Source organism: Oncorhynchus keta, chromosome 13, assembly GCF_023373465.1.
Source record: "Oncorhynchus keta strain PuntledgeMale-10-30-2019 chromosome 13, Oket_V2, whole genome shotgun sequence".
NCBI classification, from domain to species: Eukaryota; Metazoa; Chordata; class Actinopteri; order Salmoniformes; family Salmonidae; genus Oncorhynchus; species Oncorhynchus keta.
The window spans coordinates 50,654,972-50,727,060 of record NC_068433.1 but is presented as its reverse complement, the minus strand read 5'-3'; the positions used below and the strand labels follow the sequence as shown (position 1 = coordinate 50,727,060).

At 42.0% G+C, this 72,089-nt stretch overlaps 1 protein-coding gene across 3 annotated transcripts; it reads left to right on the top strand.

The window, feature by feature from the left end:
* Positions 1 to 15,570: 15,570 nt before the first annotated feature.
* On the top strand, positions 15,571 to 65,406 carry LOC118392597 (anoctamin-4-like). 3 transcript variants are annotated; one of them, XM_052460610.1, is made up of 30 exons: positions 15,571 to 15,910; positions 16,012 to 16,087; positions 17,485 to 17,565; positions 26,835 to 27,071; positions 39,507 to 39,701; positions 40,476 to 40,612; positions 40,938 to 41,090; positions 42,045 to 42,145; positions 42,814 to 42,858; positions 42,963 to 43,094; positions 43,526 to 43,632; positions 43,975 to 44,030; positions 44,433 to 44,554; positions 44,796 to 44,930; positions 45,233 to 45,329; positions 45,909 to 45,969; positions 53,977 to 54,059; positions 55,885 to 56,025; positions 56,308 to 56,472; positions 57,612 to 57,648; positions 57,854 to 57,965; positions 58,072 to 58,129; positions 58,671 to 58,768; positions 58,867 to 59,009; positions 62,486 to 62,638; positions 62,953 to 63,100; positions 63,207 to 63,326; positions 63,424 to 63,532; positions 63,636 to 63,839; positions 64,214 to 65,406. In XM_052460610.1, exons 1-29 carry the CDS (start codon positions 15,863 to 15,865, stop codon positions 63,825 to 63,827), a joined length of 3,342 nt encoding a protein of 1,113 aa, XP_052316570.1. In that variant the 5' UTR covers positions 15,571 to 15,862; the 3' UTR covers positions 63,828 to 63,839; positions 64,214 to 65,406. The 3 variants fall into 3 exon arrangements, with proteins under 3 accessions (XP_052316570.1, XP_052316569.1, XP_052316571.1); XM_052460609.1 differs by having other exon boundaries at positions 15,571 to 16,087; XM_052460611.1 differs by lacking the exons at positions 15,571 to 15,910; positions 16,012 to 16,087; positions 17,485 to 17,565; positions 26,835 to 27,071 and adding an exon at positions 29,676 to 30,077.
* The last annotated feature ends 6,683 nt before the right edge of the window (positions 65,407 to 72,089 follow it).

Here is a 72,089-nt window from a genome sequence, read left to right as displayed (position 1 = left end):
GATTATTTGTTGCAATTGCAAAAACGTAATAAAATGGTGGTCCGATAGTCCAGGATTATGAGGAAAAACATTAAGATCAACAACATTTATTCCATGGGACAAAACTAGGTCCAGCGTATGACTGTGACAGTGAGTGGGTCCAGAGACATGTTGGACAAAACCCACTGAGTCGATGATGGCTCCGAAAGCCTTTTGGAGTGGGTCTGTGGACTTTTCCATGTGAATATTAAAGTCACCAAAGATTTGAATATTATCTGCTATGACTACAAGGTCCGATAGGAATTCAGGGAACTCAGTGAGAAACGCTGTATATGGCCCAGGAGGCCTGTAAACAGTAGCTATAAAAAGTGATTGAGTCGGCTGCATAGATTTCATGACTAGAAGCTCAAAAGACGAAAACGTCATTTTCTTTTTGTAAATTGAAATTTGCTATCGTAAATGTTAGCAACACCTCCGCCTTTGCGGGATGCACGGGGGATATGGTCACTAGTGTAGCCAGGAGGTGAGGCCTCATTTAAAACAGTAAATTCATCAGGCTTAAGCCATGTTTCAGTCAGGCCAATCACATCAAGATTATGATCAGTGATTAGTTCATTGACTATAATTGCCTTTGAAGTAAGGGATCTAACATTAAGTAGCCCTATTTTGAGATGTGAGTTATCATGATCTCTTTCAGTAATGACAGGAATGGAGGTGGTCTTTATCCTAGTGAGATTGCTAAGGCGAACACCGCCATGTTTAGTTTTGCCCAACCTAGGTCAGGCACAGACACGGTCTCAATGGTGATAGCTGAGCTGACTACACTGACTGTGCTAGTGGCAGACTCCACTATGCTGGCAGGCTGGCTAACAGCCTGCTGCCTGGCCTGCACCCTATTTCATTGTGGAGCAAGAGGAGTTAGAGCCCTGTCTATGTTGGTAGATAAGATGAGAGCACCCCTCCAGCTAGGATGGAGTCCGTCACTCCTCAGCAGGTCAGGCTTGGTCCTGTTTGTGGGCGAGTCCCAGAAGAGGGCCAGTTATCTACAAATTCTATCTTTTGGGAGGGCAGAAAACTGTTTTCAACCAGCGATTGAGTTGTGAGACTCTGCTGTAGAGCTCATCACTCCCCTAACTGGGAGGGGGCCAGAGACAATTACTCGATGTCGACACATCTTTCTAGCTGATATGCACGCAGAAGCTATGTTGCACTTGGTGATCTCTGACTGTTTCATCCTAACATCGTTGGTGCCGACGTGGATAACAATATCTCTATACTCTCTACACTCGCCATTTTTAGCTTTAGCCAGCACCATCTTCAGATTAGCCTTAACGTCGGTAGCCCTGCCCCCTGGTAAACAGTGTATGATCGCTGGATGATTCGTTTTTTAAGTCTAATACTGCGGGTAATGGAGTCGCCAATGACTAGAGTTTTCAATTTGTCAGAGCTAATGGTGGGAAGCCGGCGTCTCAGACCCCGTAACGGGAGGAGTAGAGGCCAGAAGACTCGGACCCCGCTGCTTAATGGGGAAAACCGGTTGAAAGTTTCTGTCGGCTGAATGAGCGACACCGGTTGAGCTTTCCTACAGCATTTCCTTCCAGAAACCGTGAGAAAGGTGTCCGGCTGCGGGGGACTGTGCCAGGGGATTTATACTACTATCTGTACTTACTGGTGGCACAGACGCCGTTTCATCCTTTCCTACACTGAAATTACCCTTGCCTAACGATTCGGTCTGAAGCTGGGCTTGTAGCACAGCTATCCTCGCCGTAAGGCGAGTACAGCGACTACAATTAGAAGGCATCATGTTAATGTTACTACTTAGCTTCGGCTGTTGGAGGTCCTGACGAATCGTGTCCAGATAAAGCGTCCGGAGTGAAAAAGTTGAGGAAAAATAAATAAATATATGAACGGTAATTAAAAATTGAAAACCGTAAAGTTGTCAGGTAGCAAAATAGGTTGGCAACAAAACGCACAGCAACTCGAAAACAAGCCTGCAAGTTGTGACCGGAAATGACGTCTACAATACAGACAGTCAGCATCATGAAAACAGTTGTTATCTACTTAATAGAAAAATCTAAATAGACAAAGTACATGTAGTTCAGTTCTCCCCAACACTGGAAGCTAACAGGGTTGGTATCAATTCAATTTCAATTCAGTCAATTCAGCAAACTGACATTCTAATCAAGCAATGAGGAATGTCACTTTGCATTGTGAATTGACCAAATGTAAATGGAATTGACCCCAACCCTGGTGAGTATTTGTAGTAAAATGTGATCAGTAGTGGTGCTTGTTGTTGTAAGTGTTGATGTTGTGTAAGTGACTGTGTTGTTCCTATTCTGAAGCTGGTCACTATCAACCAGAAGTGGAGGGCCGATTGAAGAACTGGAACAGGTGAAGTGCATGACCAAGTGATCTTGCACGTGCAGGCTCTCTCTCTCTCTCTCTCTCTCTCTCTCTCTCTCTCTCTCTCTCTCTCTCTCTCTCTCTCTCTCTCTCTCTCTCTCTCTCTCTCTCTCTGCACAATAGCTGACTATAAGTGTGACCAAAGCTATTTGTTTGTGAAACATAATGTATGTGTGAGGGTGAAATAAGTGGGCATGGGCATGGCTTGTGTTATTAATGATTCATGAGGAGTGTGTGCCTGTGTGATCCAATCTAAAGCAGTGGCTGTAGGATGACAATGCCACCATCAGAAAAATTGCTTTAAAAAAGGTGGTCTTTCCAGCTAAATATATTGTACTATAATAATGCACTGATAGTTCCTTCAGAAAGTATTCATACCCCTTGACTTAAGCAACATTTTGTTGTGTTACAGCCTGAATTAAAAAATGTCAATGAATAACTTCACCATATCTAAACAGGTATTCAATGTCTGCTTTTTTCATTTTACCCATCTATGTCCTTTACCCATCTATGTCCTTTACCCATCTATGTCCTTTACCCATCTATGTCCTTTACCCATCTATGTCCTTTACCCATCTATGTCCTTTACCCATCTATGTCCTTTACCCATCTATGTCCTTTACCCATCTATGTCCTTTACCCATCTATGTCCTTTACCCATCTATGTCCTTTACCCATCTATGTCCTTATTTGCGAGGCTTTGAAAAACCTCCCTGGTCTTTGTGGCTGTATCTATTTTTGAAATTCAGTGTTTGGGACCCAGATAATTGTATGTGTAGGGTACAGAAAATCATGTTTAACACTATTATTGCACACAGTGAGTCCATGCAACTTATTATGTGAATTGTTTAGCAAATTTCAGCTTTTCATGTTTTATTCGTTTGCAAAAATGTCATACAACAAAATTCCACTTTAAAATGATATGTGTGTAGGCCACTGACAAAAATCTACATTTGATCCATTTTAAATTCAGGCTGTAACACAACAAAATGTAGAGAAAGTTAAGGGGTGTGAATACTTTCTGAAGGCACTGTATTATCTCATTATAAAATAATTGTTTAAGGAAAACAACTATGACCACTGATCTGACCTATGACCCCTAAAATGCCGATACTGCACTCTGCCTTTGTATGACCTTCAACAACTAAACTCATCAAAAAAATTAACTTCATCTCACTATTCAACTGCGTTTATTTTCAGCAAACTTGACATGTGTAAATATTTGTATGAACACAGCAAGATTCAACAACTCAGACATAAACTGAACAAGTTCCACAGACAGAATTTCAACAATGTGTCCCTGAACAAAGGGATGTGTCTAAATCAAAAGTAACAGTCAGTATCTGGTGTGGCCACCAGCTGCATTAAGTACTCAATTTTGACCAAACGTGTAGTTACTGCTCTTTTCAATTGTAAGGTTTTTTTGTCCATTGTGTATTTCCGTTTGTGGAATGTTTAGATAAAGCCTGGGATAAAAGAAAAGGGGACACCTAGCATTAAATTGTAAAAAATATTTAGCTTCTATATGTGGTAAATGCACGTGTACAGTATATAGATTGTGTATAGGCTTGTCTCCCATGTGAATCTTCTCTTTGTGCCAGATTGGGTTCAAATGCCCTCTGGTTCTTTTTTTCTGCATTTATTTATCTGTATCTGTATATGTTATGTATGTATGTATGTATGTATGTATGTATGTATGTATGTATGTATGTATGTATGTATGTATGTATGTATGTATGTATGTATGTATGTATGTATGTATGTATGTATGTATGTATGTATGTATGTATGTATGTACCAGGCAAAGGTTTGGACACACCTACTCATTCAAGGGTTTTCTTTATGTTTCTATTTTCTACATTGTAGAATAATAATGAAGACATCAACACTATGAAATAACACATATGGAATCATATAGTAATCAAAAAGTGTAAAACAAATCAAAATATATTTTAGATTTTAGATTCTTCAAAGTAGCAAACCTTTTCCTTGATGACAGATTTACACACTATTGGCATTCTCTCAACCAGCTTCACCTGGAATGCTTTTCCAACAGTCTTGAAGGAGTTCCCACATATGCTGAGCACTTGGCTGTTTTTCCATCACTCTGCGGTCCAACTCAGTTAGGTTGAGGTCGGGTGATTGTGCATAAAAAAGTGGCCTTTTATTGTCCCCAGCATAAGGTGCTCCTGTGTAATGATCATGCTAGTTTAATCAGTTTCTTGATATGCCACACCTGTCAGGTGGATGGATTATCTTAGCAAAGGAGAAATGCTCACAAACAGGAATGTAAACAAATTTGTGCACAAAGTTTGAGATAATTAAGCTTTTGTGCATATAGAACATTTCTGGGATTTCTTATTTCAGCTCATGAAACATGGGACCAACACTTTACATGTTGCGTTTATATTTTCGTTCGGTGTAGTTGAAAACAATGTGTTTGCTTGGTGTCTATCAATGACTGACTCAAACATATTAATTAGCTGGTCCAATACAGGTAAACACCAGGTGTCACAAGAAACAAAATAGAAAAGTTTTCTAAACATATTTGTTTTCCTAAATAATAGTCTCTTTACATTCCAACCATTTAAACACATTTTATTTTCTATCAAAATGGTTCTAACAATTATATTTACTTGAAAGAATTCTCTGCTTTCGAGATGCTCAGAAAACATGCAACAGAAATGCACTTGGCATTTTCACCTTGAACATTTGAAGCCACCGGGGGCGATGCGCTCACACTCACAGAGGAAAGTTGATCAACCGCCGGCTCAATTGAAACGCTGTGAAGGATTTTGATAGTGAATATGTCTACGTGCTTTACAACTCGTATCACATCTGGTCGGATAGTAGCCTACTTCAATAGATGATCAGGATGCTCTGCTCACAAGGACCTTGGGACTCTGGCGGCAGCAGGTGAGACGGTCAGCATCTACTGTATAGACCTGTTGCCTTATAGGATGGACCTACACAGAAAAATATTTGCTAGACAGAATAATACTTTTTACCAAATTAATATTCCACTCAATCATTTAAAACAATGCTATGTGTTTTCTTTTAAATACATGAACGGAATGTGAAAATAAAAATGTAGTATGGATTTATGCTGATGCTGAGGAAGTGGAAAGAGGTGAGTTTCTCTCTATTTCTTGTTTTGGATCAGTATTCCTATGGTTTCTGATGAAGGTTATTCATTCTTCCTATCCTAGCAAGGTTATTCCCTTCAAATAATTTAAGTTGTATTTATTTATGGGAATTCCATTTCCCTTGCTTCCTGAATAAAATATGTAGACCCCAATTCTCAAATGGAGTTAGGACCAACCATGCTATCCACGTATAAGGGTATGAGGCCCTTATCCTGACAGCTACATGTTTCTCTCCCCCAGCTGATCCTCTGATTGGCTTCGTGGCATTGGTTGCTGTAGGAGTCACCTGTGCCTCCCTCTACTTCCTATTTACAAGAATGATGTCATGTGAGATTTGATGTATTTTATCATGTATTTGCTGTATATTTTTAGGGCTGATTTCCTGGACCCAAATGAACCTAGTACTGTACACACATTTTTAGTCCAGGGTAAGATTAAATCTGGGTCTGGGGAATCAACATTTTTTGTTATTGCATGTGCATTATATTTCCTTGTCTGGTTATTTCATTGTGTTTCTAGTAATGGGTACGATTAGAAACTTGAAGTACTAACCTGGTATGATTTTGCTCTAACTGTAGCCCCATGCTGATTTCCACATTTGTTTATCAGTCTCTCACAGGCCTGCCCCTTTAACTTTATATTTTGATAAAGACAAGCCCTGGCATAGCAGGCAGAGATATATTCTGTTTTAATAATTTGTCTTCAACTTACTTTCAGTTGAAATAAAAGCACAAACCCCGAACCCTGGGAGAGACTGGACCCATCTAAACCACAGAAGGTGATTGATAACATTATAAACACTTTTTTATGTCTAGCTTTTTTTTTGCTTAATTAGTGAGCTGTGTATGCTTTACATTATAAACACTCTTCATATGCCTCGTTATTTCTGATAGAAGACCACTCTAAATTGATATTGGTATGGGTATTGAGACCACTCTGTGGTTAACATTATGGGTATAGGTTGTGTGCCAGTGCAGTGGTTCCTCCTCTAGTCCCACAACAGGGCAACATAGCCAAGGAGGATTATAATTTACCATAAACAGCTGGGCATCCATCGGGGGGCGGGACATCTCCTATTTCTACTGTCATCTAAAAGTAATTTAATCTGTTATCTTAACATCTGTATTCACAGTTGATTCTTTGCATGGGGACCTATTGATAAAGGAGGCAGATGCAGTGGGGATGAGTTGATGCCCTGTGGGATTGATTGACTGTGGATGTAGTGTGAAGCAGCAGGGTTGGTGTCAATTCCATTTCAATTTTGTCAATTCAGGAAACTGTCATTCTAATCAAGCAATGAGGAAAACTGGAACTTGAACTTTACTTTACTTTGTCAATTGACTAAATCTAAATGGAATTGACCCCAACGCTGGTGAGTATTTGTAGTAACATATGACCAGTAGTGTTATTGTTGGTGTTGTGCAACTGGTCACTATCAACCAGAAATGGGGGCCCATTGAAGAGCTGGAGCTGATGAAGAGTATGACCAAGTAATCTCTCTCTCTTTCTATGTATCTCCATTCTCTCCCCTTCCTCCCCCCTCCATCCTGAATGAGAGATGCCTCCCTGCCCTTCCCTGCACACCCTCACAGTCTAGCAGAATCCTTTCTGCCATGACTAGTTTCTCTGATACTTAGTGTGCGGAAACGCTTCTGCTATGCTGGTGGGGTATAACTGTGCTCAATACTGTCCCCAGGACTGAGGATGTCCACAGCTGTAGTGTTACTTACATCGCCAGGCTGTAAAGAGTAAAAGCTTTTGTCTTCACTGTAAGCCAGCTGTCTGTCTGTCCCAGTGATGTCACTACACTGTACTGCACTATAGCTGACTATAAATGTGACCAAAGCTGTTTGTTTGTGAAAGAAACCGTATTAGTGTGTGAAATACTAATTATTGCAATTAAAAATGTACCATTGCTCGTGTTATTAATGAGGAGTGTCTACATGGAGTTAAGTACGTCAATTCTGGTGGTCGCTTTCAAAAGCTTGTGTCCACAACTATCATCAAGGTAACTTTATCACAGCTCTGTCTGGCTTGTCTCTGTCCCCATAAGTGTGTCTGATGGAGACATTAACCTGTGTAACGAAGGCCCTTGTGCCAAACTGTCCATAAGGTGACATCATAGTTCTGTCTGGCTTCTGTCTGTGTCCCAAAATGTCAGTCTAGAATTAGTATTCAGAAAACACTATCGGCCATGCATTGTCTTGACTGATGGAACAGTCCTAATGCACCAGACTGGGCTGCTTGGAGCCGATCCCTCTCTTAACATGATTACTGATTACACTGAGGCAGAGGGAGAGCAGGATGGGGATAGAGTTACCTTCAGGACACTGTGTGTGTGTCTGTTGTGTCCGCGTGCATGCACCTTTGTGTTGCTCTCCTTGTGTTTGGCATTCAGAGACAGTCCTCTTACTGGTTGGTGGAGCAATAACACCTACATGTCCCTCTCATAAAGCGTTATTATTATATCACCACGTACTACACGTATACACTGAGTGTACAAAACATTAGGAACACCTGCTCTTTCCATGACATAGACTGACCAGGGGAATCCAGGTGAATGGTCCCTTATTGATTAACTGTTAAATCCACTTCAATCAGTGTAGATGGAGGAGACAGGTTAAAGAAGGATTTTTAATTGAGACAATTGAGACATGGATTGTGTATATGTGCCATTTAGAGGGTGAATTGGCAAGACAAAATATTTAAGTGCCTTTGAACAGGTTATGGTAGTAGGTGCCAGACGCACCGGTTTGGGTGTGACAAGAACTGCAACGCTGTTGGGTTTTTCATGCTCAACAGTTTCCTGTGTGTATCTAGAATGGTCCACCACCTAAAGGACTTCCAGCCAACGGCAGGCCAGTGGTCATTGATGAAAGAGGACAAAGGAGGCTGTGACACAAATTGTGCAGAGCAACAGACGGGCTACAGTTAGTGAATTGACAGTCCAGTACAACATTGGTGCCCAAGGACTTATAAAAGAATGCACTCATCATACATGAGTGGGAAGCATTGGAGGCAACATGAGCCAGTATCCCGGTGGAATGCTTTCGACACCTTGTAGAGTTCATGCCCCGATGAATTGAGGCTGTTCCGGGGTAAAAAAAAGGGGTGCGTTCCTAATGTTTTGTACACTCAGTGTATGTGGGGGTACAGAGATGAGGAAGTCATTCAAAATCATGTTAAACACCATTATTGCACACAGAGTGAGTCCATGCAACTTATTATGTGACTTGTTAAGCACATTTTTACTCCTGAACTTATTTAGGCTTACCATAACAAAGAAGTTGAATACTTATTGACTCAAGACATTTCAACTTTTAATTTTTAATTAAATTGTTAACACAAAAATTTAAAAAATCCACTTTGACAATATGGGGTATTGTGTGTAGGCCCGTGACACAAAATCTCAATTTAATCCATTTAAATTCAGGCTGTAACACAACAAAATGTGGAAAAACTCAAGGGTGTGAATGCTTTCTGAAGGCACTGTAGCTGCCATTACCACAGATGAGCATGTGTCATTTAACCACTGGGTGAGCCTGGACAGATAGACTTCCTGTGAGGCAAAGTCTGAACTCTTGTTACCTTGGTACCCATATACATTGAAGTCGGAAGTTTACATACACTTTAGCCAACTACATTTATACTCAATTGTTCACATTTCCTGACATTTAATCCTAGTAAAAATTCCATGTCTTAGGTCAGTTAGGATCACCACTTTATTTTAAGAATGGGAAATGTCAGAATAATAGTAGAGATAATGATTTAAGTTATACTGTTACACATGCACTCAGTTAGTATTTGGTAGCATTGCCTTTAAATTGTTTAACTTGGGTCAAACGTTTCGGATAGCCTTCCATAAGCTTCCCACAATACGTTGGGTGAATTTTGGCCCATTCCTCCTGACAAAGCTGGTGTAACTGAGTCAGGTTTGTAAGCCTCCTTGCTTGCACATGCTTTTTCAGTTCTTCCCACAAATGTTCTATAGGATTGAGGTCAGGGATTTGTGATGGCCACTCCAATACCTTGACTTTGTCGTCCTTAAGCCATTTTTCATTTGAGCCATTGTCCATATGAAAGACCCATTTTTGACCAAGCTTTAACTTCCTGACTGATGTCTTGATGTTGCTTCAATATATCCACATCATTTTCCAGCCTCATGATGCCATCTATTTTGTGAAATGCACCAGTCCCTCCTGCAGCAAAGCACACCCACAACATGATGCTGTCACCCCTGTGCTTCATGGTTAAGATGGTGTTCTTCAGCTTGCAAGCATCCCCCTTTTTCCTCCAAACATAACGATGGTCATTATGGCCAAACAGGTCTATTTTTGTTTCATCAAACCAGAGGACATTTCTCCAAAAAGTACGATATTTGTCCCCTTGTGCAGTTGCAAACCGTAGTCTTGCTTTGGCGGTTTTGGAGCAGTGGCTTCTTCCTTGCTGGGCGGCCTTTCATGTTATGTGGATATAGGACTCGTTTTACTGTGGATATAGATACTTTTGTACCTGTTTCTCGGATTGATTTGCACTTTTCGCACCAAAGTACCTTCATCTCTAGGAGACAGAACACGTCTCCTTCCTGGGCGGTAGGACAGCTGCGTGGTCCCATGGTGTTTATACTTGCGTACTATCATTTGTACAGATGAACGTGATACCTTTAGGCGTTTGGAAATTGCTCCCAAGGATGAACCAGACTTGTGGAGGTCTACAATTTTATTCTGAGGTCTTGGTTGATTTCTTTTGATTTTCCCATGATGTCAAGCAAAGAGGCACTGAGTTTGAAGGTAGGCCTTGAAATACATCCACAGGTACACCTCCAATTGACTCAAATGATGTCAATTAGCCTATCAGAAGCTTCTAAAGCCAGGACATCGTTTTTCAGGAATTTTCCAAGCTGTTTAAAGGCACATTCAACTTAGTGTATGTAAACTTCTGACCCACTGGAATTGTGACACAGTGAATTATAAGTGAAATAATCTGTCTGTAAACAATTGTTGGAAAAATTACTTGTGTCATGCACAAAGTAGATGTCCTAACTGAAACTATAGTTTGTTTTAACAAGAAATTTGTTGAGTGGTTGAAAAACTTGTATGTAAACAAACTTGTATGTAAACAGACTTCAACTGTATCAACAGATATTGCTCTATAACCATATCAATTTGATATCTCAAGTAAAAAAGACTCTCTTTATTACCACAGAGACTAAATAGTCCATCCTCCTCTCTTTGAGGTAATCAATGATCTGATATGACTGGATGGGTGAAAGCTATACAACAGAACCCTTGTTTACACCCATTCGATTGTGTGAGATCTACACTTACCTTGAGGAAAGAGGAAAGAAATTAAAGTTGCACATGTAAAGGGTTTGAATAGGGTCGGCGTGTGTATGTGACAACAGTCTCACATACCCACATCCTGCCCCTCACACCCCTGTCTTGTTATCAGGAAGTCTAGCTCATTGTGACTTAGGCGTCCACTCCACTCCATAACCAGAACACTGACTGTGTTTCCTCTTGCTTATTGGGATAGGCAGGGTTTGTATCCTTTCTAAACTGATCACCCAGGCCAAGAGCAGAGTGCAGTACTAAAGTTCTCAACCAGGCTAGTCACAGTGTGGTGGTTATTAGTATAGAAGAAAAACAGGCTAGTGTTTTGGTTATCAGCATGAGTGCATGCTTCACTTCTTCCTGGCTGTGACACCTAGGCTAAAGTCTGGACAGAACACACCATACTGCTGATAACTACGCCATCTAGTGGTGTTAGTGTAATACAACAGCACAAACAGGATCTCACCACTCTAGTCTTCCATAGAAGCAGAAGAGACCACAAATTGTGTGTATCAAGAATGGTCCACCACCTAAAGGACATCCAGCCAACTTGACACAGCTGTGGGAAACGTTGGAGTCAACATGGGCCAGCATCCCTGCGGAACGCTTTCAATACCTTGTAGAGTCCATGCGCCGAAGATTTGATGTTTTGTACACTCAGTGTATAATGGTCATTGAATTAGTATAATGAATTTTAATTGACACAAAACTTAGCCCAAAAAATACAGGTAAAGTAGTGCATGAGAGCGCTTTTGAGAACACCGAACGTGAGACTTTCAAGATGGTGACACGGTAGAAATGTTACAAACTAAACTGTGTTTTATAGACAAACTGAGCAAGGTAATGATTGCGTCTTCAGCATGAATGTAAAAAAACACTATTGCTAACACATACAAATGCGAGCTCCCATCTGAACATTAATTAATAGACATTCAGAAATACAAATGGACCTATTACACTCTAAGATCACTCTGCTGAATGACAATACAAGAGGCACGAGTGTTATACTGTAGTACATGGTGGTAGGCTATGTGCAAAAGTGTGTTCATAACCTATGGCACACAGCATTTACTTGCTACAGATAGCCTTGGAGATCGGTTTAGTGGGAAGTCATAAAGCCTTGGAGATCTGTTTAGTGGGAATCTGTCATGCATACACAGATAGCCTTGGAGATCGGTTTAGTGGGAATCTGTCATGCTAAAGATAACCTTGGAGATCTGTTTAGTGGGAGTCTGTCATGCTACAGATAGCCTTGGAGATCTGTTTAGTGGGAATCTGTCATGCTACAGATAGCCTTGGAGATCTGTTTAGTGGGAGTCTGTCATGCTACAGATAACCTTGGAGATCTGTTTAGTGGGAATCTGTCATGCTACATATAGCCTTGGAGATCTGTTTAGTGGGAGTCTGTCATGCTACAGATAACCTTGGAGATCTGTTTAGTGGGAATCTGTCATGCTACATATAGCCTTGGAGATCGGTTTAGTGGGAGTCTGTCATGCTACAGATAGCCTTGGAGATCTGTTTAGTGGGAATCTGTCATGCTACAGATAGCCTTGGAGATCTGTTTAGTGGGAGTCGTGCACATGGCCTATTTATGCATCTACTCACTGGCATAACCCCACCCCCTGCTGCCAGAGAGAGAGGGTGAGAAAGGGAGCCTCTGAGTCAGCACTCCGCGCAGCCTTAGTGGAACAAGCCCTCATATTGCAGACACGTGAACCCAGATAGAAAGGCAATGATGAGTCCACCTCTCTGTCTCTTCTTAGGTAACACACAGGTTCCTGCTTGATGTGTGTGGGCTACTCCATCCTAACGGATGGCTTTCACAAGTGTTGTGTTGATGTGGCTAATAAGATTCAGATTCAATACAAACACAATAACTACAACAAAGTTTGTTGTCAAAGTTTCCAACACAACAACTTGTACTACTGTAGCTTGACATGGTCACATGTCTTTTGTACTGTTTGGCTGAGCTAGCCAAAGAAGCTGTGATTACGTAGTTTTCCAGCTTCAAGGATGACAGATTCTGGGCCTCTTTCTGTATCTAGACTATAGACTATACTCTTTGGTTGCAAGGAGGCACTGTTGGCTACTTGGTGAGTGAAATGAAGACATACTTCTGTGTAGTGAGGCCTAACACTACTCAAGCAAACGAAAGACACTGCTGTGTATCATACAGCTGCTTGGTGTGAGGCAACTGACATTGATTGTTTCTCACTTTGACACATACACACATACACACACATTTAGTGTCAGGTTGCCTTTTACTGAAGCTGTACCCTGGGAAGAGGCAGGATGCCAGATAAAAGTGACTGACTGGTGTCCCTTTTTGACATAAGATGAACCCATGGTCTTGTTTCGTTCATATCAAATGACTATGATAACGTTGTAGCTCATCAGAAAATATCTATTGTGTTTCACAGAGATTAGAGGTAAACTTCTCCAACTCTTTATGGGTCTGATGGTGCGACAGTGCAGCTGCTAGTGACCCCAAAAAGTCTCTTCAAAATGTACTTTGAAGAGAGATAACTGTTTCGTGGTGAATAATAACATTGAATGTAATTGTGTGAAATACACTCTTAGAAAAAGGGTTCCAAAAGGGAACCCTCTGTGAAAAGGGGTTCTACATTAACCTCAAAGGGTTCTACCTGGAACCAAAAAGGGTTCTTCAAATGGTTCTCCTATGGGGACAGCTGAAGAACCCTTTTAGGTTCTTTTTTTGAAGAGCGTAGACACTGATATGTGAAGTACTGATTGAATTCAGCATAAGAGAAGCAGAGCATATGGCAGCAAAATCTGCCAAACATTAAAAAACAGTTTTCCAGACAAAGATTGAGCCTACTAGTCCTGAATTTAAAAAGTACTTTACACAGGAATATCAGGTTTTTGACTGCACTGGCCCTTTAAAACAGCCCAGCTCTAACTTTCTATATTTTCCCCCTTTTACATTGAAAGATGTGAAGGTAAAGCGAGGGATACTTGCAGAAGTTCCCTGCAAAGGCGAAACCCTAACTTCAAGTCCCCAGGTCCTTCGTCTTATGTTTGTGAATGTAGAACACGGCATTGAGGATATCGGCCTATGAGTAATGACCTGACGGATCTGGGCTATTTCCCCTGGGCCACAGGGCCTTCCTCCACCGTGCTGTGCTTTGCTGAGGAGCTTTTCCACCCAAAGTTGACAAACACGCACACAAAGAAATTATGAAACATGCTCCACATTTTTCCAGTATTTTCCTGTTTTAAGATGTTGCAATGCAAACTGTGTCCTATAAAAAAAAATGTTATGCCCATGCTGAAAATACATTTTAGATACCTCCATGTTTGTTTTAGACACCGATTTAGCTGAGATTCCACTTCACAGCATCTGAGCAAGCACATAATGTATAGCACACATACTTTTCATCCGCTGCACCGAAAAGTTTTATCCTTGTTTTTAAAGGACATTTTTTTTAACAAACTTGAAGGAGTCAACATCGTGTTTTTAAGCTGTACAGGGTGGCAGAAGCTGCTATATCATACCAAACTGTCATTCTGTACTACATGAAACTGAATGGTGGAGCAAAAACATATTTGTCTTCTTGACCCAAAAGACCTTGACCTTAGCCTACATGCCATAAGTAGATTTGCTGATGAACCTCTTACTGCAAATTAAATTCACATGGACATTTTAGGATATGGCCCCATGATTTGAATGGATTGGTTGTGGATCATATCAAACTTACAAGCATTTTGCTACACCCGCAATAACATCTGCTAAACACGTGTATATGACCAATAGAATTTGATTTGGTTTGATCAAGACAGGTGTGTTTTAGACATCCTGTTGGACACCAATGATCAGTTCCTGGTGATCCCAGATTATACCATTTTCATCACACCACTCCACAGGTCGATAAACACTGGTATTCCTCATTGGGTAGAATCATCTGAGAATTTGATTGCATACGTGTTTTGGAACAGTTGCATAATAAAGAGCTCCCTCCAATGTGAAATCCTGACTAAAATATTGCGACTCAAGGTTATAGCACAATCTGACAGTGCTGAAAGATGCTGTGGACCAGCTCTGCACCTAGCTGTTTATCTGTGTTAATGATAAAAGCCATCTGTACTCACTGTACCATGCAAACCATCCACAATTTAGAGTTGATGTGTGATGCATTAATCTACTTATATTTGACTGCTGATTCATTCATACATTTTTATGTAGACATTTTGTGCAGTATAATCCCCTCTTTGAGAGAGTCCGTAATTGCATGTAGCCACAGATCTACAACAATAATAATTTGGTGGGTGCTTATAATTATTTGTCCTATTTTTTTGTGCATATGCCAACTGCACCTGAGACACCCTCAGAGTGGTATCACGGGTTACCCTATCCCTACATTCGGTTGAAAACTCAAACCCTGGCATTAGAACTAGTGAAATATTTTTTCTATAATGTAACGACCCTGGGTACACACAATGTGCTATATGCTACAGAATGTGTTGTTTTACGTCAGTCAAATGTAGGTACTTATCAATAAAAGGTTGTGTGCTTAAATCAGAAAATGCCTCTAAGGTTCAAATATATTTAATGGGCTTAGGCTACAGCAATATGCTACACTCATGGTTAACTTATAACGATGCGTATTTTGCAAGTCTCTAGCTGTAGGATCACGTCCATCTATTGATCTGCAGCCTATGATCCGCCAGGAGAGTATGGCAGGGTGCCACCGAGAGATGACGTGCATGAAAACCTCGCCTGTCCCAAACTTCGCCCACTGCTAAATCCATCGACCTTATTCTCCAAGCTTCCTGGAAGGACGAAGTCAGGGTGGCCGATAACAGAATGGCAAGCCAAATGATCCATAAAAAAACACGTTATACATCCTGAGTAGTTGTAGGCTAGGTTCCTGTATTTATTTATCGTCATTAAAATATTAGCTACACTTGTGCTCGAGACATGTAGGCTGGTTAACATATCCCAGGAATTGAACTTGCTGGTGATGATGCTCGTGGATCATGACTGTTCTGGGACTGATGTTCGGTTGGTTCGTCAGCTCAACAAGGGTATGAGGATTCAACCAGGGATATGCAGCGGAGGGACCGAACAGCAACGGGGATGTAAAACCGGAGATGTCAATGAAAATATTGTTTGTCTGCAATCTCAGGATGAAACGGGACGGGTGTGTCCTGGAAGCCCAGCACTGGCGACAGACACGCGGCTATCCTCCTGTTCCACAGCAGGTAAAGTCCAAAGAAAGCATTGTATATGTTTTCTGTGAGGTTTGCAAAGTAGGCGACGCGAGATTAATGAAAACAAATGAATAACCCCTTTACATAGGAGCTCGTATATCTGATTATGTAGATAAGTGTTGGTGCATGGGTGGTGATACAATGTAGCAAAATGTACAGTGCGCTACAATTTACACTAACATCCCACACTAACTTTAAATTAACAATTTAAGGGCAGCCATAAGCAAGTACATAGATGCTTAATATAAATCATGTATAGTCCTGATGAAGCCTAAATGTGATTGTTTTTCTATAGGCCAACTCAGAGTTATTAAACATTAACTTTTTAATTTCCCTTGATGACCCAGATTTAATTGGTTATTTCTCAGCTCATCAGCCATAGTTTTCAAGGTTAATTTTTTATTTGACTGGATGACCCTCATAATCGTAGCCAGCAAAACTGCTCACCCATTATGGAGAGTCACTGACATGCATGCACACGAGTATTCCAATATGACACCAAGTGTGGAAATACAAGATGTATTTAAAAATGTTTGCATCATGTTATCTGAAGTAGGCCTACGTAATTGTTGGCACCCTTTCCCCTCAATATATATATCCATTTTTTACCTTTATTTAACTAGGCAAGTCAGTTAAGAACAAATTCTTATTTTCAATGACGGCCTAGGAACAGTGGGTTAACTGCCTGTTTAAGGGTAGAACGACATATTTGTAGCTTGCCAGCTCGGGGATTTGAACTTGCAACCTTTTGCAACCTGCTAGTCCAACGCTCTAACCACTAGGCTACCCTGCCGCCCCAATATAATTAGTAACGTTTCCAAAATGTTAATGCCTTTTTGGCTAATGAATGCATCCATTGCATCTTTTGAGCAGTCTGACTCAACATAGGTCTTGTAGTGTACGTGGAGACAGTATTGCAATTTAGGACCTATTTAGTGTGCCTTTACTTTAAATACATATTGGATAGTTCGGCGCAAATGTTTTCAGTTCATTTTCAGAGTGGCGACAACAAACATCCTCCTGAATTAATGGAAACATGTATCTCTGAGTAGAGTATTGATTATATTGCAGCACTTTCCCCAACACAGACACAAAAGTCCATCCAAAAACAGACGTTATTTATTTAGTAAGTTTCAGCAGCAGCCTCTGGACAGATTTAGCTCCTCCATTAAAGCTAATCGAACTAATGGGGGCGTTTTTGTCTTCTGTTCCAAAAAACAAAAAAATGTCCTCCAAGAAACTCCAACGCAGTAAATCAACTACTGTGTGGTGACCTTGCATGGGATAAATCCAGGTTATCTGGGGAAAATAAACATGTTCTTGAAGGTTGAGTGTGATGTGAGAGTGGCTCTGATCAAGGGCAACCACTGATAATGTTGTCTTTCCAGACCGTGAACCAAGCAGTGGCAGTTACAACGTCTCCACTGGAACGGGAACCTTTTACAGCTGCGTCAGTCAGATCACCATCGGTAATTGTACTTTACAGAATGTCTTACTCTATTTCCAAAAGAGACCGCAAAGGGAGGCCATATTTGGTTTGGTCAGAAAAAGTCACCCTGAAACTTTCAGAAATGCTTGGAAAATAGACCCTGTGTGAAAACGCTGACCACGCCAAGAAATGAGACTTTAAAAAAGTGAGTCTATCCTTTATCAGGTAAAAGTAGACCAGATCCAATATCGTGCATCTTTTACACCTGCACATGAACAATTCCTCAGGTGCTGTATGTGGAGTTCTTGACAATGAAATTGATATAGAGTAGCCTAGATAAAAAGCTAATGTTTAATGGATGCATGGATGAGTTTTTGACCAGGCACAAGTCATCCACAGATTGATCATTCTAAATGTAGCCCACATGCTTTACCTTGAGCCACCTCTAGTCTTCAGAAAATGGCAAATCAATAGCCTTTCTCACTAAGCTGCCTTCAGAGGAGTCAATATACCCCCTGGATGAGCGTGATTTAAAATCTTCCCCCATTGTTTGGCCAGGATAGGGTACTCTGCATCACTATGGGTCCCCTAAAGTGCTAATGGGCGATCAGTCTCCCCTAATTCAACACTATTGGTTTGTTGTAGTCTTTAGTCTAGTAAGTGCTGTTGAATATTGGACATGAATAAGCGTATTATAACCATGGAGAATTCCTGGATTACAAGCAAAGGGTGTTCTAATGTGATGAGCTACATCTAATCAAATGTATTGAATTGATTTATTGATGCAGAATATTTGCCTGGTCAAACACACTGATTGCTGCACTCACCATTGTTTGAATTCACTTATTGACCAGGCCAGCTGATCACAGCCCATGATGAATACAGATACAATTCCATTTTACTGTAAACAAATTGACCAGACTTTCAGCACGCTTATAGGGAAGGACATTCAACAAGCACTTGCACAATATATATATATATTTTTTTACCTTTATTTAACCAGGCAAGGAAGAACACATTCTTATTTTCAATGACGGCCTGGGAACAGTGGGTTAACTGCCTGTTCAGGGGCAGAGCGACAGATTTGTACCTTGTCAGCTCGGGGGTTTGAACTCGCAACCTACTAGTCCAACGCTCTAACCACTAGGCTACGCTGCCGCCCCAAATGACTGAGGATTGGCTGAGAGAAATTGATAATAAAAAGATTGTGGGAGCTGTTTTGTTAGACTTCAGTGCAGCGTTTGACGTTATCGATCTTAGTCTGCTGCCGGGAAAAACACATGTGTTATGACTTTACACCCCCGACTCTGCACTATACACGCCAGCTACTACAGCGAGTGAAATCACTGCAACACTAAACAAAGAGCTGCAGTTAGTTTCAGAATGGGTGACAAGGAATAAGTTAGTCCTAAGTATTTCAAAAACTAAAAGCATTGTATTTGGGACAAATCATTCACTAAACCGTAACCTCAACTAAATCTTGTAATAAATCATGTGGAAATTGAGCAAGTTGAAGTGACTAAACTGCTTGGAGTAACCCTGGATTGTAAAACTGTCATGGTCAAATCATGTTGATAAAACAGTAGCTAAGATGTGGAGAAGTCTGTTCATAATAAAGCACTGCTCTGCCTTTTTAACAACACTATCAACAAGGCAGGTCCTACAGGCCCTAGTTTGGTCGACCTGGACTACTGATCAGTCGTGTGGTCAGTTGCCACAAAGAAGGACCTCGGAAAATGACAATTGGCTCAGAACAGGGCCCTTAAATGTACACAGGGAGCTAACATTAATAATATCCATGACATGCTGAATGCACTGAGGTGTCTTTTTAAACTACTAGCACACAGCTGAGACACCCATGCATACTCCAAAAGACATGCCACCAGAGGTCTCTTCATAGTACCCAAGTCAAGAACAGACTATGGGAGGTGCACAGTACTATGTGGAGCCATGGCTACATGGAACTCTATTCCACATCAGGTACAGCACATTCGGAAAGTATTCAGACCCCTTGACCTTTTCCACATTTTTGTTCAATTACAGTCTTATTCTGAAATTGATTAAATAGTTTTTCCCCCTATCAATTTACACAAAATACCCCATAATGACAAAGCAAAAAACACTTTCCTTTTTGGGGGACATTTTTTTTTTTAAACATGTTTTTTTAATAGTATCACATTTACATAAGTATTCAGACCCTTTACTCAGTACTTTGTTGAAGCACGCTTGTCAGCGATAACATCATTGTGTCTTGTGGATGACGCTACAAGCTTGGCACAACTGTATTTGGGGAGTTTCTCCCATTCTTCTCTGCAGATCCTCTCAAGCTCTGTCAGGTTGGATGAGGAGCATCGCTGCACAGCTATTTTCAGGTTTCTCCAGAGATGTTCGATCGGGTTCAAATCTGGGCTGTGGCTGGGCCACTCAAGGACATTCAGAGTCTTGTCCCGAAGCCACTCCTGCATTGTCTTGGCTGTGTGCTTAGGGTCGTTGTCTTGTTCGAAGGTGAACCTTCACCCCAGAGGTCCTGAGCGCTCTGGAGCAGGTTTTCTTCAAGGATTTCTCTGTACTTTGCTCCGTTCATCTTTCCCTCGATCCTGACTAGTGCCCCAGTTCATGCCTCTGAAAAATATTCCCACAGCATGATGCTGCTACCACCATGCTTCACCGTCGGGATGGTGCCAGATTTCCTCCAGACGTGTCGCTTGGCAGTCAGGCCAAAGAGTTCAATCTTGGTTTCATCAGACCAGAGAATCTTGTTTTTCATGGTCTGAGAGTCCTTTAGGTGTGTTTTGCCAAACTCCAAGCGAGCTGTCATGTGCCTATTACTGAGGGTTGGCTTCCGTCTGGCCACTCTACCACAAGGGCCTGATTGATGGAGTGCTGTAGAGATGGTTGTCCTTCTCTGGAAGGTTCTCCAATCTCCACAGAGGAACTCTGAAGCTCTGTCAGAGTGACCATCGGGTTCTTGGTCACCTACCAGACCAAGGCCCTTCTTCCCTGATTGCTCAGTTTGGCTGGCGGCCAGCTCTAGGAAGGGTCTTGGTGGTTCCAAACTTCTTCCATTTAAGAATGATGGAGGACACTGTGTTCTGTTTTGCTAGCACAGACTGGAATATGTTCCGTGATTCTTTCAATGACATTGAGGAGTACACCACATGAGTGCATCGAGGACGTTGTCTCCACAGTGACTGTACTGTACGTACATACCCCAATCAGAAGCCATGGATTACAGTTAACATTCGCACTGAGCTAAAGGGTAGAGCTTCCGCTTTCAAGGAGTGGGACTCTAACCCAGAAGCTCATAAGAAATCTGGCTATGCCCTCAGATGAACCATCAAACGGGCAAAGCGTCAATACAGGACTAAGATCGAATTGTACTACACCGGCTCGGACGCTCGTTGGATGTAGCAGGACCTGCAAACTATTACAGACTACAAAGGGAAGCACAGCCGAGAGCTTGCCAATGACACGAGCCTACCAGACGAGCTAAATAACTTCTATGCTTGCTTCAAGGCAAGTAACACTGAAATATGCATGACAGCATCAGCTGTTCCGGACGACTGTGTCATCACACTTTCCGCAGCCAATGTGAGTAAGACCTTTAAACAGGTTTACATTCACAAGGCTGCAGGGCCAGACGGATTACCAGGACGTATACTACGAGCAATGCGCTGACCAACTGGCAAGGGTCTTCACAGACATGTTAAACCTCTCCCTGTTGGAGTCTGTAATACCAACATGTTTCAAGCGGACCACCATAGACCATGTGTCCAAAAACACTAAGGTAACCTGCCTAAATGACTACCGACCCGTAGCACTCATGTCTGAAGCAATGAAATGCTTTGAAAGGCTGGTCAATGCTCACATCAACGCCTTTATCCCAGAAACCCTAGACCCACTCCAATTTGCATACCGCACCAACAGATTCATAGAAGATGCAATCTCTGTTGAACTCCACACTGCCCTTTCACACCTGGACAAAAGGAACACCTATGTGAGAATGCTGTTCATTGACTACAGTTCAGCATTCAACACCATAGTGCCCTCAAAGCTCATCACTAATATAAGGACCCTGGGACTAAACACCTCCCTCTCCAACTGGATCCTGGACTTCCTGACGGGCAGCCCCCAGGTGGTGAGGGTAGGTAACAACACATCCGCCATGCTGATCAACACAGGGACCCCTCAAGGGTGCATGCTCAGTCCCCTCCTGTACTTCCTGTTCACTCATGACTGCATGGCCAGGCACAACTCCAACACCATAATTATGTTTGCTGATGACAGAACAGTGGTAGGCCTGATCACCAACAATGGTGAGACAGCCTATAGGGAGGAGGTCAGAGACCTGACCGTGTGGTGCAAGGACAACAACCTCTCCCTCAACGTGATCAAGACAAAGGAGATGATTGTGGACTACAGGAAAAGGAGGACCAAGCACGCCCCAATTCTCATCGACGGGGCTGTAGTGGAAAAGGTTATACAGCTGCACCATCGAGAGTATCCTGACAGGTTGCAGTACATCACCAGGGCCAAGCTTCCTGCCATCCAGGACTTCTATACCAGGCGGTGTCGCAGGAAGGCCCTACAAATCGTCAAAGACTCCAGCCACCCTAGTCATAGACTGTTCTCTCTGCTACCGCATGGCAAGGGGTACCGGAGTGCCTAGTCTAGGTCCAAGAGGCTCCTAAATAGCTTCTACTCCCAAGCCATAAGATTCCTGAACAACTAATCAAATGGTTACCCAGACTATTTGCATTGTCCCCCCACTGGAATGCTGCTGCTACTCTCTTATCTATGCGTAGTCACTTTAATAACTCTACGTACATGTACCTCGACACCGGTGCCCTCGCACATTGACTCTGTACCGGTACCCCTTGAATATAGCCCAGCTATTGTTATTTACTGCTGCTCTTTCATCATTTGTTATTGTTATTTCTTACTTTTTGGGGTATTTTCTTAAAACTGCATTGTTGTTTAAGGGTTTGTAAGTAAGCATTTCACTGTAAGGTCTACACCCGTTGTATTCTGCGCATGTGACATACAATTTTATTTATTTGATTGGACTTTCTTGGACCTTCAATGTTTTGGTATCCTTCCTCAGATCTGTGCCTCGACACAATCCTGTCTGGGAGCTCTACAGACAATGTTAACTTGCCAAAACTATAGTTTTTGTTTTGTTTTGGCAAGTTGGCAAGTTGGTTAAGCTTCTGATAATTGACATTATTTCAGTCAATTGGAGGTGTATCTGTGGGATGTATTTCAAGGCCTACCTTCAAACTCAGTGCCTCTCTGCTTGACATCATGGGAAAATCTAAATAAATCAGCCAGGACCTCAGAAAATAATTGTCGACCTCCACAAGTCAGGTTCATCTTTGGGAGTAATTTCCAAATGCCTGAAGGTACCACGTTTATCTGTACAAACAATAGTATGCAAGTATAAACACCATGGCACCACGCAGCCGTCATACCGCTCAGGAAGGAGACGCCTGTCTCCTAGAGATTAACGTACTTTGGTGCAAAAAGTGCAAATCAATCCCAGAACAACAGCCAAGGACATGGGGAAGAAACGGGTACAAACGTATCTATACCCACAGTAAAACGAGTCCTATATCGACATAACCTGAAAGGCCGCTCAGCAAGGAAGAAGCCACTGCTCCAAAACCTCCATAAAAAAAGCCAGACTACGGTTTGCAACTGCACATAGGGACAAAGATCGTACATTTTGGAGAAATATCCTCTGGTCTGATGAAACAAAAATAGACCTGTTTGGCCATAACGGACCATCGTTATATTTGGGGGAAAAGGGGGAGGCTTGCATGCCGAAGAACACCATCCCAACCGTGAAGTACAGGAGTGGCAGCGTCATGTTGTTTGGGTGCTTTGCTGCAGGAGGGACTGGTGCACTTCACAAATAGATGGCACCATGAGGATGGGAAAGTATGTGGATATATTGAAGCAACATCTCAAGACATCAGTCAGGAAGTTAAAGCTTGGTCGAAAATGGGTCTTCCAAATGGACATTGACCCCAAGCATACTTCCAAAGTTGTGGCAAAATGGCTTAAGGACAAAGTCAAGGTATTGGAGTGGCCATCACAAAGCCTGACCTCAATCCAATGGAACATATGTGGGCAGAACTGAAAAAGCGTGTGCGAGCAAGGAGGCCTACAAACCTGACTCAATTACACCAGCTCTGTCAGGAGGAATGGGCCAAAATTCAACCAACTTATTGTGGGAAGCTTGTGGAAGGCTACCCCAAATGTTTGACCCAAGTTAAACAATTTAAAGGCAATTCTACCAAATACTAATTGAGTGTATGTAAACTTCTGACCCACTGGGAATGTAATGAAATAAACAAAATCTTAAATAAATAATTCTATCTACTATTATTCTGACATTTCACATTCTTAAAATAAAGTGGTGACCCTAACTGACCTAAGACAGGGAATTTTTACTCGGATTAAATGTCAGGAATTGTGAAAAACTGAGTTTAAATGTATTTGGCTAAGGTGTATGTCAACTTCTGACTTCAACTGTATATAGACAGGTGTGTGCCTTTTCAAATTATGTCCAATCAATTGAATTGACCACAGGTGGACTCCAAGTTGTAGGAACATCTCAAGGATGATCAATGAAAACATGCACCTGAGCTCAATTTTGAGTCTCATAGCAAAGGGTCTTATTTATTTATTTATTTTAGTAATATGTATATATTTGAATTGTTTGTACTTTTTACCCCTTTTCCTCCCCAATTTCGTGATATCCAATTGATAGTTACAGTTTTGTCCCATCGCTGCATCTCCCGTACGGATTCGGGAGAGGCGAAGGTCAAGAGCCATGCGTCCTCCGAAATACGACCCTGCCAAGCCGCACTGCTTCTTGACACACTGCTCGCTTAACCTGGAAGCCAGCCGCACCAATGTGTCAGAGGAAACACTGTACAGCTGGCGACCAAAGTCAGCGCGCATGCGCCTGGCCGCCACGAAGAGTCGCTAGAGTGCGATGGGACAAGGACATCCTAGCCGGACGACGCTGAACCAATTGTGCGCCTCCTCATGGGACTCCTGGTCGCGGCCGGCTGCGACACAGCCCGTAATCAAACCCAGATCTGTTGTGACACTTCCAGCACTGCGATACAATGTCTTAGACCGCTGTGCCACTCGGGAGACCCCTGTTTTTATTTTTAATACATTTGTTAAAATGTCAACCAGTTTTCGCTTTGTCATTATGGGCTACAATGTGTAGATTGATGAGGAAAACATTTAATTTAATCCATTTTAGAAGAAGGCTGTAATGTAACAAAGTGTATAAAAAGGGAAGGGGTCTGAATACTTTCTGAATGCACTGTAACTGATGATTTAAAAAACAGATAATAATACACCTTATGGAACAGCAGGGACTGTGAAGAGACACACACACACGCCTACACATGATAATACACCCCCTCTACACACAAGTACACATGGATTTTGTATTATAGATATGTAGTAGTAGAGTAGTTGCCTGATGTGTTGTGAAAAATGTAATGTCATGTAATATGTTGCCTTAATGCAACACATTTTGTAATTTTTAGATATGTGTATTGTTGTGAATTGTTAGATATTACTGCACTGTTGGAGCTAGGAACACGAGCATTTCGCTACACCCGCAATAACATCTGCTAAATATGTGTATGTGACCAATACAATTTGATTTGATTTAATGTTGCTGGACCCCAGAAAGAGTAGCTGCTGCCTAATGGGGTTCCTTAATAAATACAACATAATACAAATCTAGCCCAATTCTAGGCACCTGCATAATAGTGTACCTTGGTCCCTCTAAGAGGCAGGAAGTGCTGGCGGTGGTGATCTGGGCCTGACGTCCCTCAGAGAGCTAGGCAGGGCATTTTTTTTTATGATGACTGCGACAGAGATGTTGCTTAGAACACACTGTATCGTTCAAGCAGCTCATTGCATGGATGGTTTTAGAGGGCACCCTGAAGCACACACAGGTGTGGATTACCTTGTATGCTATAGCATTTCAAGTAGCATACAGTTGCAATGGAGGTTGAGATTTCCCAGGAATCCACTACATTTGCAATTATAGGAATAAAGATTTATGTTCATGAATAAAGAGTAGTAATAAAGTTGCCACCCGAAGAGGCGATACATTCTTAACTCCATTTTACCGCTTGCTTCAGTGTAATATATAGCCTAATAAAAAATGCAATAAATTATGTATTACTGTCAACTGATGCTTTACACAGCATTAATAAGAAGGCTACTAGCTCTTCAGTATGGGCCATTCTACTGTCAATGTTTGTCTATGGAGATTGCCAGCAACGGTTGTGGCTGAAATAGCCAAATCCACTCATTTGAAGTGTATCTTATAATGTGCTGGGGTTGTGTTTCCAGAAAAGCTAAAGAAGGCTCTCTTTGCTCTTTGGTGTGATGCCCGTTGAGCGTGGATGCAGATATTTGCATTCATGCAATGTCTTTAGGATTGTTGGGTATGTTGGCAACCTTCATGTGGTATGCTTCAAAAGGAAAGTCAAATGCATAAAGTAAACTCTGTTAAATCAATTCAAGTTAAACGTACACTCTGCAGCATGCTATCAATGTTACCATATTTTTCTTATTTAATTCTACAGATTTGACAGAATTGACAGACTTCCACAAAGGTGTTTGCAGTTGGAAATGTTTCACAACATACCTTTTTAATAAAGATTTAGTTGTCAACTGTCAAAACATACTTTTATCATAAATAGCCTCCTCATACTTAGTTATGATACTTCCCAAGATGTATGTGTAAGTAGACCACTGACAAACGAGAAACGAAGACTCATCAGACAAGGGAAAGGACAGTCATGGAGCAACATCAACCACTAGAGAGCAGCATTGTTATGGACATAGCACCCACATTTTTCCTTTTGAACTGGGAGAGCGAAATATGTCAGCATTTTGCTTATTTGGTCCAACTAGGGAAGCGGAACCCTGAATTTCTGACATATGGGAAATGTAATCATAAGTGGAAACTCAATCCTCCAGAGAGCAACAACCTTAGTTTCACTATGAAACAGGAAATTATTTGAATAATATCACTAATTTCCCTTTTCAAGCAATGGGATTTTTCTGCAATGTCTGCCTTTCTGGGATCTATTCAATAACAAGGATTTTCAAAGAACCATGACATTGCTGTAAGACAAATAGACTAAGTATGCAAGTTGCAAGGACAAGTGTTCACATTCACATGCTTTCCAGGGTTATGTGTTATAGGAAGGGAGTCTATGTTTTGAGAAACTCTTTCTGAGATATTAATATTCCCTACAGGGTTTGATCTCGGGGGCCAAGTGGCCATTGGCATCTCTCATTGGAAGAGTCCATTCCCTCCCAGAGGTCACCCCCTGTGTGACAGTCCTGATGGGGTTCGCTCCGAGGCCTCTGCTGCCACAGCCCCGCATCTCTCTGAGTACCAAGAGCCAGTGTCCTGTCCTGCCTCCCTGTCAATCAACCCTATATCATCCCACTGCAGCGCCAGCCAGGAGACCATCAGTGACAGCAGCACAAGTAAGGTTTCACCTTTCAACTTTGAACCCTGACTTCATTCTAATCTCAGCTCTGTGGTTTGGTCACTAAAAATCCGCACTAGAAACGGCTTTATCCTGCCTAAGCTCAGAACCTTTGGCGTTCGGGGTAAATTGGTTCTGAGTTGCACAGAAGAGAGTATCCTGGAATCACATTATAGTGTGAACACACCTGGATCGTTCCATATCATTTCACCAAGTCATGACACCCACTATCTCAGATTGTTCTGAAATTATTTCTGTAGTTAGAAACAGATAAGATGTCCTGCAGCATTATTATGTTGAAATATAATTTGTTGAAATATAATTTGATCTCTGAGAAATTAAGCTAATTGATTGCATCCACATTGCCAATGTTTAATTTATAGGATTCATATAATACTCAATAAATAAATTACAGTGGGGCGTTGGTTGTCTGTGAGTGGCTTTTGCCAATTTCTCTGGATTCCTCATGTCTAACTCATTGTTAGAAAAAAGTTTGGTCCAAATTGGATGTTAGGCACTATATTTATTGAATATTATATAAACCCTATACATTTAAAATGGCAAATTTGGTGCAATAAATTAGCTTAATATCTCAACCAAATAATGTAGCAGGAATGATAATCTTATGTTTCTAACAACAGAAAGAATTTCCGAACAATCTGAGATGGTGGGTGTAAAAATTCAGTGCTTGAAACAAATATGGTTGTTACATAAGCATACACACAGTCTATTTCTGGTGAGTACCCGTGGGGGGAAAAGTACCCAGTTGTGATGCTTAAGTAAAAGTACAGATACCTTTTAACAGGAAGTTACTCAAGTAAAAGTTAGTCACCCAGTAAAATACTACTTGAGTAAAAGTCTAAATAAGTATCACAAGTAAATGTAATTGCTAAAATATGCTCAAGTATCAAAAGTAAAAGTATAAATCTCTTCAAATTCCTTATATTAAGCAAACTAGATGGCACCCTTTTATTGTTTTAAACATGTACAGATAGCCAGTGGCACACTCCAACACTCAGACATTATTTACAAATGATGCATTTTGTGTTTATTGAGTCTGCCAGATTAGAGGCAGTAGGGAGGACCACATGTTCTCTTGATAAGTGCGAGAATTTGACCATTTTCCTGTCCTGCTAAGCATTCAAAATGTAACAAGTAATTTTGGGTGTCAGGGAAAATGTATGGAATAAAAAGTAAATTTATTTTATTTAGGAAAGTGAAGTAAAAGTTGACAACAAAAAAAATAGAATACAGATATCCCCCAAAAAAGTATTTGGGATCGGTGTCCCTTCCACGGGACGGTTGAGGCTAATGCGAATAGCATGAGGTTGTAAATAACAAGAACATTTCCCAGGAAATAGACATATCTGATATTAGCAGAAAGCTTAAATTATTGTTAGTCTACTGCACTGTCCAATTTACAGTAGCTATTACAGTGAAAGAATACCATGCTATTGTTTGAGAGTGCACAATTTTGAACATGAAAAGTTATTAATAAACAAATTATGAAATGGTTCATTGGATCAGTCTAAACCGTTGCACATACACTGCTGCCATCTAGTGGCCAAAATCTAAATAGCACCTGGGCTGGAATAATACATTATGACCTTTCTCTTGCATTTCAAAGATGATGGTACAAAAAAATACAAAATAATGTTTTTTTTTCTTCTTTGTATTTTAACCAGATGTAGTGGGGCGGCAGCGTAGCCTAGTGGTTAGAGCGTTGGACTAGTAACTGGAAGGTTGCGAGTTCAAACCCCCGAGCTGACAAGGTACAAATCTGTCGTTCTGCCCCTGAACAGGCAGTTAACCCACTGTTCCCAGGCCGTCATTGAAAATAAGAATGTGTTCTTAACTGACTTGCCTGGTTAAATAAAGGTAAAATTAAAATGTAAAAAAAAAAAAAATAGTTATATTCTCCTACATTGCTTAAAAAAATCACAAACTTCAAAGTGTTTCCTTTCAAAGGGTACCAAGAATATGCATATCCTTGCTTCAGTGCCTGGCTGGTCACCCAGTATGTCATTTTAGGCGAAAATTTAAAAAAAGGGATCCCAGAACTTTAAAGTATTTTTAATTAAGTACTTTACACCACTGGTTAGCAGACTGTGTTCCAGTTGGATCCTGCCTGAAAACAAATAGTTAAAATAATGTTACTAACATGGTAAAGCGTACAACAGACTTGAAAACACACTTTTGGAAAGCAGCCAGCTATTATATATGTAGGGTTTGTTTCATTTGCAGTAGCGTGACATTCACTCTGAGTGTTGGATGCATGTAGGGTAACTAATGGTAGAATTTTCTAAGGGATTCCTCCTTTTAAAATATACAAACTCTATACAACAATTGTGTGTGTGCATCAATGTGTTTATGTGCATGTGTCTGAGGTGCTGGCTTTTAAAAACACATTGACACCCAGAGCAGCGGCAACTGTCATTCCTTTGGTCAACAACCACACTGATAGAGCCAGCCCTGCTCCGATTGGCTACCCTCAAAGCTCCTATCCCACGGATTGGCTGACAGGGATAACTGATTAAGAATACTGATTGTCTTGCAGCTCTCTTGTACTCCCCCTCACTCTCTCCCTCTCTCTGCATAGACAATCTGCTTGTATTTTTCCCTGAGAGAAGATCTAAGCTGGTCTGCATCTGTTTCTTCCTGAGCTTTGCCTCGTGCCGGCTGGACAGAGGTTTATATAATCTGAGGGATGTTTTGGGGATGAGCAGAGTGGTGTGTGTATGTGTGTGAGGGAGGGAGCTCAGAAGCTAGAGCAGAGCGCTGCGGTGCTCGGGAGTGGAGTTAAACATGGGGAATGCAGCTAATTGCCTCTGCAGAAGGTCCTTTTCCTTTTCCCCCTGCGGGGTCTTTAGTACGGGAGCCAAGTTTAGCTAGTTGTAGCTACTGTAGCGCTTGCGGAACCTCCGCTGGGTCGGCCCCCGGGCTGTGTCGTCCTCTCCTGTTGCCCTCTGAGGGGTTGAAGCTCTCTCCCTCTCTACCCTGCATGGTGAGTGCTGCAGGCAACTTGTTTTAGACCCACAGCAGTGTTGTTGTTTTTTCCCTCTGTAGTGGTTTTGCTGCAGTGATCTCTCTCTCTCTCTCTCTCTCTCTCTGTCGCTCTCGCTCACCCCCCTCTGTTTCAATCTATTTCTTTCTCTGTCCCTCACTCATATGCTATGACCCAAATGTCCTCTTCTTTTACTGTCTATCATCTCTGTTCTCTTTTCACACTATTGTGTTCCTGAACCGTACAGGCATTTGACCTTCACACACGCATACACACACACACACTCACTCCTTCTTTCTCCCATCTCTCCTTGGCTCCCATTCCCCCCTTCTCTCTCTCCCGTATCGCCCTCCCTCCCACACGGTTTCACTCCGGGGGTTGTAAATGAGCTGTGTGTCCAAAGTGTAGCACTCCTCCATTATGCATGGTTCAGTGAAGGAGAAGTGGGTCAGGGATCAGTGGAGACGCCGTGTGTCCAAGCTCTGTTTCCCATCTGGCAGGTGTGAAACGGCCATTGTGTTGCCCCGGGGCCTCATGGAGCCTGGAGGTCTGTTGTCCCCTGACTGTACTGGTGTAGTGGTACAGAACCCTCCTCTGTCTTCCTGGTCCCCATGGCAACCACCCCCCCTTTTTTTATTTTGCGCTCACTTACCCAACCAGCTAGCCTACTGTGAGCTGTCATGCTAAGGCAAGGTTATGTCATATGGAGGAGGCGCTAGCGATTTCATTGGGGAATCATTTTTTGCAAGGAAGATTTCTCTACTGAGAATCCATCAGTGGCTTATGATTCAGGGTTACAAATCAACTAGCAATACTGTTATACTGTAGCATTTTGTCATTTAATTCAAAAGTCATTTTCGCAGCATAACTAGAAGTTCATGCACTTTGTTGCAAAACATCTTAATATTCAACAAAAGTTTTATTGTACCCAAGAATGTAAGGCAATGTAGCTCACCATCGTTGCATCAGTGGGAGCCTGGAAGCCTTGGGCTTGTTTCCTTGATGCGTGGAGAAGTCCGCTAAATAGCTATTTGAAAACCAACCGAAACTAGCTTCGACTATTTATTTGAACCCTACTTCTGATTTTGAATTATTCTCATGTAGCCTAGATTGTTGGTTAATCGGTGTGTCTGACTGGGTATCATGCAACATTTGCTGTTGTCTGTCCTGTTCAACAGTTTTAGATTGCTTGTAGATTCCATGATGAATATATTGTGTAGGTGGTCTAGTTTTTGACGAGTTCACCATTTCCAGACATTCAGATCCAAAAATGGGCGTCCATCCCAAAATATCTCGGTGCTCTGTCTGTTTTCCTCTGCTGCCAAGGCTGAGGTGACCTCACCAGTAGCTTATGTTACAAATGTGTGGTGATTCCATATGAAACCAGGACAAAGAAATACCATGATTTGTGGGGATTTTCACTATTTTATTCATATCATTTTTCTTTGGGGGAGGTATTGTTGACATATTTGACATTTGTATCTAAAAGTATAATTGAGAAAAAAGTTGGCATTTATAAAATTTTGTCCTGGTTTCATATGGAATTACTCAAATGCAGGTGTAACAGAGAGTCTTATAATGATACAGATTAAATGAGTGCCGACTGTTTAAGCCATAGAATTATATACAGAATCACATGAATTATAGGACCTCTATAGCTCAGTTGGTAGAGCATGGCGCTTGTAACGCCAGGGTAGTGAGTTCGATCCCCGGGACCACCCATACGTAGAATGTATGCACACATGACTGTAAGTCGCTTTGGATAAAAGCGTCTGCTAAATGGCATATATTATTATTATATTACTATGAGCTCAGCTCACTAGATTTGTGTGGTCATAAATACCATGAAATGTGAAATAAATATTCTGAATCAATACTAGCCAATCTCTTTTTCATCATGTAAGAGGTAACATTTATGGGAATGAGGGAAAAACTATTTGACTCTTGACAGAATGATTATTTTGTAGGAAACACTACGTTACTGAATGGTTAGATATTACTGCACAGTTGGAGCTAGGAACACAAGCATTTCGCTACACCCACAATAACATCTGCCAACTATGTGTAATTGACCAAAACAATTTGATTTGATTTGCTGTGAATTGTGAGCCAGGCTAAATAATGTTAGCTAAACAGTGGGTGATTTTAGCATGTAAATCTCGGTGGGGCAAACAAAATAAAATGTGGGATGCATGCCAGCAAAGCCACAACACAACACTAAACAATACATTTATTGCACTATAACAGTGACCACAAACTGGTAGGGCCTACATGTATTTTGTATTTAACCTTTATTTAACTAGGCAAGTCAGTAAAGAACAAATTCTTATTTACAATGATGGCCTAGGAACAGTAGGTTAACTGCCTTGTTCAGGAGCAGAATGACAGATTTTTACCTTGTCAGCTCGGCAATTCTAACTAGCAACCTTTCGGTTACTGGCCCAACGCTCTAACCACAAGGCTACCTGCCACCCCAATAAAGCTGTCATACATAAAGCTGTCCCAACAGCAGAGTCCCAACACCTTACCACTGCTACACTTGGATTTCAGCGGAGGCTTGTCTGGCAGCGAAGAAAGTTAATTCAGCCTCATTTACTGCCTTTTTATAAAACAGAGCTGATATGGCTGACTTGCTTAAAAAAATGTGGTTTCTACTGACAATTGGGATGTACAAACTATGGCATAAGAGGACGACAAGCGGATAAGAGGCAATCCATAATTTCGATTAATGAGCGAGCAACGACGGACGTAGTCAATAACTATTTGTTCAGCACTTTTGAAATGTACAGCGACAGAATTCAGAACATGAGCCGTTCTTAGTGTACTCCCTGTACAACAAGTCAGAACCGTAGGAAAAATAAAGGGGGCACATAAACAGACAATGAAAGCTCTTACAATATTCAATTATTACATTTCTCTAAAACAGGTTATAGGCTTCATGTGCACCACCAAGTTAGAACAGTAGACAAAATTAAGAGGTGAAAATAGACAAAATTATTAGGGTGAGGCACATTGAACGCCATTTGGGTATTTGCGTGTCAAAAATATACATGTCATATAACACTATTTGACACATTAAATAAGCTTTTAATTTGACAAGTCAACTTACACAATTCTATTATAGAATGTTGTGTGTGCTGAATTTGCACGTGCAAGCCAAGCGCCACCACTACTATTAGTAGCACTGTACAAAACAAATGTGCAAATAGCCACACACCTGCCACAAACGATGTGTTTACAATACCACGTTGGTGAAAATTAAACAAAATATTAAGATGAGGCACATGGGCTACTAACAGCTTACTACACAACATACACTTAGTATTACTTTTTGCATTACTTTAGCTACAGTATACATATCTCCCTTGCATATTACATCATTTATGCTGCAGCATACAATACATTTTTGGACCTTGTGAAAGTGGTGCGGCGGTCCTTTGTGGGCAAATTTTGTCATCAAAGTCTGGCTTTCTCAGGATTTATGGTGGGTACACTGGGGGAAAACAGGGGTTGCTTTGCAATGTTGCAGTCAGCCACTGATTTCTTACAAACCACTCATTGTTGAATTTGTGATTTCCAACTTGTTGTGTAATCTTTATATCCAATGGCCGATGAGCACCGATACGTTTTATCTATCATTTCTATTCATTGTTTCTCTTCATATATGACAGGGATTAAAAATGATTTGCCAGCAGATTGACTTAATTCATGGTTATGACTTGCTAGCTAAGACTAAGTAAGATGTTGACATGATCAGTCCAATCAAAGCTACTGTACATATAACGTGATTTGACGTCATTTTATCTGTGGCCAATGATCTTGAGACTTGTAATATAACTCTATGGCAGGACCCAAAGGGCTGAAATTTTGGATGTCTACTCTTACTAAGGACAAAAACTTGGCGATGACATAGTGTCCCCTGAGTGACAGAACACTGAGCCAATCTCGGCGCAATGCTCCTATTTTCTGCTGGCTCGCCCCACCACCACAGAAAGCACTGTGCTGGGCTGAAACACCTCCATTTTGGAGGTGCCTCACGCAATAAAACCAAAAATATACCATGTTTGTCACCACTGTAGCTGAATGGTGCAGCTTTACTCACAGATGAGCAAATAAAGTCACCTAAGAATCACTGTAGTCCCATGTTACATTTCCTGAGTGTAATTTCATTACATCCACTGAATGTAACTTCGTACTTTGTTTTGCTGTCTGCTAACTTCATTGCATCTTGGTAATGGCCCCCATTCCTGGAGGAATAGAGCCTATTTTTCCCTCCATGTGGCAGACTCAATCACTAACTTAATAACTTGTCAAGTAAGACTGCTTACCTTTTCATGTGCAGAGGCCATGAGCCACTGTTTGGTGCTATCTGGGATCCTTGGAACTTCCATGCCCTTACTCTAACCATTAACCGTTTTAAATTTCAACTTCAATGGGGTGTCATCAGAGTTGGGAAATCTCAAGGATCCCATTTAGACTTTTCCCATGAGCCAGTCTATTTGTCCTGTAATTAGCTGGCGATGTGATGCAGCACACCTGAATGTAATGTACTTCTCATTATCAATCAGAAGTTTCTGACAATACACTTCTCCGGGGCGGCAGTGTAGCCTAGTGGTTAGAGTGTTGGACTAGTAACCGGAAGGTTGCGAGTTCAAACCCCCGAACAACAATCTGTCGTTCTGCCCTTGAACAGGCAGAACTGTTCCCAGGCTGTCATTGAAAATAAGAATATGTTCTTAACTGACTTGCCTGGTTAAATAAAGGTAAAATGTACAACAGTTTTGTGTGGGGAAACTACTTACACCAACTAGCATCCTCCTGTGATAGCTAGCATAGCACTGGCTTGGCCTCCACGCTTATGACAATTGGCATTTTGTGTGTGTACCTCTGCACTGTGACTGTCTGACTCGGTGTAAATCAGTTTGTGTGTGTGTGTCTCAGTTGGCTTGGTGCTTGCAACACCCGGGTTGTGGGTTTGATTCCCATGAGGGACCAGTATGGGAAAATGTATACACTCACTACTGTTGATCTGGATAAGACCATCTACTAAATGGCTAAAATGTGTGTGTGCTGCTACCTAGTGGTCACTCAGAGGCAACAGAGCCACTGTTGTTAATTATTGATTGGCTTTATGTTTCTCTATGGACACCTAGGCTTCTATGCTGATATCATATCAAATCATCCAACCTAGATCAACCTAATGGTCTATTAGTGGGCCAATCATCTTGTTCAGTATTTATAATTTTCCAGGGTCTAATCTACTGACTAGTTAATATAAATCATGTAAAGTATATCTTAAATGTAAAGGATTTTCTCAATGTTGTGACTTGTGCTTAATCTTGAACTTAGAGGGAACTGTGGTAGTTGTGGTAAAAGCACGATACAGACCTTGTGTTTGGAAGTAGCACAGATGGAATTTTAAAGTGTGCAAATGATATGCTTTGATGTGTGAATTCAGACCGGCAGAGCTGCGTTAGAAAACTCTTTCAAATATGATGGAATCATTGGATTTCTATAGTGCCCTGGCTTTTATCACTCACATCTCCTCTGGGGCTGCAGTAACCTCTACTCACGCTATAAAATACCTCCTAGCAGCTGATGGCTGAGTGAAACGTTTATTACAACTGAAGTCCCTGAGGGAACCCGCCCATCGATTTCATCCAGGAAGAAATAGTTTGTGGTGGTTTTATTACCTGCTGTTATTTCAAAACCTCAGCCACTGCGGGAAGGGAGCGTTCTCCCTCCCACTCCTTCTCTGTATGTCTGGGGCTCAGCAGAAATATTTTGCTGAGTCGCGGAGCTGTCACAAAGGGAAATTCAGCTTTCAGACCAGCGACGACCTTCCCCAGAGCCTCGTCAGATGGACGAGTGGGTCACAGACCTCTTCAGAGGGGTTGTTGTTAGCCTACTCACTAGGCCATGTTAGATAATGGCTCCTCTCAGCGGGTGCACAGGATCACTTCAGGGCACGCAATTTATTTCTCTGATCAATTGCATTAGTGTCAACAATGTGCAAACAATATTGCTCAGTGTTTGTATTATTTATTTTATACAGGCTTTTTTTGCTCATCTTTATTAAGGGTGTCAATTATTTCAGGCCCGACTGTATAGAGATAGATATATCTGTACATCTTCTTTGGGGCCACTGTAAAGTTTACTCATGATTTGCATGTCTGTATAATAGTGATGGGGGGTGTATTATTTTGGGACAATATTATATCAATATTTGACACAAAGTATTTTATTTTTTATTGGTAGCGTTAGCTAGCGCTATCGGCTGTGGGCCTACCTGCGCCAAAACACTGGTATTTACCTCCTATATCTTGTTCTCCATCTTCTTTTTAAATATTAAGCCAACATGGTTTCAGCACTTTTATTTCCCTGACTGATCAACACTCATTTTCTCATGGCTATCTCGTCCCTCTGCAGCAGACATATGGTGAGCAAAATATTTGAAACATCGAATCACAATAATAGTACAGTATCGAATCGCAACACAATTACAGTATCGCATCGCAATAAAATCACAGTATTGCATCACAATGCATATAGAATCACCATACATATAGAATCACACTGCATATAGAATCACCATACATATAGAAAGAATCACCATACATATCGAATCACACTGCATATAGAATCACCATACATATCCAATCACACTGCATATAGAATCACCATTCATATAGAATCACACTGCATATAGAATCACCATACATATAGAAAGAATCACCATACATATCGAATCACACTGCATATAGAATCACCATACATATAGAAAGAATCACCATACATATAGAATCACACTGCATATAGAATCACCATACATATAGAAAGAATCACCATACATATCGAATCACACTGCATATAGAATCACCATACATATCCAATCACACTGCATATAGAATCACCATTCATATAGAATCACACTGCATATAGAATCACCATACATATAGAATCACACTGCATATAGAATCACCATACATATCCAATCACACTGCATATAGAATCACCATTCATATAGAATCACACTGCATATAGAATCACCATACATATAGAATCACACTGCATATAGAATCACCATTCATATAGAATCACACTGCATATAGAATCACCATACATATAGAATCACACTGCATATAGAATCACACTGCATATAGAATCACCATACATATAGAATCACACTGCCTATAGAATCACCATACATATCGAATCACACTGCATATAGAATCACCATACATATAGAATCACACTGCATATAGAATCACCATACATATCGAATCACACTGCATATAGAATCACCATACATATAGAATCACACTGCATATAGAATCACCATACATATAGAATCACACTGCATATAGAATCACCATACATATAGAATCACACTGCATATAGAATCACCATACATATAGAATCACACTGCATATAGAATCACCATACATATAGAATCACACTGCATATAGAATCACCATACATATCGAATCACACTGCATATAGAATCACCATACATATAGAATCACACTGCATATAGAATCACACTGCATATAGAATCACCATTCATGTAGAATCACACTGCATATAGAATCACCATTCATATAGAATCACACTGCATATAGAATCACCATACATATCAAATCACACTGCATATAGAATCACCATACATATCGAATCACACTGCATATAGAATCACCATGCATATAGAATCACACTGCATATAGAATCACCATACATATAGAATCACACTGCCTATAGAATCACACTGCATATAGAATCACACTGCCTATAGAATCACACTGCATATAGAATCACACTGCCTATAGAATCACACTGCATATAGAATCACCATACATAAAGAATCACACTGCCTTTAGAATCACACTGCATATAGAATCACACTGCATATAGAATCACACTGCCTATAGAATCACACTGCATATAGAATCACCATACATATAGAATCACACTGCATATAGAATCACCATACATATAGAATCACACTGCATATAGAATCACCATACATATAGAATCACACTGCATATAGAATCACCATACATATAGAATCACACTGCCTATAGAATCACACTGCATATAGAATCACACTGCATATAGAATCACCATACATATAGAATCACACTGCCTATAGAATCACACTGCATATAGAATCACACTGCCTATAGAATCACACTGCATATAGAATCACACTGCCTATAGAATCACACTGCATATAGAATCACCATACATATAGAATCACACTGCCTTTAGAATCACACTGCATATAGAATCACACTGCATATAGAATCACACTGCCTATAGAATCACACTGCATATAGAATCACCATACATATAGAATCACACTGCATATAGAATCACCATACATATCGAATCACACTGCATATAGAATCACCATACATATAGAATCACACTGCATATAGAATCACCATACATATAGAATCACACTGCCTATAGAATCACACTGCATATAGAATCACACTGCATATAGAATCACCATACATATAGAATCACACTGCCTATAGAATCACACTGCATATAGAATCACACTGCCTATAGAATCACACTGCACATATAATCACACTGCATATAGAATCACCATACATATTGAATCACAATGCATATAGAATCACACTGCCTATAGAATCACACTGCACATAGAATCACACTGCATATAGAATCACCATACATATTGAATCACACTGCCTATAGAATCACACTGCATATAGAATCACACTGCCTATAGAATCACACTGCATATAGAATCACCATACATATAGAATCACACTGCCTATAGAATCACACTGCATATAGAATCACACTGCCTATAGAATCACACTGCACATAGAATCACACTGCATATAGAATCACCATACATATTGAATCACAATGCATATAGAATCACACTGCCTATAGAATCACACTGCACATAGAATCACACTGCATATAGAATCACCATACATATTGAATCACAATGCATATAGAATCACCATACATATGGAATCGTGAGATTTGCCATACATTATCATATCGACACCTAAGTATGGAGATGATAATATCGTGAACTCCCTGGCATTTCCCAGCCCTACTATATAATCCTCTGGATTCACCTATCTCCCATTTCTTAACCAACAGAGGTTGTCTCCTGAAGGTCTCAAAAGTTACAATGTAAATGTTCCAGCTCCCTTTACGGTTAGATTATTTTATTTGTATTTTTATTTTATTGAACCTTTTATTTAACTATGTGGGTTTTATTTGACTTTATTTACTGAGCTCTGATAATACCCCTCACCCTCTCTTCTGTCATCTGTTTTCCACTAAATGTGGGGCCACAGTCTTTAGTGATTTCTCTCCCTCTCCTCTCTCTCTATTTTTCTCTCTTTCACTCTCTCTCTCTCTGTTTCTCAACTCCAGGTGTGAGTTTCTCTCTACATGGGGCTGAGCTCCAATGGCAGAGCCCCCACAGACGCAGAGTTCTGCGGCCCCCGGCCCCTGGGGTTGAGGCTGCGGATTTCTCCTTCCCCCCCAACAGGTTACCAGTCAGAATGGAGGAGTCCTTGGCTGGGGCTCCGGATTCCCCCAGCACACAGGACAACGTGCCACCCCCCGGTAAGCCATTTGGCACCTCCTTCAAGGGGTACCTCAACCAAATAACATTACCATAATGTAACTGTTGTGCAGCATCTTTTTTTATTTATTATTATTTATTTTTTCTCACCAATTGTTAGTAGTTACTATCTTGTCTCATCGCTACAACTCCCATATGGGCTCGGGAGAGACGAAGGTCGAAAGCCATGCGTCCCCCGAAACACAACCCAACCAAGCCGCACTGCTTCTTAACACAGCGAGCCTCCAACCCGGAAGCCAGCCGTACCAATGTGTCGGAGGAAACACAGTGCACCTGGTTACCTTGGTTAGCGTGCACTGTGCCCGGCCTGCCACAGGAGTCGCTGGTGCGCGATGAGACAAGGATATCCCTACCGGCCAAACCCTCCCTAACCCGGACGACGCTAGGCCAATTGTGCGTCGCCCCATGGACCTCCCGGTCGCAGCCGGGCTGCGACAGAGTCTGGGCGCGAACCCAGAGTCTCCAGTGGCACAGCTATCGCTGCGATGCAGTGCCCTAGACCTCTGTGCCACCCGGGAGGCCCCAGCATATTTTTTAAGAGCAAATTTTATGAGACAAAAAAAACTTTTGTGAAGTTGAAATCTGAGTGGTAGTCATGCACTTCATTTTTAAAAACATTTTTTTAAAGATTTTTGACTATGTTAATTTTTTTGTGAGATTAAGTAAATTAGGAAGTAATCTAGGTGTCTACAGAATCAGAAACATATTGAGGGTTTGACCAATGACGCAGAGTTTTCTGCTGATGTTCTGTCCAGTTTTGAAGGATGTGAAGTTGTTCATGGAGAGTTTGGAGGGACTGAGCACTCCGTCCAAAGATTGCGACTCGACCCTGCTCGACCCCGGGACCAGTAGCAGCCTGGACGACAACACCAGGACTGACCCGGCACCAGAGGTGAGAGGTCAAATACAGGTGTGTCCGTAAACCACGTATGGTCATTGTGGGTTGGAGCTGGCTGCTGTCAGTGTTATTCTTATCCTCCTTGGGGGATCTGTAAAGACATTTAGTCTTCTTAGGGTGAGCTCATTGGTTTCTTACTACGGTAGTGTGATATATAACCCTTGGAAGGGCATATTTAGATGTTATGCTTATGAGCAAAGCACTTTAGCTCAACCGCCTCTGTAAATGTTAAGCAGTGCTAATGGTAAAATGTATGAAAGTCACTTTGGGTCAAAACAACCTTATAGTGGTTACTCCCTCCCTCTGTTTCTCTCCCCAGGTAGGGAGAAGTAGGTCCAGTGGCTTGTGCTTCAGCGATGGCAAGTGCCACATCGACTACATCCTGGTTTACAGGAAGTCTGGTCCACAGTCGGAGAAGAGGGAAATATTTGAGCGCAACATCCGGGCCGAGGGCTTGCAGATGGAGAAGGAGGCGAGTACTCCGGAGTATTACAGTAACATACTATTACAGTAACAGTATATTATAGTATGACAGTATTACAATAGTCACTGAAGCTCTGCCTGTCACTCATAAACCAATACAAATGTGCCGATGGCAAGTTTCATCCTCAATCCTGTTCAGAAGGAGCAGGGAAGCAATTGTGCTGAGAGTGTGTGTGTGTGTGTGTGTGTGTGTGTGTGTGTGTGTGTGTGTGTGTGTGTGTGTGTGTGTGTGTGTGTGTGTGTGTGTGTGTGTGTGTGTGTGTGTGTGTGTGTGTGTGTGTGTGTGTGTGTGTGTGTGTGTGCGCTTTTGCATGTGTGTGAGTGGCTGATGCCTAGTGTGCTGACGCAGTAGCATCAAGGTCATCATATGGAGCATTCAAAGAGACTATGCTTCTTCTCTCTTTTAACAGCATCATTTGCTGTCAGACTACTTAGGATGACAACAAGATGCAAGGCAGAATTCTGCTTGAAATTATCAGAGAATGCAGTACTGACTATATAACTGTGCTACTGGGATTTTGAAGAAATCAAACTCACATAGTTTGGTATCTTTTAAAGATCCTAGTAAAAACTATTCCACAGCCATGACAGTGAAGGCCTGTTAACTTTTCTGAGAACAGTCACAGGAAATTGATGTCACAGGAAATGATGAGAGAGAAAAGAAAATCAATAGTTCAACTGTCCCTTTCCTCTTTACGTCCAGGTATGAAGTCCATAAACCTCTACTCTTGAAGATTAGTCCAAATGAGGACTAAAAGAGATCCAAATAAAGTCAAATCTACTGAAGCTCGATACATGTGTGGCAACATGATTTAGAATAGAAACATTTTCATTTAAAACATTAGATTTTATATTATTCACATTTTTTCACGTGCTAAGAAACTGTTCTAAGAAATATTATCAACAGGACGTAATACTTCTAATGTCTTTTCCCCTCAAACAGTTGTCTGTGTGCAACAGTGATGTGATCTTCCTGAAGCTGCATGCTCCCTGGGAGGTGCTGTGTCGCTACGCAGAGCTTATGAACATTCGGATGCCGTTCAGGTGGGGAGACGAACACACAGCCTCTGTAGTTCCCGGACACTCACACACATAAATCACAAGGACAGACACTGCCTGTCTCTCTCTCTCCCTCTCTCGCTCTGTCTCGCTCTCTCACTCTCTCTCTCACTGACTCTCTCTGTCTCGCTCTCTCACTCTCTCTCACTGACTCTCTCTGTCTCGCTCTCTCACTCTCTCTCTCACTGTCTCTCTCTGTCTCGCTCTCACTCTCTCTCTCACTGACTCTCTCTGTCTCGCTCTCTCACTCTGTCTCGCTCTGTCTCGCTCTCTCACTCTCTCTTTCACTGACTCTCTCTGTCTCGCTCTCTCACTCTCTCTCTCACTGTCTCTCTCTCTCCCTCTCTCGCTCTGTCTCGCTCTCTCACTCTCTCTCTCACTGACTCTCTCTGTCTCGCTCTCTCTCGCTCTCTCTTGCTCTCATACTATGAATCTACAATTATTTGCAATGCACTTTTATTTTCTGTACTTCTTCATGATTGTTAGATAGAATCTGACCCCTCTAGAGCACTCTCACCATTCTAACACATATGAGCACCGGTACATGTGTTCCAGAGGCTTAAGTGACCTAGACTGCTAGACCGCCCCAGGCCACTGCAATGCATTAATGCACTGAGATTTTTAATAGTTGATAATGTTGTGGGAGTTTTCAGGAGGAAAATCTACTACATGCATCGACGGTACAAGTTCATGAGTAGGTGAGTGCGAATTGATTTATTGATTTGAATTTTGGGGCACAACCCTAATGTTAATGGTCTCTGGCTGTGTGTGATGTGGTTTGGGGTTTTCTGTCACCATCCAGGATGGAGAAGAGAATCAACAGATTTCGAGGATGGCTGCCTCGCAAACCCATGAAGTTTGACAACAACACCCTCCCTGACCTGGAGGAGAACGAGAGCTTTACCGCCCCCTTCAGTCGCTCCAGAATACATCAGTGAGTGTGTGTGTGTGTGTGTGTGTGTGTGTGTGTGTGTGTGTGTGTGTGTGTGTGTGTGTGTGTGTGTGTGTGTGTGTGTGTGTGTGTGTGTGTGTGTGTGTGTGTGTGTGTGTGTGTGTGTGTGTCCACCACCACCAGTCTGGTATATGTTTTTTCCTTACTAACTTAAAGGTGAAAATTAATCAATGTCTTCCATCTTTAAACGACAATTCTTAGTTTTGGGTACCACATTTTTGCGATGTAAACAAATGAACAAAATTTCCTTGTGGGTGTGGTCCAATTTTAGGGGCCTTTTTGGTATAGAATGCACTGAGATGACATCAGGCCAAAATGGTGTGCTTTTCAAAAGCTCAATCAATCCAACAGACTGGAACGGTCTAGAAGAAATATGATCTGGGATCCTTTTCTGTATCTATATTATGTTCCAGTTTCACCATTCACAACAAAGACACGTTCTTCAACAACGCCACCAGGAGTCGCATCGTCCATCATATCTTGCAAAGGGTCAAATATGAGGAGGGCAAAGACAAAATGGGTGAGATTGTCATCATCGTCTAACACAGTTACAAATGGCCTCTGGTTAATACATTTACACAGTAATCATTTAGCAGACGCTCTTATCCAGGGTGATTTACAGGAGCAATTAGAGTTAAGTGCCTTGCTCAAGGGTACATTGACAGATTTTTCACCTAGTCGGCTCAGGGATTCGAATCACCAACCTTTCAGTTACTGGCCCAACACTCCTAACCGCTAGGCTACCTGGCACCTCTCCAAGTAGTACAAGTCCACTGCTAGATGTGTTCCACGTTTGAGATACAGCATGTCTCTGGTGTGTAGAGTTATTGACGGTGTCTTCATGTTCTTGTTTATGCTCCAGGTCTGAATCGTCTTTTGAGCAATAGTTCATACGAAGCAGCTTTTCCCCTTCATGAGGTAATGCACTGACACTTCACACATGGGCTCGGAAGAGAAATATCACGTGTTGGATCTTCATTTGAGTCAGTTCACTACAGCAGGAAAATGATCCTGCAGCAACGGGAAATGTGAATTATTATTTGATTTATTTAATGGACATTTTTGTAGGGGTTGAAACATTTTTCATTGGGACAAATCAAGTCTGATATTTCAAAGTGGAAATTACCAACTTTAGAAGCATTTTTAAAACTCAAATACGCTACAAGTTTTAATTTCCTGTCAGCAACAAAAAAAGTGATCAAATTAAGATCCTACATCTGTAGTTATGATGGTACATTACGTGTGTGTGTGTGTGTGTGTGTGTGTGTGTGTGTGTGTGTGTGTGTGTGTGTGTGTGTGTGTGTGTGTGTGTGTTAACAGGGGAGCTACAGAAGTAAGAACTCCATCCGGACGCATGGGGCAGAGAACCACAGACACTTGCTGTATGAATGCTGGGCCTGGTGGGGTGTGTGGTACAAGTACCAGCCACTGGACCTCATAAGGTACAACACTGTGTTAACACTCCTGCTCTAGAAGGACATCACGGGTCTAATACAATGTATTATCTGCACCTTGCAGGTTGTCCCTAGATCCTGCAAGCAATACTTCACCAGCCACGTGTATTAAAGCCACATTAATTAATCAATGAAGGACTGAATTTACTAGATCATTAAAAACGTATGAAGCCACATCATTGCAGTGGTGGTACATAATGACCTGTTTGTCTCCTGGCGGTGTTGTCAGGCGGTACTTTGGGGAGAAAATTGGTCTCTATTTTGCCTGGCTGGGTTGGTACACTGGGATGCTGTTCCCTGCGGCGCTGGTTGGGCTCATGGTCTTCCTCTACGGCTGGTTCACCCTAGACCACTGCCAGGTCAGGTAATGTGAGCTCACCTAATACTCATTGGTCTTCTTTAATTAGGTTTTACCTCATTGTTTTACCTTAGTGAAGGATAAAAATATGTATAAAATACTATGTTTGGTCTTCTGTTCTTCCACTAGAAAAAATACCAAACAGACGCATGCTTTACACTGGTGTATATTTGGCCTTAGTCTGGTAGAAGTCTATTACCAATGCTATCAATGCCTTAGTCGTGTGGCAACACTGACACAGGCTGATAAATGCACTAAGAATTGATAAGTGTATGGAACCAGGCTAAAGGTTGTCTGTGATTCTCCAGTAAAGAAATCTGCCAGGCCACTGACATCATCATGTGCCCCATATGTGACGAGTACTGCCCCTACCTGAGACTCTCAGACAGCTGCATCTATGCCAAGGTGACTTCCGTACTACCATGTTAAACGTTTGTCCCAGACTGAGCACTGCTGGCAAACATCAGGGCAGTTGTGGCTAATTCTGATCCTGGAGAGCCACTGTGTGATTCAAATGATTAACTAACGATGGTCATAAATTTAGACCACAATTATTTTGTGTTAGAGCTGGGCTGAAACAAAAGCCTGCGTACACTGCAGCACTCCAGGAACAGTGATTTTTGTCATATACTTTTTGAAACAATATTGCATTTTTTGACAAACATTTACTCCAGAGCTGTGCCACAGTAACATAAGTATAACACATTTAGCAAGGTAACCTTTTTACTTGACATTTTTGTCATTTAGCAGACGCTCCTATCCAGAGCAACTTGTAGTAGTGAATGAATACATTTTCATACTGGTCCCTCATGGGAATCGAACCCACAACCCTGGCGTTTCAAGCGTCTCGCTCTACCAACTGAGTTTACACAGGACTTTCTATATCTTTCTATACAAATGTGACTACTTTGTGTTTGCACCGAATTCACGTTTTCAGAAATAATTTCTCTAAGCAATTGCTATTGATGTGTTTCTTGGCTTTAGGTCACCCATCTGTTTGACAACGGAGCAACAGTTTTCTTTGCAGTATTCATGGCTGTGTGGGGTGAGTTTTTATCATTTAGTATAAATATGATAGGTTCAATTTAAAACATCTAATTGTATTGAAAAATAAAGTTTAAGAAGTAACTTACTCAACAGTTTTATGGATCAGCATTCCATGCTCACTATATTTAAGTGTCAGTATTTACAGCGAAGTGTTACAGGGTCCTCCTCAGCATTGCACAAGATCCCAGGGAAAGGGTGTATAGGGAGAGTTAGTGCAGGGCCCGGCCTCCTCATCATCATAGCAGCAGGGTCTAGGCAGGGAGGATTCAGCCACTTCTACATCATAACGACAGTAAGCCGGTGGTTTCACACTCTTCAAGTCCTCTGGAAGTTGAATGATGGAGGAAGGGACTGAAACATATGGAAGACAGGTGTTATTAACATTGCCTCCTGTTTAGTCAAATGAAAGGTCACATTTCAACCTGCTTAACTTTTGTTTTCAGAATGTAGTGAGATCGAAAGTGCTCAGTGGATTTGATAATACAAAAACAAACGTTTTTGTCAAACTACATACTTGCCTTGGTCAGTTCATTGATCACTGCACTGTCAAGGCAACATCCCTGGAATAGACCTACCTGTTGTGAGGAGCTTCCCCATAGAGAGCAGGTTTTTAAGAGCCTGCTTTAGCCTTGTGTCAAAACTCCAGCACTTCAGCAGGCAGAACACAGCTAGGTAGAACTGCAGGCCAAAGGCCAACAGAAGCGCCAGCCAAATGAAGACTTGGGTGGCTGTGTGAAAATACAGGTGGGGAAAAAGAGTTAGGGAGAGAAAGAGTGAGATAAAGGAAGAGAGCAAAGCTGGTAGACTGACATGAAGGAAGGGATGATCAAATGTCTACAGTTTATCCAAAATGTCCCTGGGGAAATGGACCCAGATTAGACCAAGCACCTCTGGACAAGCGCTCCTAATGGCAGGGCCAAGCCCTCTGGACAAGCGCTCCTAATGGCAGGGCCAAGCCCTTTGGACAAGCGCTCCTAATGGCAGGGCCAAGCCCTTTGGACAAGCACTCCTAATGGCAGGGCCAAGCCCTTTGGACAAGCGCTCCTAATGGCAGGGCCAAGCCCTTTGGACAAGCGCTCCTAATGGCAGGGCCAAGCCCTTTGGACAAGCGCTCCTAATGGCCAGGGCCAAGCCCTTGGACAAGCGCTCATAATGGCAGGGCCAAGCCCTCTGGACAAGCGCTCCTAATGGCCAGGGCCAAGTCCTCTGGACAAGCGCTCCTAATGGCAGAGCCAAGCCCTCTGGACAAGCGCTCCTAATGGCAGGGCCAAGCCCTTTGGACAAGCGCTCCTAATGGCAGGGCCAAGCCCTTTGGACAAGCGCTCCTAATGGCAGGGCCAAGCCCTTTGGACAAGCGCTCCTAATGGCAGGGCCAAGCCCTTTGGACAAGCGCTCCTAATGGCAGAGCCAAGCCCTTTGGACAAGCGCTCCTAATGGCCAGGGCCAAGCCCTCTGGACAAGTGCTCCTAATGGCCAGGGCCAAGCGCTCCTAATGGCCAGGGCCAAGCCCTCTGGACAAGCGCTCCTAATGGCCAGGGCCAAGCCCTCTGGACAAGTGCTCCTAATGGCAGGGCCAAGCCCTTTGGACAAGCACTCCTAATGGCAGGGCCAAGCCCTTTGGACAAGCGCTCCTAATGGCAGGGCCAAGCCCTTTGGACAAGCGCACCTAATGGCAGGGCCAAGCCCTTTGGACAAGCGCTCCTAATGGCCAGGGCCAAGCCCTTGGACAAGCGCTCATAATGGCAGGGCCAAGCCCTTTGGACAAGCGCTCCTAATGGCAGGGCCAAGCCCTTTGGACAAGCGCTCCTAATGGCAGGGCCAAGCCCTTTGGACAAGCGCTCCTAATGGCAGAGCCAAGCCCTCTGGACAAGCGCTCCTAATGGCAGGGCTAAGCCCTTTGGACAAGCGCTCCTAATGGCCAGGGCCAGGCCCTTTGGACAAGCGCTCCTAATGGCCAGGGCCAAGCCCTCTGGACAAGTGCTCCTAATGGCCAGGGCCAAGCGCTCCTAATGGCCAGGGCCAAGCCCTCTGGACAAGCGCTCCTAATGGCCAGGGCCAAGCCCTCTGGACAAGTGCTCCTAATGGCAGGGCCAAGCCCTCTGGACAAGCGCTCCTAATGGCCAGGGCCAAGCCCTTTGCAACGTATAGCAAAGTAACCATATAGAAGTTGTAGACTGTAACCAGTGTGGTGGAAAAAGGCAGTCCGATCTCAATATAAAAAGCTTTATTACGAGCATGCATGCAAGGGGAAACCAATTTGACTCGCTATTTGTTCTCCACAGACATTTATACAGACCAAGGATGGGTGGGGTGTTTCACATGCCCTTCAAATGAGTCCGGTACTTTGGCTTATCACCACAGATAGTAGACTCTGAGAAAGACCAATCATATCAAGGACATGTCCAGGTCATGTAAAATTAAAAATCAAATTTCCTCTTCCACACCAGTCCTCTTCCATCTGTTTTCCAGAAACATACACAATTGAACAATAGGCATGAACAATGGCTTTAATACACTGTAGATACCTGACTGTCAGCTGCCCAAACACTAATCCATATTACCAGTCCTCTATTTTCCAGATAGTTCAAATGAGAAATACAAGTTGTGTGATGTATCTTCTATTCTTCTCAGGTGACTTCCAAAGCTGAGGTGGTGAGTGCGCTGCCAGACTGTGCTCATATTAAAATAGCTGTAACTCTTAGTTTATCAATTATTGATTGCACTGCAAATTCAGACATTGTCTTCAGGGCTAATGGAAACCACTCTTATACATTTCCTTGTCGCTCATATTTTATGGTGAGCAATTTATGGTATAGAGGGATTTAACTTCCACATACATTGGATCAGGTATTCATTACACACTCTACATATAATACTGTACTGTAAGTCAGCAATTTAAATTCAGTTTATCCAAGAAGAACACAAAGAATGGAGCAATGCTCCAAGGTGCATTCTAGGCCATTTTCACATGCAATATATAGCACTTGATTTACAGTTGAAGTAGGAAGTTTACATTACGGTATACTTAGGTTGGAGTCATTCATTTCTTGTTAACAAACTAGTTTTGGCAAGTGGATTCGGACATCTACTTTGCATGACACAAGTCATTTTTTCCAACAATTGTTTACAGACAGATTATTCACTTATAATTCAATGTATCACAATTCCAGTGTGTCAGAAGTTTACATACACTAAGTTGACTGTGCCTTTAAACAGCTTGGAAAATTCCAGAACATGATGTCTTGGCTTTAGAAGCTTCTGATAGGCTACTTGACATCATTTGAGTCAATCGTAGGTGTACCTGTGGATGTATTTCAAGGCCTACCTTCAAACTCAGTGCCAAAAGAAATCAGCCAAGACCCCAGAAAAACATTGTAGACTTCCACAAGTCTGGTTCATCCTTGGGAGCATTTTCCAAACGCCTGAAGTTACTACGTTCATCTGTACAAACAATTAGTATGCAAGTGTAAACACCATGGGACCACGCAGGCTCCATACCGCTCAGGAAGGAGACGCGTTCTGTCTCCTAGAGATGAATGTACTTTGGTGCGAAAAGTGCAAATCAATCACAGGACAACAGCAAAGGACCTTGTGAAGATAATGGACGACACATTTACAAAAGTATCTATATCCACAGTAATACGAGTCCTATATCAACATAACCCGAAAGGCCGCTCAGCAAGGAAGAAGCCACTGCTCCAAAACCGCCATAAAAAAGCCAGACTATGGTTTGCAACTGCACATGGGGACAAAGATCGTACTTTTTGGAGAAATGCCCTCTGGTCTGATGAAACAAAAATAGACCTGTTTGGCCATAATGACCATCGTTATGTTTGGAGGAAAATGGGGGATGCTTGCAAGCTGAAGAACACCATCTCAACCGTGAAGCACGGGGGTGGAAGCATCATGTTGTGGGGGTGCTTTGCTGCAGGAGTGACTGGTGCACTTCACAAATAGATGGTATCATGAAGAAGGGAAATCATGTGGATATTGAAGCAAGATCTCAAGACATCAGTCAGGAAGTTTAAGCTTGGTCGCAAATGGGTCGTCCAAATGGACAATGACCCCAAGCATACTTCCAAAGTTGACAACAAAGTCAAAGTATTGGAGTGGCCATCACAAAGCCCTGACCTCAATCCTAAAGAACATTTGTGGGAAGAACAGAAAAAGCGTCTGCGAGCAAGGAGGCCTACAAACCTGACTCAGTTACACCAGCTCTGTCAGGAGGAATGGGCCAAAATTCACCCAACTTATTGTGTGAAGCTTGTGGAAGGCTACCCAAAACGTTTGACTCAAGTTAAACAATTTAAAGGCAATGCTACTAATTGAGTGTATGTAAGCTTCTGACCCACTGGGAATGTGATGAAAGCTGAAATAAATCACTCTATCTATACTGTTGTTCTGACATTTCACATTGTTAAAATAAAGTGGTGATCATAACTGACCTAAAACGGGGAATTTGTTTTAGGATTAAATGTCAGGAATTGTGAAAAACTGACTTTAAATGTATTTGGCTAAGGTGTATGTCAACTTCCGACTTCAGCTGTATGTGATTCACTCACCCGCCGTTGGTGTGGGTTCTGGCTGCCAGACCCAGACGTCTGACTGGGAAAGGTCCAGAGAGAAGCTGTCATTCTGGGGACGGCCCATCGCTCTACTCCTTTACACCGGACCAGGACCAATCTAGACAAGACGGAGACATTAGCATGTAGCGTCAACCACATATTGCTTTAGATAACAACAACTTGGACTTGACAGAGGCTGTCATAATTCTTCATAAGAGCTTGTGACAGTAGGGTTTGCATGTTTCTTCAATGCACGTTATGGTTACTGATTGCATACTTCATGAGTCAAGATTTTTGTCATACTGTTCACTGTTTGAATGGTCACGTGTTGATCAGTGGTCGTTGTTTGTGATGGCTTTACTAACATGGAACCCAAAACGGCTGCGCACGTGCGATATCGTGCATAAATTTATTTTGCCCCCCCCCACACCAAACGCGATCACGACACGCAGGTTAAAATATCAAAACAAACTCTGAACCAATGACATTAATTTGGGGACAGGTCGAAAAGCATTAAACATGGCAATTTAGCTAGTTAGCTTGCACTTGCTAGCTAATGTTAATTAGCTAGCCGAATCGTTTCTAGTCATCTCTCCTCCTTACAGGCTTTTTCATCTTTGAACTTATATGGTGATTGGCATCTAACTTAATTTTACCACAATGACCGGCAAAACATTTTGTCTTTCAATCACCCACATGGGTATAACCAATGAGGAGATGGCACATGGGTACCTGCTTCTATAAATCAATGAGGAGATGAGAGAGGCAGGACTTTCAGCGCGATCTGCGTCAGAAATAGGAATGATTTCTATTTTAGCCCTTGGCAACGCAGACGCTCGTTGGCGCGTGCGAGCAGTGTGGGTGCAATAATTGAATAACATGGATTTCTACATTTATTTTGTGACGCTCGCGCATGCGACGTGTCCGGTCTGGTCAGTATGTTAGGCATCGTGTACTTAAAGCTTGAATCCAGCAGTGAAACTGTCACATCTGTTTGCGATATTACAACAACAAAGACGTTACTTAAAACAACAAACTGTTTTTCCCCCCTCGGACATCTTTGCATGCGCGAGAGAACAGCAGAGTATGTACGATGCTGGACGCTTATTTCCTCAAAACAAGAACGGGTGGGGTGCCAGTGGTGCTGTTTCGCCAATTGCGGATTTCTTCCCTAATGTGTTAGCGAGATTCATGTGTAGGATAATGGGGTCAAATTTAGGTTAAATATCCAACATTCATCATTCTCTTGAGTGCAATGTCTACTAAAAATATTTGATCTAACCCTGCCTTTAATTAATTAGTCACAAATTGGCGATTTCATCTCCTTGGTACAAAGTTACAGTACTTCAATGGTCAAATTGTCACGTCTGTTGAAAGGAGAGGCCCCAGGTGCAGAGTGGTAAGCGTACATTTTCTCTTTATTTGGAAAAAAGATGCCGAACAAAAACAACAACCATTACAAAAACAAACCATGAAGCTAAAGGCTATGTGCCCTAAACAAAGTCAACTTTCCACCAAGAAAGGAGAGAAAAAGGGCTACCTAAGTATGGTTCCCAATCAGAGACAATGATAGACAGCTGTCCCTGATTGAGAACCATACCCGGCCAAAACATAGAAACACCAAATCATAGAAAACGAAACATAGAATGCCCACCCCAAATCACACCCTGACCAAACCTAATAGAGACATTAAAAAGCTCTCTACGGTCAGGGCGTGACACAAATATATTGCGTGAACTCTGCTTCACTCAACTTCATGCAACAAAGTAGATCAGCTGAAAACATGAAACAGTTACAGTTGGTAGCAAAAATGAATAAACTAACCTGAAACATGTAAGTAATACATGTTAGCTACACTTCAATAGCACACTACTATTTTGTAACAATCCCATAGCCTACTCACGTTTTTAGTCTTTTTGTTGTTTTTGTTGCTAGAGCAAATTATGGAAAATCTACAAGTGATAAACAACCTAACTGCATTCGGTGCTCTTTCAACTGGTAGATTGCAATCGTTTTCTGTAGTGCAATTACATTTACATTTTAGTCATTTATCTGACACAATATCCAGACACACTTATAATCATGTAAGTGCATACAAGTGGAACCAACCACATGTATAAAAGTATGACAATAAAGCAAAACATTTCAAAATACATTTGGGATTAATCAAGGCTAAATAACTGCATAGGCCCTCAGATACTTAATACAGCATGGTTCCCCAACTGGCGGGCCGTGGGCCGAATTTGGCCCGCTGGTGCTTTTTTTTTGGCCCCCAAAGTTTTCTGAGCAAAAACGTTTTCTTTTTTTTTGTGGTGAATTTTCATTGTTGGACATGAGACTGTAAAAAAGAAAACAGTTCATCAGCTTTAAGTGACTTTAATTTAAGAAATCTGTTCCCAAGTATTCTCACGCATAATAGAGAGGCAGGACGTGATCATATACAAATGCAAGCAAGGTTTGAAATGATTGTTTTAGTCAAACATAATCTGTTTGGGCAGTCTTTTTGCAGTCTACAAATGATTTGTAGTTATGTTCTAACCTCCTAACCATCCGCTCAAGAAAAAAACGTCCCACGGCTGAATCTAGTTGATGATCCCTGCAATACAGTATCGTTGGACTGCCTGTAAATAAGTATACAACTCAACCTACCTGGGTTTGTCTGGAGAGCAGGGGATCTTGCTGCAGGGCCTTGCTGTTGTCCAACACTGACTATTTCTTGGCATTCACCTACAGTAGAATACCCATTGAAATCACTTCATTAACATTCCTCTCAAGTGTGCTCCTCTGCTGCTGGCTCTGCAGAAACATGTGCCTTTCCACCAAAAGAAACCGCTAGTCACTGGCCGGCCTCGTGCAACTGTCTGGAACTACTAAAACATGTGCCTTTCCATTCAGAGCTACTAGTTTAACTGATCTTAGTCCAGCCTCTGCAAAGAGATATTGCTCTGATTGTCAAGTGACACACTGGTAAACAGGTTGGCATCTAAATGACCTTATTCAGGAGAACCTTTCCTCTCTCTCTTCAGTGCTTTAAAGGCAGCAATGGCTTGTTGGTGAAATGACCTATTGTGACCATCCTAAATAGCTAAACTAGTGAACGATTTTAGATAACTGAAGTAACAGTATGTATCCTGGCACCCAGCAACCCTGCTGCAAAATACTTGTGTTATTGTCTTATCTGAATGTGTAGAACTTCTAATCATTTTAAGTTATGCAAAACAACCTTCCTTCGACAAAGAATGCGATGGTTGAATTTAAAGGGTTCCTGTTTTTGGCAGCATTGCAAGAGATGGTTGAATTTAAATGATTCTGTTTGTAATACATTGCCAACATTGTTTTATAGCTTGAACACAAGTGTACATATTTGTCCCACATTGAATATGACACATACTCACCTAGTCCTAACAACCCTCAAACACTAACCTAGTTGTGTATTTTAGCAACCGTGTTTCTCGAGTTCTGGAAGAGGCGGCGAGCGGTCCTTGCGTATGACTGGGACCTAATTGACTGGGAGGAAGAGGAGGTAAATATATCTTCATTATGATCAGCATCATCAAATTAGAAATAATCTCCCAGGCAAAATGTGTGTGTGTTTCTAGCAAGAAGAATTTTTCAGATTTTTTTGTGATTAAAAAAAAATACATTTTTTATAAGATTTTAACAATCATACCATGAAGGTCCTAGGGACGTTCCACTTTGCTGAAATATACAAAATATTACAAGAGGGAGCATTGCCTTGAGATTCCCACTCGGGTTATGACTAGGTATGAGTAGTGGGAACTGGGTTACTGAGATTTTCCACCCAAACCAAATCCCTTTTCTCTGGATAAATAACAGCAAGAAACCTGTAAATTATTTCTAGTCCTTCTCTCTGCTATCGCATACAGTGGGGCAAAAAAGTATTTAGTCAGTCACCAATTGTGCAAGTTCTCCCACTTAAAAAGATGAGAGAGGCCTATGACTTTCATCATAGGTACACTTCAACTATGACAGACAAAATGAGAAAAAAAATCCAGAAAATCACATTGTAGGATTTCACACACTGTTGCTGGTATTTTGGCCCATTCCTCCATGCAGATCTCGTCTAGAGCAGTGATGTTTTGGGGCTGTTGATGGGCAACACAGACTTTCAACTCCCTCCAAAGATTTTCTATGGGGTTGAGATCTGGAGACTGGCTAGGCCACTCCAGGACCTTGAAATGCTTCTTACGAAGCCACTCCTTCGTTGCCCGGGCGGTGTGTTTGGGATCATTGTCATGCTGAAAGACCCGGCCATGTTTCATCTTCAATGCCCTTGCTGATGGAAGGAGGTTTTCACTCAAAATCTCACGATACATGGCCCCATTCATTCTTTCCTTTACATGGATCAGTCGTCCTGGTCCCTTTGCAGAAAAACAGCCCCAAAGCATGATGTTTCCACCAACATGCTTCACAGTAGGTATGGTGTTCTTTGGATGCAACTCAGCATTCTTTGTCCTCCAAACACAACGAGTTGAGTTTTACCAAAAAGTTATATTTTGGTTTCATCTGACCATATGACATTCTCCCAATCTTCTTCTGGATCATCCAAATGCTCTCTTGCAAACTTCAGACAGGCCTGGACATGTACTGGCTTAAGCAGGGGGACACATCTGGCACTGCAGGATTTGAGTCCCTGGCGGCATAGTGTGTTACTGATGGTAGGCTTTGTTACTTTGGTCCCAGCTCTCTGCAGGTCATTCACTAGGTCCCCCTGTGTGGTTCTGGGATTTTTGCTCACTGTTCTTGTGAACATTTTGACCCCACGGGGTGAGATCTTGCGTGGAGCCCCAGATCGAGGGAGATTATCAGTGGTCTTGCATGTCTTCCATTTCCTAATAATTGCTCCCACAGTTGATTTCTTCAAACCAAGCTGCTTACCTATTGCATATTCAGTCTTCCCAGCCTGGTGCAGGTCTACAATTTTGTTTCTAGTGTCCTTTGACAGCTCTTTGGTCTTGGCCATAGTGGAGTTTGGAGTGTGACTGTTTGAGGTTGTGGACAGGTGTCTTTTATACTGATAACAAGTTCAAACAGGTGCCATTAATACAGGTAACGAGTGGAGGACAGAGGAGCCTCTTAAAGAAGAACTTACAGGTCTGTGAGAGACAGAAATCTTGTTTGTAGGTGACCAAATACTTATTTTTCACCATAATTTGCAAATAAATTCATAAAAAATCCTACAATGTGAATTTCTGGATTTTTTTCTCTCATTTTGTCTGTCATAGTTGAAGTGTACCTATGATGAAAATTACAGGCCTCTGTCATCTTTTTAAGTGGGAGGACTTGCACAAGCGTTTGTGGCTCAGCCAGCTTTCTGTGTGCTGCAGGAGGAAATCCGCCCCCAGTTTGAGGCCAAATATTCAAAAAAGGAGAGGATGAACCCCATAACTGGAAAGCCTGAGCCGTACCAGGCCTTTACAGACAAGTACAGCCGACTCATCGTCTCAGCTTCTGGAATCTTCTTTATGGTAAGTACCTGGAGTAGGTATAGTGAATATTTCATAATAAATTAATTTGAGTAGGGACAGATTCATTAAAATGATTTGCATGTTGCCTCGTGCTTGCCGCAAAACCAGTTTCCCACTGGGTTTTGTTTGAATTCATTCAAATCTTCAGTAAGTGGGCCATGCAGGAATCAAACCCACCACTGTGACGTTGCAAGCAAGCCAACACAAGCCAGTGAGCTATCAATCAGATTTGCCTTGTTGCTATCGGTGTGTCTGACCAGAATGTTTTATTGACCTACTCAGATCCTGGTGGTGATCGCTGCCGTCTTCGGCATCGTGATTTACCGCGTGATCACAGTCAGCACTTTTGCCGCCTTCGGCTGGGCTCTCATCAGGAATAACTCTCAGGTGGCCACCACCGGCACAGCCGTGTGCATCAACTTCTGCATCATCATGCTCCTCAATGTGGTAAGGGCTTTGTTGAGAAATGCAATTAGGATTATGAGATTAAAAAAGTGGCATATATATATATATACACACTGAGTGTACACAACATTAGGAACACCTGCTCCACCAAAAGGACATCTGGCAAACCAGTGGTTAAAAACGGGTAATTGATGAAAGGGGACAAAGGAGGCTGACACAAATTGTGCTGAGCAGCAGACGTGCTACAGTTAGTCAACTGACAGTCCAGTACAACATTGGTGCCCAAAAACGCACAAAAGAATGCACAACTCGTCATACCTTGACACGAATGGGGTATGGCAGCCGACAACCTTACAGAGTTCCACTTCTTTCATTAAAAACAAGAAACTGCGTTTGCAATGGGCTAAGCAACGAAGACACTGGAGAATTGGAAAAACATTGCCTGGTCTGAGGAATCCTGGTTTCTGCTTTTTCACATTGATGTGTGTCAACATTGCAGCCTAGTGGTGATGGTGTGGGGTGTGTTTTCATGGCACACATTAGGTCCCTTGATAAAAGTGGAGCAACATTTGAATGCCAAAGGATATCTGAACATCATTGCCAATCAGGTGCATCCCTTCATGGCAGCAGTGTATCTGTCTGCGAATATATTTTTAACAGCAGGATAATGCCCCATGACACAAGGCTAGGATTGTCCAGAAATGGTTCCACTAACATGAATGAATTCAGCTTGGCCTGCCCAGTCATCAGATCTCAATTCAATTGAGCATCTGTGGGATGAGATGGAACAAGCTATTTGGAGTAGAGATCCACTACAAGCAATTCATGGGGGAATCATAGGAGTCAACATGGGCCAGCATCCCTGTGGAACACTTTCGACGCCTTGTCCATGACCCAAAGAATTGAGGCTGTTCTGAGGGCAAAGGGGGGTGCAACTCAATATTAGGAAGGTGTTCTTAATGTTGTACACTCAGTGTATATTGTCTACCAACGGTGAAACCCTAATGTCGTGTAGCGCTTTTTGATTCAGTTAACTACAGTTGTGCTCAAAATGTTGATAAAAATGGATCCTAACGCCCTTCAATGTCATGACGTATCGGGATTTTTAGCTACAACCGCATGAGAGTCAAGAGAGTCATAGAAAACAAACCCTATTAACTGATAACCTTGTTTCTTTTCAGTTGTATGAAAAAGTTGCCCTTCTGCTCACCAATTTAGGTAAGCTACAACTGTTCCTCCATCTGTCATCATGCTGTAACATGCCATCCTCAGAGGTAATTACAGTCAATATAATGCAGGGGCTGTGGTTTTATACACACCCTCTCTCCTTCTGTCGCCCTCTCTTTATTCTTCTTTCTCTCTTATTCTCTATTTTCTCCCTCTTTCTGTTTCTCTGTCTCTCCCTCTGGCTCTGTGTCCACAGAGCAGCCGAGGACTGAGTCCGAGTGGGAGAACAGCTTCACCCTGAAGATGTTCCTGTTTCAGTTTGTCAATCTCAACAGCTCTACCTTCTACATAGCTTTTTTCCTGGGCAGGTGAGCAAACATCTCTACTTCATGGTGTAAATCATAATACCCGGCTATATTTCACACTATATTTCATAGAGATTAGTTAGTAAAATGATGTGACCACCTTTGTCAGGTTCACTGGCCGGCCAGGAGCCTATATCCGCCTCATCAACCGCTGGAAACTGGAAGAGGTGAGTGAACTTGTATGTTTTTCATTGGGCTTTTGAAATGTGTTCAACGTGGAAAGGTTATAGTGGAAAGTACACTCTCGTGGACAGATGCACATAACATAAATGGTAGTAGCATCTGTCGACAGACTGTGGGATGCCACTACGAATTAGGAACTTTTTTTCCAGTACGTCGATTTTTCATCGCTGATCACATCACAATTTCGCAGTTCCTCGCATCTTTCGAATTTAGGAAGTGGAGTGGACATTTTGTCCAGTGGACTTGCCAGAAACTGTCTGAGAGTTTCAGTTTAGAGGGGTGGAGACTTCACTTGTCTCTTTAGTATATTTCCTAACACGTCTCCGCCCAGAACTGAATTGAGTTTATGCTGCAAATAACACCAAAATTTGTTCTGGGTGTCCCAGATTAAGTGGAAAGTAGCTTGGAACACTGTATTCTCACTCAAACCTCTGTGTTATGAACCAGATAATTAGGGTTACTGGATAGTTAGTTGAAGAGTTATGATTGAATAAAGTGTCGGCACTGTATCCCCTTTCTGTGTAGTGCCATCCCAGTGGTTGTTTGATAGATCTCTGCATGCAGATGGGTATCATCATGGTGCTCAAGCAGACCTGGAACAACTTCATGGAGCTGGGCTACCCGTGAGTATGCCCTGGCTTAGCCAATTAGACGCAATTAGCGCCTATCGTGTCATCTCCACCAGTCACCCCCTGTGACTTTATAATTGGCTGTTTGTCAGGCTGATCCAGAACTGGTGGACGCGGCGAAGGCTGAGGCAGGAGCACGGCCCCAACGCCAAGGCCAGCTTCCCGCAGTGGGAAAGGGACTACAACCTGCAGCCCATGAATGCCTACGGACTGTTTGACGAATACCTAGAGATGAGTATGTACCCTTTGACCCTGAGCCCACGTTTAAAGCAACTGTCCAATGACTCATCCTATACTCGTATTTGTGGCCAAAGCATACATTGGAGGAAAACACTTTTTTTTAAAACACCTCAAACAGACCGTGTTTATTTCCACATAGAGGATGATGTCATCCTCCTGGCCAATCAGTTGGTCTACTCATATATATTTTTTTAATTACCAGTGTACACCCACACCTTTCTGTTGTTGGGCTACAACGTTCCAATACAAAAAAAACTGTTTTTTAACATACTTAATTAAGTACCATTTTTTGGATGAAAAATTGTAATTAGTTCTAGGTTATATTCCATAGAAATCTGGAAACACTGGACAGTTACTTTAAAATGCAAATAATTTCTATCTCACTATCAATCAATTGACCAATCAGAAGAAATCAGTGTGGCTCCAGCGATATAGACCTGAGTGAGCAACCAAGTAAGCCACTGCTCTGCATTGAGAACACTGAGAGTCATTGTCGTCATCATCTTGTACACAGTTAATACACAAGTGCAGAAAACATAGCTAACTCCTCTGTGTAAGATGGGTGTAAAAATGTGCTGGTGTTGTCATCGATAGATCCCCTTTCTGTTTGTCCCATTCCCATCAGTGGTGCTTATACTGTTCTGTTTGTTATGTTCACACGCTTTGACTAGAAATGGCTCAATTGTAGACACTTTGGAATGATTTGGACATGAAATACATGAAACATGCTAAACATGTTAATTTTGGGGATATTGAGTTACATTGGTCTTTGGACAATAAAACAACAGTGTTAGAATTTGGGAATTGTGGCCACTGGCCAGGTATATAAAACCAAAGGATGGATTGATGTCTAACCTTATCTCCAGATGTCTTACAGTGTAAGGAAAACAATGTACATGTGTATATTGGGTGAACCATTTCCCTAAACAATTTGGGTAACACTTTACAAGGGGTTCTTATTACCGTGTAATTATTCCTGTGAGTACAGTGTAATTATTCCTGTGAGTACAGTGTAGTTATTCCTGTGAGTACATTGTAGTTATTCCTGTGAGTACAGTGTAATTATTCCTGTGAGTACAGTGTAATTATTCATGTGAGTACAGTGTAGTTATTCCTGTGAGTACAGTGTAGTTATTCCTGTGAGTACATTGTAGTTATTCCTGTGAGTACATTGTAGTTATTCCTGTGAGTACAGTGTTACAAGAATTTTAATTACTCATTGTTACACTCCAACTTAGAGCAGCACAACTAACCCTAGCAGCACCTAGACGTAACCGTTAGTTACGCTAACAGTAAGTACAGTGTAGCAATGACTAATTACAATTATTTTTGCACCGCTTACAATAATAATTCAACAGTAATAAGATTAGTGTAATGTAAATTGTTAATAAGTTGAGAGAACATATTGGTCAGATGTGGGACACCAACTCCGTTGTCATTTTTCCCTGATTGCCTGATTGCTTGCAGTGAACATGAAAGGTACTGTAGAACAAAATGTTGTTTACTAGTTAGGTCATGAATGCATGTGCCAAATATGTTTATTGCGCTCCTTGCCATCATATTCTGCTTTGCCAGGCAAACTGCACATGGAGAGGAGAAAGGCCATGAATATTAGCTTAGGATCTAATTACTTCTATAGAAAACCGATTTCCACTGGGCACAACAGTGTTCTTTGAGGAGCTGGTTCTGTGGTGGACAAAGTGCTGGTGTTAGTGCCAACTTTTTCTCCAGGCTGCCAAGACAATAACACACCTGACAACAGTCTATTGATGACTATAGATCACCTCAGAGGGGGTTGATTAACCTAGATAGTTTATGGGTGGTGGAAATGACCTTTCTGTCTGAGAGATTCCAGACTGAAATACAGCCTACTTGAATAAGTGGCCAGTTCATAGATTAAAAACACCTGTCATAAGAATACAGAATTTCTAACAATTTATACCAGTATCACAAATGACCCGGGAATGTAATTTACCAAGAAAACACTGGTGTAAAGAATGAGTGGTTATGACATGGGTATGATGTCATTATTGAAAAGTTAACTGAAGTATAATGCTATGCATTTCTCCATGTGAAATGTCCATATCAATCTGTAAGCTCTTCACCTTTACAGGAATGACATCCTCTAAAATGGCATGCAGCCTCTGCCAACTTCACTACCTAGGAGAGATCATTATTGAAACGTCATCATTTCACTATTTTATAATCCTCTAATACAGTCTGATATTTAAGAACTGTTGAGTAAAAACCGGAACATGTTTGGACAGTAAGATCTCTAACCTGCTCTTGTTACATTCTAGAATACGTTGACCTACATGACTGATTTATACTCTTTGCCCCCCTGGGGAGCTGGAGGTCGAAGGTCAACCATAAACTAGCACTCGTACAGTGTTTGCTCATGTAAACCATTATATACAAGCCATGTACTGTATATATCATGTTTACATTTATTTACCATCAAGGTGAATGCTGGTAAATGTGAATAATTAACGTCTACATAGATTTTCCACATGCATATTGAAGGAAAAGTCTGCCCCACAACTATCTTTTGGTATTTGTTTCATTAGTCCATTGTTGACATAGTCCCAAAGTGTTTTTCTTGTCAGCGCTCAAGTTTTCAAGATACGTAACTTTCAAAATACAGTAATCATCACTACATGATGCATTTTGCATTATATGATGCTGCGGTTTGCACCATACGGGGATGATTTCTGTGTTTTGAAAGTTACGTATGTTGAAAACTTGAGTGCTGACAAGCAAAACATTTTGGCAAAACAATGGACTAATGAAACAAATACCAAAAGATAGTTTTTGGGGTGGAGTTGTCCTTTCAGTATGATTATGTGAGGTATACATAAAGCAGGCACATGCCATGTGTTAATCACACAATGGTTACTTGAAGCATTTCTCCTACATGTGTTTGGTGTAGACAGATTTATGTGTGACAATGTCAGATGACCGTGACATTTATGACAGTGACAGATCAGTGTGACGCTTAGGCTAGGATTCCGTGGTTTCACACAGCATGCAGCTATGTCCACATGCATGTGTCACTGTTTATTTTAACCCATAATGCTATTTTAACCCATAATGCTATCTTAACCCATAATGCTATTTTAACCCATAATGCTATTTTAACCCATAATGCTGCATAGATCCATTATGTGGCGTCTCTGTAGGCTTTTTGAATGCTGATTTGTAATTACGCTCGATGTACTACCGTCTGTGACTTCCTTGGCGAGGCTCTTCACGAAGCACAAAATCAAATGGCAAACTTTGTCCTGTGAAATGCCCACACGCACTGACATACAGTAACAATTGTGACATTGAATGGTATAACCTCAAATCATATTGCCCTTTCTGAGTGAATATGGCTTTGGGGTGGCCATCTGTACAAAATGTAATGGGGTTTTTGAATGGGGTTTTGAATAGGACTACTGGCGCTTTACTCCCTGTGTCTGTGTGTTTCAGTCTTACAGTTTGGCTTCACCACCATATTTGTGGCAGCTTTCCCCCTGGCCCCGCTCCTGGCCCTCCTCAACAACATCATCGAGATCCGCCTGGACGCCTACAAGTTTGTCACCCAGTGGCGGAGACCCCTGCCCTCTCAAGCCAAAGACATAGGTTAGGCTCAACTTCCGGTCTGACAATCACCTACTGTAGGGCCATTTTCAAAGGAACGCAAAACATGCCATATAGACAAAATTGTTTTACGCCAACAATCGTGCCTCAACTATTTTCACTCAATAGAACCCTATTTCATTAGTTTCAGCACAGACAGACCATTTTAGCCGGCAAATCTATTATACTTTATACTTTTGGAATCATTCTCATACCCCTTTATAAGTATTCTTTGAAGAAGTCCTGACAGGCTGCTTGCTGGTGAACTGTAATAAATCATTTGCATCGGAGCAAGAACATTGTTCTTTTCTCTCCAGGGATCTGGTACGGCATCCTGGAGGGCATCGGTATCTTGTCCGTCATCACCAACGCCTTTGTCATCGCCGTCACCTCCGACTTCATCCCACGCCTTGTCTACGCATACAAGTACGGCCCGTGTGCCGGGCAGGGCCGGGCCGGGGAGAGGTGAGCGAGCCTGACCACAGTGACCACACAGGCAAAGTGTCTGCCTTTGACATGTTTTCTGGCATCACAACGTCAAACCACTGACATTTTAATGTTTCCTGTCCAGGTGCATGATGGGATATGTGAACGCCAGTCTATCGATGTTCAGAGTGTCTGATTTTGAGAACACGTCGGTGCCCAGGACAGATGGATCGGATACATTTGGAGAAGCAGTGAAGTACTGCAGGTAGGTTTGGTGACCAAAGAAAGTCTTGGTATGGTTGGGTTTTTTGAACAGAAAAGTCATAACCTTTGACCTTTCGACCCTGTACTTGACCCCCCAGGTACCGTGACTACAGAGAGCCCCCAGACTCGCCCGGTGAGCCATACTCCTACACACTGCAGTTCTGGCATGTCCTGGCCGCACGACTGGCCTTCATCATAGTCTTCGAGGTTAGTTTGTACAGTTCATTCCATTCAACAAAACCATAACACAATATTCAGCTGAGATGACATTCTGTAATTTCTGTACTATTGGTGTTGTGTTCTTTTGTAGCACATGGTTTTCACCATCAAGAACCTGATCGCCTACCTGATCCCAGACCTGCCCAAGGACCTGCGTGACCGCATGCGGCGGGAGAAGTACCTGATCCAGGAGATGATGTACGAGGCCGAGCTAGAGAGACTGCAGAAGGAGAAGAACGAGAAAAAGAAGAATTACAGGGCCCATCATAACGCATTGCTCTAAATGCACAAGCAGGTGATAAATAACTACACTGCACTGAAGGGACCAGCACAGAATACAGACAGACAATCTATAACAGTTTGCAGGCTGCAGAGTGTGGCGCATAGGAATTACATTTATATATAGGAAGAATAACTCACCTGTATGACCAAGATGTAGCACCACTCATCTGGGTGAAGCACGGCTGTCATTTTATGAATGAACGCTCAACACACATCAGCTATCGAAGTAAGATTTGCCAATTGAAGCACGGGACGACAAGGGACCAGGTTGTGCAAGGAAGGGAAATAAGTAAATAAAATAAAAAGTAATGTCCCTTTTGTTCCTGTTGTCTAGAAGTTCCACTACTGTTGTGATTATCTACTGACACTCTCTCTATGACTCCACAGGTCATACTGGTGTCAATTTTTGCTTGGTGGTGTTGTGAGTGGGAATGACAGAGAACTGGCTGCATGCACGCCAGGGACTGTCCTGCCTGTCTGCGTCTCCCACTGGACCAGGTGAGCGCCCCCAAGAGGACCGTCAGCATGCTCCTCACCATGGTGTTCAAACGTACTGTACGTCATTCTGAATCCAAGAGGCCAGTGGGTGAGGGGGAAAAAAGAGGACATACGTTGGAACATTTTACAATGGGTTTACTACTTTTTTTCCCCAGATTGCTCCTTCCACTTTGGACTCTCAACTGTACATTTCTTGAAAACCTGAATGTAGATTTCAAAGAAACACAAAAAACTAACTTTTGCAGTTCTGTTGTCACAACTTAAAGAAATATTCTGTCATCTGTGCGGTTGAATGACAAACCCTGTTTACAATCCGAGCCTTTTCATTTTGAGGACAAATTCATGATGAATCATGATCAATGGCTTTTACAAGGTTGTAAACCTTCGGCCATGTTCTCTGCTTACGTTGTGTGCTGCTTACAATGTTATTTTGAAACGTTCCATCAGATCTGTGTTAGTGGACGCAGACTGCTCAGACATCCAATGCCTTCCTTTACAATGGATACTAATAAGAGTAATAAAAATGTGTATTTGTTACAAATCAGTTTTGTAATTGTCCCATTTGCACTTTGCTGTCATTTTCATCTTTCCATCTGACAGAATGTGCCACTACGAGAATCTCCATGGCGGTTAGCACATCCTTAGCGGGTAGGTCAGGTTGTCAGAGCACAGTATGCATCACTAACACTGATGTCTCCTCCAGCTCGTTTAGAGGCTGCCCACCAAGTAACTGTAGCTACTGTCTGCCTCTAGTGTCTACCTGATACCCCCTCTACAGTTCCCTACTTGGCCACCAAGGGGCGCCAATACACCTATCTTCTGATGCAGCCACAGGCATCAACAATGAGAGAGAGAAGGGAATAGGTGCACAGTTCTCACATTTTTTTTGTCAGGTGTCCAAAGATAAACACAGTCATGTTCTGATACTTTGAAGATGAGAAGTATCTTTATTTTTGTTTATTGTATGGTGTTTTTTTTGTGTCCCTGGAGGAATTCTTGTTTGGTTTACACCATTATTGGTGTAAAATATCTGTCAAATCCTTAAAGCTTTATGTTTATTTAAATGCTCTCTACCGTTGGCAGCTTTCTCCTGTACGTTTATATAATTCCTAGTGTCTACACGTCTATGTAATAGTAATACAAATTTTGCCAAGGGCAGCAGTTGGTTCCCCAAGCACCGCCTCAATATCGACCACTTTCTTTCATATCCGTAGGAATTGTCAGACTCGTTTCACACATTTGGCACTATAACAGCCTATCAAGGTGAACTAGCTTGTTATTCCTTTCTGTGATAGGTAACAGTTACATTGAGGATAAGACGTCATTTAAAACTGTTACAGCTCCTATTCATGATTGACTTTCAGGGGTCCAATAAGACAAAACAAGAAGATGGCTGAAGTGGCCATTCAAGGTCGTGTTGGCAACCAGAGCACACTGAAAGGCCTTTTCAGCAGCAACCACAGGGCTGGATTCAAGCCGAAATCGCATGTTCCTGTTTGAGCACAAAATACACAAATGTTGGGGGGAAATTTATTGGCTGAATGTCATTGAAGAGAGACAGCATTTTGGTTGGAAGTTGATTGTCTTGACAACGGAATCACACCCATCTTGCAACTGTCTTGACCCTGGACGCCTGAGAAAAGGGCTTTGTATTGCCACTGGGAAGTTCCAAACCATTCTGTATGTTATATGAAAACCACTTTTACAGTATGTTGTCTATGGTCATATTGTGTGAGCATTATAAAGCCATTCTGAGGTTACATAAAGTATCCCTTCTTAGTCTAACGGTCTGACCTTGACTGGAACTGATACATATGGAGCTGGAAGCTGTTGGAATTCACATCAGCATGCTAAATCCTCCTGACCCTTGGAAAATGCTTGTAATCTACTGTTCACATTTTTTACTTTCTCTTGTACATGGAGGCTATAAATTGGAGGCTATAAATTCTATGTAGTCCAGTGCCATGTCCTTCAGGTTGGTTACTGCGGTGTGGTGGAGGAGTTAGCGCAGGGTGCACATCCACACGTAAACTCTCCATTATGAGAAAGAAAAACAGGAGAGGGGAAACATGGCGTGTTTGTTTCCTATTAAGGCAAAATGTTCTCCTCTAAGAGGATTATCCCTGACACCGGCTTTGAGTTGCGTAAGGCTATCCTGGCAATCTGCGATCATATCAGCCATGGCCTCTTATCCTGTATTTTTTCAGAAATGTCCAATACGAAGTGGTAGGGACCTGGGAACATAGAATGAATGAATAGATTATATTTATATGTACAGGCTCCTGTTTGATGGGATGTAAGATTCATTTGAGTTTTCATCCATTTTGTTCAGACCAGTGACCAGTGTTCCTTGACCCGTCTGGGTTTTTTTTCTTCAAATTTGTATCCCTCGCTTGTCTTTTTAATTAATCCAACTCATTTTCTAATACTTATTCATGCAGAACTACTCAGTCTACCTCTCCAGTCTGTCTCAGCCACGATTCCGACATCAAACACAATGTCTCATAATGTTATACCCAGACTTATTGGTGTTCAATAACATTTAATATGAGTTCTCAAATATAGACTTTCAGATTTTAATTGAAGAGACCCCTGCATTGTGTGGTTCCTTGAATGTTGCTTGCCTCATGATCAACCATGCCTGATACCTGAAAACCCATGTCAGCTCCTAGAGCTAATTCTAAGGCTTTAGCTCGGTGGGCTACCCCGGATAACTTGGGTTTGATACTGGTCAAATTTGTATAGCCCAAGATCAAGGCTCACGGGTAAAAGCTATTTTGTCAGGATCCGGAACTTCAATGTGAGGGTGAAAAAGCTCTAGCACACCTGAATCACACAGTGATGGTCCCACAGGCATTTCCCAACCCCAGTGAGAGCTTTGCCAGAATAATGCATAGGCCCTTTGAGCAACAGAAAGCACCAACACACAACTGATGTTTCTAACATGGTCTTGTATTTTTATCATATGTCATAAATGATTTCAGCACTCCCGTGGCGACAGTGCCATGGTACACGTCCTTGAATGTCAGGGCCCCAGCTGTCGGCCCTAATGTTGCTGATGAAGAGCCCTCCTCGCAGGCTGTTTGCACAAACAGGTGAGATGTATGACTGTCTTCCTCTGTCCCTGCTACAGGGAGAGAAAGAACCACTCACTGGTTACCTGGAACGACACTGCAGCCTGTTCCAACCCTTGTAACAGCGGATAGATAATAATGTAGTCTAATAACACGGTTGATGATGTGGAAAGCTACTCCCATCCTGTCCAAACCGTGACCCCAATGCGTGCACCCAATGCGTTGAAAGGGACCATTTTTAAGAGTGAATCTGTCAGCCCTTGTCCCAGTGAAAGTGGCAATTATGTCAACAGTGCACCACTCTTCACCTTCCCCACACAAGAAACTGTGTCAAAGGTACCACGTTCTATTTATTGACTTGTCTATGGAATCCATTTCTGTTTATATGAAATGTTATGGCACCATTTTACCAGTCCTGTTCTAGGAAATGGTGTCACAACAAGAGTCTTATTCCCCTCACTTTAATAGGTCCACCGGCCATACGAATGAATTCATTCTGAAAGAACACATAAAATTGTTATAAACTGATGATAAAAACAAATTACGAAATTAGTTCCATATTTAATAAATAAAAAATCATTTAGTGTGTGCTGCATCTCTAAGACAAACCTTTTGAAATGCTGCTTAATAGTTTCATAGCCAATCATGTTTGACCTTTTCTTGCATGTAAACTGAATATCATTTAGAGATTAGGATCAAATGTCAAACGTGAAAGCTTTCAGAGGAGGCATGTTAAAAATCTAAGTGAATAAATATACATTTATAGATCTGGCTAAATTTGCTAATGCAGACCCATCATAACAACTCTTATCTCTTTTAATGTATTTGTCTTGTTTCACAAACTCCTGCTAACCTAACCTGTTAATTGACTTGTTTACTTTCCAAACGTACATGTCCTTCTTGCTGAATGTTTTTTGTATTATTTTTATTTTTTACCTTTATTTTAACATGGAAGATGTGCCCTGTATAATACAACATAAATATACACATTAGACACACAATAAAACACCCAAAAAACTGTAATGAGAAGCACAAATAAAACATTACAAATCATGTGTAACTCTGTACCAGAGTTACACATGGAATAAACAAACATACAATCAAAAATACAGTAGAAAAATCTATATACAGCATGTGCAAATGAGGTAGGATAAGAGAGGTAAGGAAATAAATAGGCCATGGTGGTGAAGTAATTACAATATAGCAATGAAATAATGGAATGGTGGAATGTGCAGAAGATGAATGTACAAGTAGGGATACTAGGGTGCAAAGGAGCAAGATAGATAAATAAATACAGTATGGGGATGAGGTAGATTGGATTTATTTACAGCTTTAGCCAGGTCGATGAATACGGCTGCACAGTAATGTCTCTTATCGATTGGGGTTATGATATCGTTTAGGACCTTGAGCGTGGCTGAGGTGCACCCATGACCAGCTCTGAAACCAGATTGCATAGCGGAGAAGGTACGGTGGGATTCTTCCTAGGTTTTGGCCTTTCTATGGAGTTTTTCCTAGCCACAGTGCTTCTACACCTGCATTGCTTGCTGTTTGGGGTTTTAGGCTGGGTTTCTGTACAGCACTTTGAGATATCAGCTGATGTACGAAGGGCTATATAAATAAATTTGATTTGATTTGATTCTAAATGGTCGGTAATGTGTTTGTTAACTTGACTTTCGAAGACCTTAGAAAGGATAGATAGAGGTCTGTAGCAGTTTGGGTCTCGTGTCTCCCCATTGAAGAGGGAGATGACCGCGGCAGCTTTCCAATCTATGGGAATCTCAGACAATACAAAAGAGAGGTTGAACAGGCTCGTAATAGGGTTTGCAACAATTATGAACACTAACACATACAGTGGGGAGAACAAGTATTTGATACACTGCCGATTTTGCAGGTTTTCCTACTTACAAAGCATGTAGTAATATTTATCATAGGTACACTGTGAGAGACTGAATCTAAAACAAAAATCCAGAAAATCACATTGTATGATTTTTTAAAGTAATTAATTAGCATTTTATTGCATGACATAAGTATTTGATCACCTACCAACCAGTAAGAATTCTGGCTCTCACAGACCTGTTAGTTTTTCTTTAACAAGCCCTCCTGTTCTCCACTCATTACCTGTATTAACTGCACCTGTTTGAATTCGTTACCTGTATAAAAGACACCTCTCCACACAATCAAACAAACAGACTCCAACCTCTCCACAATGGCCAAGACCAGCTGTGTAAGGACATCAGGGATAAAATTGTAGACCTGCACAAGGCTGGGATGGGCTACAGGACAATAGGCAAGCAGCTTGGTGAGAAGGCAACAACTGTTGGTGCAAATGGAAGAAGTTCAAGATGACGGTCAATCACCCTCGGTCTGGGGCTCCATGCAAGATCTCACCGCGTGGGGCATCAATGATCATGAGGAAGGTGAGGGATCAGCCCAGAACTACATGGCAGGACCTGGTCAATGACCTGAAGAGAGCTGGGACCACAGTCTCAAAGAAAACCATTAGTAACACACTATGCCGTTATGGATTAAAATCCTGCAGCGCACGCAAGGTCCCCCTGCTCAAGCCAGCACATGTCCAGGCCCGTCTGAAGTTTGCCAATGACCATCTGGATGATCCAGAGGAGGAATGGGAGAAGGTCATGTGGTCTGTTGAGACAAAAATAGAGCATTTTGGTCTAAACTTAATTCACCGTGTTTGGAGGAAGAAGAAGGATGAGTACAACCCCAAGAACACCATCCCAACCGTGAAGCATGGAGGTGGAAACATCATTCTTCGGGGATGATTTTCTGCAAAGGGGAGAGGACGACTGCACCGTATTGAGGAGAGGATGGATGAAGCCATGTATCGCGAGATCTTGGCCAACAACCTCCTTCCCTCAGTAAGAGCATTGAAGATGGGTCGTGGCTGGGTCTTCCGGCATGACAACGACCCGAAACACACAGCCAGGGCAACTAAGGAGTGGCTCCGTAAGAAGCATCTCAAGGTCCTGGAGTGGCCTAGCCTGAACCCAATAGAAAATCTTTGGAGGGAGCTGAAAGTTCGTATTGCCCAGCGAAAGCCCTGAAACCTTAAGGATCTGGAGAAGGTCTGTATGGAGGAGTGGGCCAAAATCCCTGCTTTAGTGTGTGCAAACCTGGTCAAGAACTACAGGAAACGTATGATCCCTGTAATTGCAAACAAAGGTTTCTGTACCAAATATTAAGTTCTGCTTTTCTGATGTATCAAATACTTATGTCATGCAATAAAATGCAAATTAATTACTTAAAAATCATACAATGTGATTTTGTGGATTTCTGTTTCAGATTCCGTCTCTCACAGTTGAAGTGTACCTATGATAAAAAATTACAGACATCTACATGCTTTGTAAGTAGGAAAACCTGCAAAATCGGCAGGGTATCAAATACTTGTTCTCCCCACTGTATATACACACACACAGACATGCACACACACAAGCACTTAGCCCAGCATCTACCTTAGGGGTTTGTACACATGTAGTCAGCTGTTAATCACAATCAGCCAGTATTTCTCTGTCTGTGTTTTCAAAATCTCCCATATGTTTCACTATGGTAATTCAGCCATGTAAAGTTTATTTTTGTATTTTATTTAACCTTCATTTAACTAGACAAGTCAGTTAAGAACAAATTCTTATTTACAATGACAGCCCGGCCAAACCCTAACGATGCTGGGCCAATTGTGCGCTGCCCTATGGGACTCCCAATCACACCCAGTTGTGATACAGCCTGGAATCAAACCAGGGTCTGTAGTGACGCCTCTAAGAATGAGTTGCAGTGCCTTAGACCTCTGCGCCACTTGGGAGCCCAAAGGTGCTGTATTGAAAAAGTTGACAGTGTTGCAATACATAACAGTAACGGCTTTTCCATCCACACCATATATAAGAAAACAACAACAGCTGTGATGGAAACAGGAGGTTTTGGTACATTTTTATAACTTCTAAGAGATCATTTGTTCTTTTCTTTTTGTGTGATAAGTGGCAGTGGAAACGCCTTTATTGATATAGTAACCATCATATCGAAGTAAACTTGGAGTCACGCGATGACATGGTGGGTGTAGTCCTCCCACTACAACTCGGAAAATCATGCCGTTTATCAGGCTACAGATTAAATAAATTACGATGAACTTCACAGGGTGGTGAAAGTATGAGCTTGATGCTCCTTTACAATAAATGTTGGTCTTATTCATCTGTTATTTAACCAGGTAAGTTGACTGAGAACACATTCTCATTTACAGCAACAACCTGGGAAACTGGGGATTATTAGGTGACCATGATGGTTTGAGGGCCAGATTGGGAATTTAGCCAGGACACTGGGGTTAACACCCCTAAAATAAATTTTAATAACCTCAGCGAGTCAGGACACCCGTTTAACATCCCATCTGAAAGACAGCACCCTACACGGGGCAGTGTCCTGCAATCACTGCCCCAGGGCAGTGGGATATTTTTTTAGACCAGAGGAAAGAGTGCCTCCTACTGGCCCTCCAACACCACTTCCAGCAGCATCTGATCTCCAATCCAGGGACTGACCAGGCCCAACCTTGCTTAGCTTCAGAAGCAAGCCAGCAGTGGTATGCTGCTGGCACAAACATGTCAAGTTCTGTTGACATGATTATCAATGCTGGACTGCTATTTGACAAATACAAATATTATCGCTCTTATCCAAAATAATCTCATGCA

What these genes read in the sequence shown, in the direction of transcription:
- LOC118392597 (XM_052460609.1), top strand. Translation starts at nt 15,847, where the DNA reads ATGATGCTCGTGGATCATGACTGTTCTGGGACTGATGTTCGGTTGGTT. An exon ending in AGTATTCATGGCTGTGTGGG is followed by an intron (nt 45,970 to 53,976) that starts GTGAGTTTTTAT and finishes TGTGTATTTTAG; the next exon opens with CAACCGTGTTTCTCGAGTTC. An exon ending in CAGGGCCGGGCCGGGGAGAG is followed by an intron (nt 63,101 to 63,206) that starts GTGAGCGAGCCT and finishes TTTCCTGTCCAG; the next exon opens with GTGCATGATGGGATATGTGA.